The sequence below is a fragment of the Nomascus leucogenys genome, unplaced genomic scaffold, assembly GCF_006542625.1.
Source record: "Nomascus leucogenys isolate Asia unplaced genomic scaffold, Asia_NLE_v1 000834F_83500_qpd_obj, whole genome shotgun sequence".
Lineage (NCBI taxonomy): Eukaryota > Metazoa > Chordata > Mammalia > Primates > Hylobatidae > Nomascus > Nomascus leucogenys.
In genome coordinates this window covers 3,172-73,946 of record NW_022096398.1, presented here as the reverse complement: position 1 = coordinate 73,946, position 70,775 = coordinate 3,172, and the positions used below count along the sequence as shown (strand labels likewise).

Sequence of the window (70,775 nt, the reverse complement as noted above, 5' to 3'; positions counted from 1 at the left end):
TGTGGTGGCAGGCTCGTGTAGTGACAGCTACTTGTGAGGCTGAGGCAGGAGAATGGCGTGAACCTGGGAGGTGGAGCATGCAGTGAGCCAAGATCAGGCCGCTGCACTCCAGCCTGGGGAACAGAGTGAGACCCGGTCTCAAAAACAGCCACCACTGAAAACTATCTTGGGATTTGAATAGGATTACCTTAAATTTGTAGATTAATTTGAGAATTGACATCTGTACGACATTCTAGGAACACCGTATTTCATGTCATGTATTCATTTCTTGTTAATGTCTTTCAGAAGAGTTTTAGGGTTTTCATCATATAAATCTCACACGTCTTTTGTTAGATAACAGATCTTTGTATTTTTGTTCCTAAATACTTCAGACATTTGTATTGCCATTGTAAATGGGATCTTTCTTCCATTTTCTAGTTAGTTATTGGCACATCTGAAAAGTATTTGAGGTTTGTGTGCTGCTCTCTTGATTTTGTATCTAGCCACCATACTGAATTCTCATATTACTTCCAGTAAAATCTTAGTTGATTCTCTTAGGCTTCTTTGGCTAACATTTATTATTTTATATGCAAATAATGATAGTTTTATCTCTTCCTTTTCAATACTTACACTCTTTCCTTCCTTTCCTTTTTTTTTTCTTTCTCAGGGCCTTGTTGTCACCCAGACTGGAGAGCAATGGTGTGATCTAGCTCACTGTAACCTCAAACTCCTGGGCTTAAGGGATCCTCCTGCCTCAGCTTCCAGAGTGGCTGGGACTACAGACAGGCAGAAATTTTAAAACTTTTGTTCTAGAGACAAGATCTCGCTATGTTGCCCAGGCTGGTTTTCCTGCCACTTTAGAGCAGGTTTCCTTTTTTTCATACTTTTAAGAGTTTTTTAAATTAGGAATTGTCCGTTGAATGTTAGCTAAAACAGTCAATAAAATGCAGTAAGTGCCAGCTGCATGCAAGACCCGAAGTTAGATACAGTCAGCCCTCTTCATCAGCAAGTCCACATCTTCAGATTCAACTAGATGAGGCTGAATATTTGAAAAAAGAAACAATAAAAATACAAATAGTACAGTATAACAACTGTTGCCTGTTATATAATATCTATACATTTTATTAGTGATGACCTAAAGTACATGAGACCAGGCACGGTGACTCACACTTGTAATCCCAACACTTTGGGAGAACAACCTGAGCAGCATAGTGAGACTTTGTCTTTAATAAAAATAAAAATAAAAAAATTAGCCAGGTGTAGTGGTATACACCTGTAGTCCCAGCTACTCAAGAGGCTGAGGTGGGCAGATCACTGGAGCCCAGGAGGTTGAGGCTGCAGTGAGCTGTGATTGTGACACTGCACTCCAGCCTGAGTGACAAAGGGTGATCCTGTCTCTAAGTAAATAAAGTATATGGGAGGTGGGTGTGTTGGTTATATGCAAATACTGCACCATTATATGTAAGGGATTGAGCATCCACAGATTCTGGTATGGTGTGGGGGCGATATCCTAGAACCAGTCCCCTGCAAGGTAGCAAGGATGACTGAACTGTGGAAGAATCAAAGCACTGTTAAACAGCATACAATTCCTGTCTTCAAATAAGTTATCTCATCAGGTAGATGAGACTTAAAATGAATAAAAGGAATGAATACGCATTTGGAGATAGTGGTTGTTGTGATAGATAACCTTAATTCTGTTTTCTCCCAAAATAGATTCTTGCCCACAAAAGGGCATCAAAGAAACATGAAGAAGACTCATCAGTGTGAGACCCCTGAGCCCAAGTTAAGGCATCTGGATGGCCTGGAGCCACGTTTTTAAAATTTTATTTTTAAGTATTTTTTTTTTTTTACTTAAATCAATGATTACTTTGTGGTTGTGTTCCTCAAAACGAGGATTTTTTAACAATAAAAATAGCTTGTTAAATCATTTTTAATGGTAATTAACTGGTTCCTGAAGATTTGACTAAAGAGAAAACTAGGCCAATCTAAGCAGAGTCCAAATGAAGTAGAAAGTCCATAGAGAATGGGCAAAAAGGAAGTTGTGGAACCACAGACACAGTAAAAGGAAAAAATTGGCCAGGCGCAATGGCTCCCAACTGTAATCCCAGCACTTTGGGAGGCTGAGGTGGGTGGATCGCTTGAGCCAGGAGTTCGGGCAACATGACAAAACCCCCATCTCTACAAAAAAAAAGGTCAACATGACAAAACCCCCAATGTGTACAAAAAATACACAAAAAACATGAGCCAGGCGTGGTGGTGTGCACTTGTAGTCCTAGCTACTTGGTAGGCTGAGGTGGGAGTATCACTTGAACCTGGGAGGTGGAGGTTGCAGTGAGCTGAGGTTGAGCTGTTACACCCCAACCTGGGTGACAGGTTGAAAGATGAGGCCCTGTCAAAAACAAAAAAAAAAAAAAAAAAAAGGAAGAAAGCAAAGAAAAAAAAATTTATTTTTGTGACAAGGTCTCTTTCTGTCTCCCAAGCTGGAGTGCAATGGCATAATCATAGCCCACTGCAGCCTCAAACTCCCGGGCTCAAGGCATCCTCCTGCCATAAAGGCCTCCCAAAGTGTTGGGATTAAAGGCATAAGCCACTGTCAGGCTAGGTTTTTTTTTTTTTTGAAGCAAGGTTTGGCTCTGTCACCCAGGCTGGAGTGCAGTGTTGCAATCTTGGCTCATTGAGACCTCTGCTTCCCAAGCTCAAGCGATCCTCCTGCCTCAGCTTCTCAAGTGGTTGGAACTACAGGCATGTGCCACCAAGCCTGGCTAATTTTTGTATTTTTTGTAAAGAAGGGGTCTTGATACGCTGCCCAGGCTGGTCTTGAATTCCTGGGTTACAGTGATCCACCCACCTCGGCCTCCCAAAGTGCTGGGATTACAGGTGTGAGTCACCAAGACTGGCCAAAAAAAGTTAAGTGTTAAAATCAAAAAGAAAATTCACCAAGCCATTTTGCATATTGTTCTGGAAAGATACAGATACATATATATATATATGACTGAGAGAGAGAGAGAGAGAGAGAGATCTGGACTAGACACCTTATACTATCAGTTGGGTATAACTTTGTTGCAGAAAGTACAAAGGGAACTGATTAGAGTTAAGGAACATATGTATGTGTATATATATATATGTGTGTGTATATATTTTCCCAATTCCTCATACCACCCCTTGTTATTAATTTTTATTGAGATATAATTTATACACCATAAATTCACCCTTTTAAATAAGTGCAGAATTTAGTGGGTTTTAGTATAGTATTCATAAGGCTGTACAGCCATCACCACTATTTAATTCCAGAACATTTTCAGCACCCCAGAAAGAAGTCCCAGAATCACTGGCCCTACTCCCCATTTCCTCTCCTATTTCCTGGCAAGTATTTAGTTACTTCCTATGAACTTGCCCATTTGGGACATTTCATATAAATGAAATCATACAGTACACGATTTCACTAAATAAGACTTTTGTGTATGGCTTCAAACAATTTTGAAAAATTGAGGTAAAGTAGGCATAACATAAGATTTACACTCTAACCACTGCCCCCTCTCCCCACCTTTTTTTTTTTTTGAGACCGAGTCTTGCTCAGTCGCCCAGGCTGGAGTGCAGTGGCGTGATCTTGGCTCCCTGCAAGCTCCACCTCCTGGGTTCACGCCATTCTCCTGCCTCAGCCTCCTGAGTAGCTGGGAGTACAGGTGCCCGCCACCACACCTGTATTTTTAATAGAGACGGGGTTTCACCATGTTAGCCCCCACCTTTTTTATGAGACAGGGTCTCACTCTGTCTTCCTGGCTGGAGTGCAGTGGTGTGATCATGACTCACTGCAACCTCAACCTGCCCGGGCTCAGGTGATCCTCCCACCTCAGTCTCACAAGTAACTGGGACCACAGGCACACACCAAATCGGGCTAATTCTTGCACTGTTTGTAGAGACAGGATTTTGCTAGGTTGCCCAGCGTGGTCTCGAACTCTTGGACTCAAGTGATCCTCCCACCTCGGCCTCCCAAAGTGCTGGTATTACCAGCATGAGCTACCACACCTGACTGCCTCTAACCACTTTTAAGTGTACAATTCAGTAGTGTTAAGTATACTCACACTGTTGTACAACAAATCTCCAGAACTTTTTCATCTTCCCAAATTGAAACTCTGTACCTATTAAACACTAGCTCCCCATTCTCTCCTTCTCCCAGCCCACAGTAGCCACCCTTCTACTTTCTGTCTTTATGAATCTGACCACTCTAACTAAGTACCTCATATGAGTGGAATCACACAGTATTTGTCCTTTGGTGACTGGCTTATTTCACTTAGCATACTGCCCTCAAGGGTTCTCCATGTTGTAACATGCGTCAGAATTTCCTTCAAGGCTGAATAATATATCTGTTATACAGATCAATGACATTTGCGTTATCCATTCATCAGTTAATGCACATGTAGGTTGTTTCCACCTTTTGGTCATTGAGAATAATGCTGCTGTATACATACGTGTATGCGTTTCTGCATGACCATTTGTTTGCAATTCTTTTGACTATGTATGTATGAATAGAATTACTGGGTCATACAGTAGCTCTAAGTTTAACTTTTTGAGTAACTGCCAAAGTATTTTCCACAGTGTTACACTGTTTTACTTTCCGCTAACGATATATAATGGTTCCAATCTCTCCAAATCCTCCCCAACGTTTTTTATTTTTATTTTTTAAACAATTACAGCCATGCTAGTGAATGTGAAGTGGCATCTCATTGTGGTTTGGGTTTTAATTTGATTTTAATTTTTTTTTTTTTTTTTTTTTGAGACGGAGTCTCGCTCTGTCACCCAAGGCTGGAGTGCAGTGGCCCGATCTCGGCTCACTGCAAGCTCCGCCTCCCAGGTTCACGCCATTCTCCTGCCTCAGCCTCTCCGAGTAGCTGGGACTACAGGCGCCCGCCACCACGCCCGGCTAATTTTTTTGTATTTTTAGTAGAGAGGGGGTTTCACCGTGGTCTCGATCTCCTGACCTCGTGATCCGCCTGCCTCGGCCTCCCAAAGTGCTGGGATTACAAGCGTGAGCCACTGCACCCGGCCGATTTTAATTTTTAAAATAAAAAGAATATACTTGGTCTGAGGTGGTGGCTCACGCCTGTAATCCCAGCATCTTGGGGAGCCAAGGTGGGTGGATCACCTGAGTTTAGGAGTTCAAGACCAGCCGGCCAACATGATGAAACCCCCTCTCTACTAAAAATACAAAAATTAGCTGCGTGTGGTGGCAGGTGCCTGTAATCCCAGCTACTCAGGAGGCTGAAGCAGGAGAATCACTTGACCCAGGAGGTGGAGGTTGCCATGAGTTGGAATCGCACCACTGCACTCCAGCCTGAGAGGAGACGCTGTCCAGAAAAAAAAAAAAAAAGGATCTATATATGTACACACACACACACACACTATATATATATATATACACATATATACATATATATATACATATATATATATATACACTTTTCTAGTATAATAAAATTATTTTACAAAAGAAGCCCATTACTAACACATACTTGCATGCAAAGCACAAGACACATCTATTGGCTGGGCGTAGTGGCTCATGCCTGTAATCCCAGCACTTTGGGAGGCCGAGGCGGGCAGATCACTTGAGGTCAGGAGTTCAAGACCAGCCTGGCCAACACAGTGAAACCCCATCTCTACTAAAAATACAAAAATTAGCCAGGCATGCTGGTGGGCATCTGTAATCCCAGCTGCTCAGGAGGCTGAGGTAGGAGAATCTCTTGAGCCTGGGAGGTGGAGGTTGCAATGAGCCAAGATCCCACCATTGCACTCCAACCTAGGTGACAGCAAGACTCCGTCTCAAAAAAAAAAAAGAAAGAAAAGTACTAAAATTAAGTTGCCAAGAATTTACATGTAGTCCTTTCTACATATACGACATAAATACCTGACACTTCATTCATTCCCTTCATTCTCCAGCCAGCCTCCCCCGGAGAAGTCTGGCAACGATTCTGACCATCGGGCACAAGAAATTACCTTTTTCCAGTTTATGTTAGGACAACCTACATGGGTTTACATTTGGCTTAATATAATACTACCCTACTTCTCCAATAAGTATTTAAGCATTTATTTAAAAAAATGGAAACTTTTCAATACAACCACTTCTACTACCCTAGTCTCTCTGAGAAACACATGACATGCCTTACATCCTTCTCCGTTTTTTTCTTTTCCTTTGTTTTTTTTTGAGACGGAGTCTCTTTCTGTCGCCCAGGTTGGACTGCAGCGGCGGGATGTCAGCTCACTGCAAGCTCCGCTTCCCGGGTTCACGCCGTTCTCTTGCCTCAGCCTCCTGAGTAGCTGGGACTACAGGCAACCGCCACCACGCCCAGCTAATTTTTTTTTGGTATTTTTAGTAGAGACGGGGTTTCACCGTGTTAGCCAGGATGGTCTCAATCTCCTGATGTGATCTGCCCGCCTTGGCCTCCCAAAGTGCTGGGATTACAGGTGTGAGCCACCGAGCCTGGTTTTTTTTTTTTTTTTTTTTTGAGACAGGGTCTCTGTCGCCAGGCTGGAGTGGAGTGCAGTGGTACGATTTCGGTTCAGTGCAACCTCCAACTACCTGGTTCAAGTGATTCTCCTGCCTCAGCTTCCAGAGTAGCTGGGATTACAGGCACGCACCACCATGCCCTGGTAATTTTTTTTTTTTTTTAAGAGATGGGAGTTTTGCTCTTGTGGCCCAGGCTGGTGTGCAATGGCATGATCACAGCTCACCGCAACCTCCGCCTCCTGGGTTCAAGTGATTTTCCTGCTTCAGCCTCCCAAGTAGCTGGGATTACAGGCGCTGGCCACCATGCCCGGCCAATTTTGTATTTTTAGTTGAGACAAGGTTTCTCCGTGTTGGTCAGGCTGTTCTCAAAACTCCTGACCTCAAGTGATCCGCCCACCACTGCCTCCCAAAGTGCTGGGATTACAGGCGTGAGCCACCATGCATGGCCCAGCCCAGCAGATTCTTATATTTAAGTTTTTAAAGAAATGTTCACCTTTCTACTGCTAGATGTGTACTGGAATCTAATTGTGGTTTTAATTTGCATTTCTTTAATAGCTAGTGATGTTGAATGTTCATGTGCAAATATCTTCTTTACTATACTGTTCAAATCTATTCCCATATTTTAATTGGATATTAATATTTTTATTGAGGTTTTCTTTTCCCTATAATCCCATTGGAGATTCGTTATTATTGAGTTTTAAGAGTGCTTTAGGCCAGGCGTGGTGGCTCACACCTGTAATCCCAGCATGTTGGGAGGCCAAGGCGGGTGGATCACGAGGTCAGGATATCGAGACCATCCTGGCTAACACGGTGAAACCCAGTCTCTACTAAATACACACACACACACACACACACACACACACAGACACACACACACACACACAAAATTAGCAGGGAGTAGTGGCGGGCAACTTTAGTCCCAGCTACTCGGGAGGCTGAAGCAGGAGAATGGCGTTAACCCAGGGGGTGGAGCTTGCAGTGAGCAGAGATCATGCCACTGCACTCCAGCCTGGGCGACACAGTGAGACCCCATCTCAAACAAACAAAAAAGGAGTGCTTTATAGATTCTAGATACAAGTCTTTTCAGGGACCAGGTACAGTGGCTCATGCCTATAATCCCAGCACATTGGGAGGCTGAGACAGGAGGATTGCTTGAGGCCAGGAGTTTTAGACCACCTGGGCAATATGGTGAAACCTTGTCTATACCAAAAACATAAAAATTAAGCAGGTGTGGTGGTGCTCACCTGTGGTCCCAGCTACTCAGGAAGCTGAGATGGGAGGATTGCTTGAGCCTGGGAGGTCGAGGCTGCAGTGAGCTGTGATCGCCACTGCACTCCAGCCTGGGTCACAGAGTGAGATACTATCTCAAAAATTAAATAATAAATAAAAACAAAAAACAAGGCCTTATAGATATGTGTTTGGTAAATATCTTCTCTCAGGTTGTGGTTTGTCTTTTTATTCTGTTCAAAGTGTTCTCTGGCTGGGCATAGTGACTCACACCTGTAATCACAGCACTTTGGGAGGCCGAGGCAGGTGGATCACTTGAAGTCAGGAGTTCGAGACCATCCTGGCAGACGTGGTAAAACTCCAATCTCTACTAAAAATACACAAATTAGCCACGTGTGGTGGCCCATTCCTGTAATCCCAGCTACTCAGGAGGCTGAGGCACAAGAAGTGCTTGAACCTGGGAGGTGGAGGTTGCAATGAGCCAAGATTGCACCACTGCACTCCAGCCTGGGCAAAAGAGTGACTCTGTGTCAAAAAAATAAATAAATAAATAAAATAAATAAGTAAAGTTTTCTGAAGAGCAGAAGTTTTTAATTTTGATCAGCTTTAAGTTAGCAATTTTTTCTTATATGGCTTGTGCTTTTTTGTTTCTTACCTAAGAAATCTTTAAGAACCTGTTGTTTAATCCAAAGCGGAAAAGATTTACTCTCTATGTCTTCTCCCAGAAATTGTATAGTTACATTTAGATCTATGACCCATTTTGAGTTAATTCGCATATATGGTGTGAGGTTTATTTTTGTTGTTGTTTTTTTGCAATTTTATTTTTATTTTTTGGAGAAATGAGGTCTCACTGTGTTGCCCAGGCTTGTTTCGAACTCCTGGCCTCAAGTGATCCTCCTGCCTCATTCTCCCAGAGTACTGGAATTATAGGCATGAGGCATCATGCCTGGCCTTCTCTGTAGATATAGGTCTATCTATCTATCATCTATCTATCTATCTATCTATCTATCATCTATCTATCTATCTATCTATCTATCATCTATCTATATATATATCTTCACTAGGTGTGATGGCACATGCCTGTAGTCCCCGCTACTAGGGAGGCTGAGGTGGGGGTATCGCTTGAACCCAGGAGGTAGAGGTTGCAGTGAGCCAAGATGACACCACTGCACTCTGGCCTGGGTGACAGAGCAAGACCCTGCCTAAAAAAAAATATACATATATTTTATATATATATGTGTGTGTGTGTGTGTGTGTATATATATATATATATATTTCTGCAGGGCCCTATTGTGAGTTTGTTACACAACTTACTGCAACTTAAATTGTGCCACCACCACCCCCACAGTATGGCAAGCTAAATAGAAACTCAGTTATGCTAAGGCTGGTTGAGGGCATTATGCAAGATTAGCATGGAAAGGGCCCTTCATTTAGCGCTCTGCTCCGTTCATTTTTGTCAGGTCACTTTCTTATCTTCACCAGGTTGTCAGATCTGTTTTACTGCTCTAGCCTCACTTTCCTCAGCCTCCTGCAGCATCTTCCCTGTGAGCTAGATCCCTTCCTCTCTGGATGAAGTCCTCTTCATCGAACAACTTTCTCACTTAGTTCTCTAAGATAGTGAGGATCTGTCTGCTTTTTTCTTGACCATTAGTGGATAGGAAAAATGCTCTGATTGTCTGTAACCATTTGTCACCAAGGACATAAAGACATTGAACAAATTTCCTCATTGGAGTTCATTATTGGAAGTCTTGAGGAGTTTACACATTTATATACAAAGTAAGTAGGCCAGCTCATTTGTCTTGGCTCATGTGTAATGATCTTTAATGCATATTGAAAAATTACTATTCTCAAATAAGGATAATGTATATCTTAGGTCTTTTACAGTCTCAAAGGTTTGTCAGTATATTTTGAAACAATCCTGCGAACAGATCTAGATTGAAGGAGACTTAAGAATCATGAACTGCTCTTTCTCAGTGACCGGGTCTTTTGCTCAGGCGCAGATGGGGAAGCGGAGCCAATATGCCAGTGGCCCGGAGCTGGGTTTGTCGCAAAACTTATGTGACCCCGCGGAGACCCTTCAAGAAATCTCGGCTCGACCAAGAGCTGAAGCTGATCGGCGAGTATGGGCTCCGGAATAAACGTGAGGTCTGGAGGGTCAAATTTACCCTGGCCAAGATCCTCAAGGCCGCCCGGGAACTGCTGACGCTTGATGAGAAGGACCCACGGCGTCTGTTCGAAGGCAACGCCCTGCTGCGGCGGCTGGTCCGCATTGGGGTGCTGGATGAGGGCAAGATGAAGCTGGATTACATCCTGGGCCTGAAGATAGAGGATTTCTTAGAGAGACGCCTACAGACCCAGGTCTTCAAGCTGGGCTTGGCCAAGTCCATCCACCACGCTCGCGTGCTGATCCGCCAGCGCCATATCAGGGTCCACAAGCAGGTGGTGAACATCCCGTCCTTCATTGTCCGCCTGGATTCCCAGAAGCACATCGACTTCTCTCTGCCCTCTCCCTATGGGGGTGGCCGCCCGGGCTGCGTAAAGAGGAAGAACGCCAAGAAGGGCCAGGGAGGGGCTGGGGCTGGAGACGATGAGGAGGAGGATTAAGCCCACTTGTCCTCCTGGGCTGCTGAATTGTCTCGTTTTCCTGCCAAATAAACAGGATCAGCGCTTAAAAAAAAAAAAAAAAATCATGAACTGGAGGCGGCACCGGGGCAGGCGCAGAGCTGGCAAGCACGTGGTGGGGCCCGAGGCACGCAGAGGGTGGCGCGCCTGGGAGCCTGTCGCTGGCGCGGTCCAGGAGGGAGGTTCGGCGGCGGGAGGCAGCATGTCGGTTGCAGGGCTGAAGAAGCAGTCCTATAAGGTCAGTGAGAAGGTCGGAGGGGCTGAGGGGACCAAGCGAGATGATGACTTCAAAGAGATGGAGGCGTCATCAACAAGGCGGTGATGGAAATGCTGGCAAGGACCATCAAGTACCTGCAGCCCAACCCAGCCTCGCAGGCTAAGCTGACCATGCTCAACACGGTGTGCAAGATCCAGGGCCAGGTGAAGAACCCCGGCTACCCGCAGTCGGAGGGGCTCCTGAGCCAGTGCCTGAGCCGCCACCAGAAGGAGCTGGGCAATGAGTCCAACTTCAGTGATGCACTGCTGGATGCCGGCAAGTCCATGAAGCACCTGGCAGAGGTGAAGAACTCCCTGGACATAGAGGTCAAGCAGAACTTCATTGACCTCCACCAGAACCTGTGTGAGACAGACCTGAAGGGGATCCAGCACCACGTGCAGAAGCTGGAGGGCCGCCGCCTGGACTTTGACTAAAAGAAGCAGCAGGGCAAGATCCCCAATGAGGAGCTGCGCCAGATGTCAGGCTTTGGGAGAGGGCAGCAAGACACCAATGATGAGAGTGACGTTATCAGTGCACTAAGTAATATCTTGCCTTATTTCTCAGCAGATCTAGATGCAGAATCAATATTGTTACCATTCACTAAACTGCTTTTTTCAAATGTACAAGGTGGGGATAGGCTCCTGAGTATTTTGGAAAACAATAGAAAGAGCCCCTCACAGTCCAACCTTCTAGGTAATAAATTTGAACATCAAATATTTCCAAATAAACTAGAAACTGCTGAACCATAGGAAAACAGCCTAGCAAGATTCAAAGTGTAGGCAAAAAAACTTGCAGAGAGTGAAGACAGTCCTCATAGGCCCAAGGAGCATCCAGAAAAGACACTTCAAAGAGGCGGGAAAGCACAGCACTAGGAAAGAACAGGATGCCCAGGCACTTGTGGACAATGCTGCCAAAGAGAAAAGGCTTGAGAGTCCAGCCCCAAGGGGGCTGGAACAGCCTCACGTAGTGCAGGGTCCTGAGAAGGTAGCGGGAAACACCACCTACACTAAGCCTTCGTTCACCCAAGAGCATAAGGCAGCAGTCTTCTCTATGCTGAAACCCTTCTCCATGGTCATGCCTTCTGCCTCTAGCCCCCCAAGAGCCCTACCTCAAGTCAGAGACAGATCGAAAGACTTAGCCTACACCATTTATTGTTAGAAATTGCAATGGCTAGGGTTAAAAATATGGAAGCTTCTAAACCAATCATACATTCCAAAAAAAAATACCGCTTTTATAAAACTCGCTCCCATGTGGCCCACAGAATACCCAAGGCCAAAAAGATTAGAAAGTTTAGAAAGAGCAGTTATCTCAATAGACTGATGCTCGCAAAGAGGCTGCCGTTCTCTGCAGAGAAGAGCCTCATAAATTCACAAGGGGTTTTCTCATCCTTAGAATCTTTAGTCCTCAAGAAAACCCTCTTCTGGAAGTATTTGCTCCTTCAGAATGTTTTAAGAGAAAACACTCATGTAGAAGACACAGCTGCAAGAGATGCCTCTGAAGAAAACGTTTTTATGGAAAACACTGTTATGCCAGAAGGCACCATCTCTGAAAACACAAACTACAATCATCCTCCTGCGGCAGCTTCCGCTGGGACTGTGTTCAACTTACAGCCAACTTTAACCAAGCTGAGACAAAATGGGAATACAACAACGTGGGCACTGGCCTGTTCCCCAAGCTCAAAAGCTTCAATTATCCATTGCTCTCCTCCCCAGGTGATCAGTTTGAAATTCAGCTAACCCAGCAGCTACGGTCCCTCATCCCCAACGAGGATGTGAGAAGGTTCATGTCTCATGTTATCTAGACACTGAAAATGGAATGTTCAGAAACGTATGTGCAAATGACCTGTGCCAAGCTCATGTCACAAACAGGCCTCCTGATGAAGCTTCTCAGCAAGCAGCAGGAAGCAAAGGCATCCAAGGCAGAATGGGATATGGACCAATGGAAAACTAACCATATTAATGAGAGTGGACAGAAAGAGCAGAAGTCGTCTGAGGTGAGGACCACACAGAAACATGAGACCCAGATTTCCATCATTTAGCATATCCCAGGACAGTGCCCACATAGGAGAACCTGGGACTCCCAGGCCACAGCTTGTCTTGGCCATGTAACTTAGGCCATGACAGTGATCTCCCACTTTGCTCAGGTAGACAGTGAAACAGATTACGGCACAAGATGAACTGTAGCCCGGGGGTGGTAGCTCAAGCCTGTAATCCCGGCACTTTGGGAGGCCGAGGTGGGTGGATCACTTGAGGTCAGGAGTTTGAGGCCAGCTTGGCCAATATAGTGAAACCCTGTCTTCACAAAAAATACAAAAATTAGCTGGGTGTGGTGACACATGCCTGTAGTCCCAGCTACTTGGGAGGCTGAGGTGGGAGGATCACCTGAGCCCAGGGAGGTCAAGTCTGTAGTGAACTGTGATCGCACCACTGTACTCCCGCCTGGGTGACAGAGTGAGATCCTGTCTCAAAAAAAATAAAAAAGAACAAAAGAACCTGTAAGCTACTCAACTGGAATACTGGGGTTTTGAAAAGTTAGCTTCCATTCTCTCTCTTTTTTTAATTGGTCTTTCTTTTTTCTTTTTTTTAGCTCATGAAAGAAGTTCCACGATATGGCTATAACAACGAAGTCATCTTGGCAATATCTGTGACTGTAATACTAACAATTTGGATTATAATGATTTGTCTGATTGAGGTAAGGACAATAATTAATTCAGGTTTTCAGAATACAATCCTGTCTTTGTGTGGATTCAGAACCCACAAACTGAAAACCAATGTCACTTTCCCACTTGACATTCTTCTTCTGTCGTTTAAGGCTGAGGTATGCTTTGTTCTTTTACTGCAAGTATATTCCAGGATTTTTAAAGGATCCTCGCTTCCAGGAGATCTCTGTGAAATGAAACCAAGTTAACTCCACTAGACTATTTTAAGAAGTTAAGTTGACATAATGGCAAACTTCCTCCCACCCAAAACTATGTCAACAATTGGATGTACTCACCGAGTCACCCCTTACTCTGCCACTAATTTATTTCCTTGTTGCTTAAATGATGAGAGACATATAATCTCCACCCTCACGGAGTTGTCATCACCCTGGAGAGGAAGAAGACAGCCAAAAGTGAGAAGTATTGTCTTGTGGACTTATTAGATTCACATAGTATCGTCCTTCTCCAGTGTGTAAGGCGTTGTCTAAATAGGTCCTGTTACAGCACTACACGGTAGCCATTTTAAAAAAAAATTTTTGGCCATATGTTTAAATTCATGGGGGAGGGGGAATGTCTCATACTCCAGCCCTCCTGAGCTTAGGCCCTCTGTAAGACGTGTCACCATTTCTTGGACACCATATAGACATTCCCCCTGAGATTAGAGATGCTCAACCTGCATCAACATATCTAAAGCCTGCATCTGGCTACTCTGGGGCGAGTCCTGTTTACAGTGCCCATTCCTGGAGCTTGCCTCTTTTTGCCTTTTGTTTGATTACGTGATGTATTACTTTTCCCAACAGGCCAGTGCTAGCATATTGGAAGAGTGATTTAATAAGGTGGCAACCTTGACGCTATGCTCCTAATCCAACCTTATTTGCCTCATTTACCATTTCCATTATTGTGGTAGCCCTCCATTCCAGCCAGAGCAGCCCCTCACCATACCCCAGTCATACCATCCCCATTTCTGCTCTTGTCTGTGCCTTTGTCCATCTAAAATTCCCTTATTTCACTCTGCCTGTGGGAGTCCTGTGAATCTCTCCAAAGCCAACTCGGTTCATCTTTCTGCTTGAAACCTTCCCTGAATAGACCAGGTGCAGTGGCTCACGCCTGTAATCCCAGCACTTTGGGAGGCCAAGGCGGGCAGATCACAAGGTCAGGAGATCGAGACCATCCTGGCTAACACAGTGAAACCCCGTCTCTACTAAAAATACAAAAAAATTAGCTGGGTGTGGTGGCAGGCTCATGTAGTGACAGCTACTTGTGAGGCTGAGGCAGGAGAATGGCGTGAACCTGGGAGGTGGAGCATGCAGTGAGCCAAGATCAGGCCGCTGCACTCCAGCCTGGGGGACAGAGCGAGAGACTCTGCCTCAAAAAAAAAGAAACTTCCCTGAATATTCCAGCCCTCCTGAGCCTAGTCCCTTTGTGAGATTTGTCCCCATTTCTTGGACACCATATGAAAGACTTCAGAGGCTGAAGTGGGAGGATTGCTTGAGCCTGGGAGGTCGAGGATACAGTGAGCTGTGATCATACCACTGCACTCTAGCCTGGGCGACAGAGCGAGACCCGGTCTCAAAAACAGCCACCACTGAAAACTATCTTGGGATTTGAATAGGATTATCTTAAATTTGTAGATTAATTTCAGAATTGACATCTGTACGACATTCTAGCAACACCGTATTTCATGTCATGTATTCATTTCTTGTTAATGTCTTTCAGAAGAGTTTTAGGGTTTTCATCATATAGATCTCACACGTCTTTTGTTAGATAACAGATCTTTGTATTTTTGTTCCTAAATACTTCAGACATTTGTATTGCCATTGTAAATGGGATCTTTCTTCCATTTTCTAGTTAGTTATTGGTGGCACATCTGAAAAGTATTTGAGGTTTGTGTGCTGCTCTCTTGATTTTGTATCTAGCCACCATACTGAATTCTCATATTACTTCCAGTAAAATCTTAGTTGATTCTCTTAGGCTTCTTTGGCTAACATTTATTATTTTATATGCAAATAATGATAGTTTTGTCTCTTCCTTTTCAATACTTACTCTTTCCTTCCTTTCCTTTCTTTTTTTTTTCTTTCTCAGGGCTTTGTTGTCACCCAGACTGGAGAGCAATGGTGTGATCTAGCTCACTGTAACCTCAAACTCCTGGGCTTAAGGGATCCTCCTGCCTCAGCTTCCAGAGTGGCTGGGACTACAGACAGGCAGAGAATTTTAAAACTTTTGTTCTAGAGACAAGATCTCGCTATGTTGCCCAGGCTGGTTTTCCTGCCACTTTAGAGCAGGTTTCCTTTTTTTCATACTTTTAAGAGTTTTTTAATAAGGAATTGTCCGTTGAATGTTAGCTAAAACAGTCAATAAAATGCAGTAAGTGCCAGCTGCATGCAAGATCCGAAGTTAGATACAGTCAGCCCTCTTCATCAGCAAGTCCACATCTTCAGATTCAACTAGATGAGGCTGAATATTTGAAAAAAGAAACAATAAAAATACAAATAGTACAGTATAACAACTGTTGCCTGTTATATAATATCTATACATTTTATTAGTGATGACCTAAAGTACATGGGACCAGGCACGGTGACTCACGCTTGTAATCCCAACACTTTGGGAGAACAACCTGAGCAGCATAGTGAGACCTTGTCTTTAATAAAAATAAAAATAAAAAAATTAGCCAGGTGTAGTGGTATACACCTGTAGTCCCAGCTACTCAAGAAGCTGAGGTGGGCAGATCACTGGAGCCCAGGAGGTTGAGGCTGCAGTGAGCTGTGATTGTGACACTGCACTCCAGCCTGAGTGACAAAGGGTGATCCTGTCTCTAAGTAAGTAAGTAAATAAAGTATATGGGGGGTGTGTGTGTTGGTTATATGCAAATACTGCACCATTATATGTAAGGGATTGAGCATCCACAGATTCTGGTATGGTGTGGGGGCGATATCCTAGAACCAGTCCCCTGCAAGGTAGCAAGGATGACTGAACTGTGGAAGAATCAAAGCACTGTTAAACAGCATACAATTCCTGTCTTCAAATAAGTTATCTCATCAGGTAGATGAGACTTAAAATGAATAAAAGGAATGAATACGCATTTGGAGATAGTGGTTGTTGTGATAGATAACCTTAATTCTGTTTTCTTCCAAAACAGATTCTTGCCCACAAAAGGGCATCAAAGGAACATGAAGAAGACTCATCAGTGTGAGACCCCTGAGCCCAAGTTAAGGCATCTGGATGGCCTGGAGCCACGTTTTTAAAATTTTATTAAGTATTTTTTTTTTTACTTAAATCAACGATTACTTTGTGGTTGTGTTCCTCAAAACGAGGATTTTTTAACAATAAAAATAGCTTGTTAAATCATTTTTAATGGTAATTAATTGGTTCCTGAAGATTTGACTAAAGAGAAAACTAGGCCAATCTAAGCAGAGTCCAAATGAAGTAGAAAGTCCATAGAGGATGGGCAAAAAGGAAGTTGTGGAACCACAGACACAGTAAAAGGAAAAAATTGGCCAGGCGCAATGGCTCCCAACTGTAATCCCAGCACTTTGGGAGGCTGAGGTGGGTGGATCGCTTGAGCCAGGAGTTCGGGCAACATGACAAAACCCCCATCTCTACAAAAAAAAAGGTCAACATGACAAAACCCCCAATGTGTACAAAAAGTACACAAAAAACATGAGCCAGGCGTGGTGGTGTGCACTTGTAGTCCTAGCTACTTGGTAGGCTGAGGTGGGAGTATCACTTGAACCTGGGAGGTGGAGGTTGCAGTGAGCTGAGGTTGAGCTGTTACACCCCAACCTGGGTGACAGGTTGAAAGATGAGGCCCTGTCAAAAACAAAAAAAAAAAAAAAAAAAAGGAAGAAAGCAAAGAAAAAAAAATTTATTTTTGTGACAAGGTCTCTTTCTGTCTCCCAAGCTGGAGTGCAATGGCATAATCATAGCCCACTGCAGCCTCAAACTCCCGGGCTCAAGGCATCCTCCTGCCATAAAGGCCTCCCAAAGTGTTGGGATTACAGGCATAAGCCACTGTCAGGCTAGATTTTTTTTTGAAGCAAGGTTTGGCTCTGTCACCCAGGCTGGAGTGCAGTGGTGCAATCTTGGTTCAGTGCAACCTCTGCCTCCCAGGCGCAAGGGATCCTCCTGCCTCAGCTTCTCAAGTGGTTGGAACTACAGGCATGTGCCACCAAGCGTGGCTAATTTTTGTATTTTTTGTAAAGAAGGGGTCTTGATCGCTGCCCAGGCTGGTCTTGAATTCCTGGGTTACAGTGATCCACACACCTCAGCCTCCCAAAGTGCTGGGATTACAGGTGTGAGTCACCAAGACTGGCCAAAAGAAGTTAAGTGTTAAAATCAAAAAGAAAATTCACCAAGCCATTTGGCATATTTTTCTGGAAAGATACAGATACATACACACACACACACACACACACACACACACACACACATATATATAGAGAGAGAGAGAGAGAAAGATATCTGGACTAGACACCTTATACTATCAGTTGGTTATAACTTTGTTGCAGAAAGGACAAAGGGAACTGATTAGAGTTAAGGTACATATATATGTGTATATATATGTATATGTGTGTGTGTATATATATGTGTATATATTTTCCCAATTCCTCATACCACCCCTTGTTATTAATTTTTATTGAGATATAATTTATACACCATAAATTCACCCTTTTAAATAAGTGCAGAATTTAGTGGGTTTTAGTATTCACAAGGCTGTACAGCCATCACCACTATTTAATTCCAGAACACTTTCAGCACCCCAGAAAGAAGTCCCAGAATCACTGGCCCTACTCCCCATTTCCTCTCCTATTTCCTGGCAAGTATTTAGTTACTTCCTATGAATTTGCCCATTTGGGACATTTCATATAAATGAAATCATACAGTACATGATTTCACTAAATAAGACTTTTGTGTATGGCTTCAAACAATTTTGAAAAATTGAGGTAAAGTAGGCATAACATAAGATTTACACTCTAACCACTGTCCCCTCTCCCCACCTTTTTTTTTTTTTTTTTTTGAGACCGAGTCTTGCTCAGTCGCCCAGGCTGGAGTGCAGTGGTGTGACGTTGGCTCCCTGCAAGGTCCACCTCCTGGGTTCACGCCATTCTCCTGCCTCAGCCTCCCGAGTAGCTGGGACTACAGTTGCCCGCCACCACACCCAGCTAATTTTTTTTTGTATTTTTCGTAGAGACAGGGTTTCACTATGTTAGCTCCCACCTTTTTTTTGAGACAGGGTCTCACTCTGTCTTCCTGGCTGGAGTGCAGTGATGTGATCATGACTCACTGCAACCTCAACCTCCCCGGGCTCAGGTGATCCTCCCACCTCAGTCTCACAAGTAACTGGGACCACAGGCACACACCAAATCGGGCTAATTTTTGCATTGTTTGTAGAGACAGGATTTCGCTATGTTGCCCAGGCTGGTCTCGAACTCCTGGACTCAAGTGATCCTCCCACCTCGGCCTGCCAAAGTGCTGGTATTACCAGCATGAGCTACCACACCTGACTGTCTCTAACCACTTTTAAGTGTACAATCCTGTAGTGTTAAGTATACTCACACTGTTGTACAACAAATCTCCAGAACTTTTTCATCTTCCCAAATTGAAACTCTGTACCTATTAAACACTAGCTCCCCATTCTCTCCTTCTCCCAGCCCACAGTAACCGCCCTCCTACTTTCTGTCTTTATGAATCTGACCACTCTAACTAAGTACCTCATATGAGTGGAATCACACAGTATTTGTCCTTTGGTGACTGGTTTATTTCACTTAGCATAATACCCTCAAGGGTTCTCCATGTTGTAACATGCGTCAGAATTTCCTTCAAGGCTGAATAATATATCTGTTATATAGATCAATGACATTTGCGTTATCCATTCATCAATTAATGCACATGTAGGTTGTTTCCACCTTTTGGTCATTGAGAATAATGCTGCTGTATACATACGTGTATGCGTTTCTGCATGACCATTTGTTTGCAATTCTTTTGACTATGTATGTATGAATAGAATTACTGGGTCATACAGTAGCTCTAAGTTTAACTTTTTGAGTAACTGCCAAAGTATTTTCCACAGTGTTACACTGTTTTACTTTCCGCTAACGATATATAATGGTTCCAATCTCTCCAAATCCTCCCCAACATTTTTTATTTTTATTTTTATTTTTTAAACAATTACAGCCATGCTAGTGAATGTGAAGTGGCATCTCATTGTGGTTTGGGTTTTAATTTGATTTCAATTTTTAAAATCAAAAGAATATACTTGGTCTGAGGTGGTGGCTCACGCCGGTAATCCCAACATCTTGGGGAGCCAAGGTGGGTGGAACACCTGAGTTTAGGAGTTCAAGACCAGCCGGCCAACATGGTAAAACCCCCTCTCTACTAAAAATACAAAAATTAGCTGGGTGTGGTGGCAGGTGCCTGTAACCCCAGCTACTCAGGAGGCTGAAGCAGGACAATCACTTGACCCAGGAGGTGGAGGTTGCCATGAGTTGGAATCGCACCACTGCACTCCAGCCTGAGAGGAGACGCTGTCCAGAAAAAGAAAAAAAAAGTATATATATATGTACACACACACACACAATTATATATATATATATATACACACACACACACACTTTTCTAGTATAATAAAATTATTTTACAAAAGAAGTCCATTACTAACACACACTTGCATGCAAAGCACAAGACACATCTAAGGGCCGGGCGTAGTGGCTCATGCCTGTAACCCCAGCACTTTGGGAGGCCGAGGCGGGCAGATCACTTGAGGTCAGGAGTTCAAGACCAGCCTGGCCAACACAGTGAAACCCCGTCTCTACTAAAAATACAAAAATTAGCCAGGCATGCTGGTGGGCACCTGTAATCCCAGCTGCTCAGGAGGCTGAGGCAGGAGAATCGCTTGAGCCCGGGAGGTGGAGGTTGTAATGAGCCAAGATCCCACCATTGCACTCCAACCTAGGTGACAGCAAGACTCCGTCTCAAAAAAAAAGGAAAGAAAAGTACTAAAATTAAGTTGCCAAGAATTTACATGTAGTCCTTTCTACATATACGACATAAATACCTGACACTTCATTCATTCCCTTCATTCTCCAGCCAGCCTCCCCCGGAGAAGTCTGGCAATGATTCTGACCATCGGGCACAAGAAATTACCTTTTTCCAGTTTATGTTAGGACAACCTACATGGGTTTACATTTGGCTTAATATAATACTACCCTACTTCTCCAATAAGTACTAAGCATTTATTAAAAAAATGGAAACTTTTCAATTCAACCACTTCTACTACCCTAGTCTCTCTGAGAAAGACATGACATGCCTTACATCCTTTTCCTTCTTTTCCTTTTTTTTTTTTTTGAGACGGAGTCTCACTCTGTCTCCCAGGTTGGACTGCAGGGGCGGGATGTCGGCTCACTGCAAGCTCCGCTTCCCGGGTTCACGCCGTTCTCCTGCCTCAGCCTCCTGAGTAGCTGGGACTACAGGCAACCGCCACCACGCTCAGCTAATTTTTTTTTTTTTTTTGTATTTTTAGTAGAGACGGGGTTTCACCGTGTTAGCCAGGATGGTCTCAATCTCCTGACATGATCTGCCCACCTTGGCCTCCCAAAGTGCTGGGATTATAGGTGTGAGCCACCGCGCCTGGCTCTTTTTTTTTTTTCTTGAGACAGGGTCTCGCTCCGTTGCCAGGCTGGAGTGGAGTGCAGTGGTGCGATTTCGGTTCAGTGCAACCTCCAACTCCCTGGTTCAAGTGATTCTCCTGCCTCAGCTTCCCGAGTAGCTGGGATTACAGGCACGCACCACCACACCCAGGTAATTTTTTTTTTTTTTAAGAGATGGGAGTTTTGCTTTTGTTGCCCAGGCTGGTGTGCAGTGGCATGATCTCAGCTCACTGCAACCTCCACCTCCCGGGTTCAAGCAATTCTCCTGCTTCAGCCTCCCAAGTAGCTGGGATTACAGGTGCCCGCCACCATGCCCGGCCAAATTTTGTATTTTTAGTTGAGACAGGGTTTCTCCGTGTTGGTCAGGCTGTTCTCAAAACGCCTGACCTCAAGTGATCCGCCCGCCTCTGCCTCCCAAAGTGCTGGGATTACAGGTGTGAGCTTGGCCCCACGCCCAGGTAATTTTTGTATTTTTAGTAGAGACGTGGTTTCAGCATGTTGGCCAGGATGGTCTCGATCTCCTGACCTCGTCATCTGCCCGCCTCGACCTCCCAAAGTGCTGGGATTACAGGCATGGGCCACTGCGCCTGGCCTGCCATCGTTTTTCATAACCCAAATAGCTTCTACCTGCTCTTCTAGTGTGCTATCACTAGTGGCCATTCTTCTGTTCATCTATTGAATATCTGTGCTAGCACTTTTCCCAAGCACTAGGAATGGAAAGTCGTGTAAGACTAATATCCTGCTTCAAGGATTCTCCCAGTGCTTATAGGTCAAAACTGCAGTCATTTACATCTTCCTTCTCTCCCTAAATAAGCATCTATCCCTTTGGTAGACTTGCTACTTGCTACTCCAGAGAAAAAGTGAAGTTATACAGGTATCAGAATAGAAGTTTTTTATATTTTGACACATAAATTTATGAATTGCCTGAAGTACCTAGAATGTAATGGGACTAATAAATCTTAGCTCCTTTCTTTATTAATCCAACTAAGATTTTCTACTGAGTGGGTTGTCTAAATTATACCTATTTCTCTTCTTATTTGGGGAGTAGATTCTTCTGTCAGGCCTTGTAGGGGAAGGATCATAGTTGCTATATGGGTAGTTAAGATTACAGAGCCTCATTTATTCTTTAAAGACTTACTTAGCATCTAATATGGCTCATACATTAATGCATAGAAGTGGCACAGAAAGGTCAATTTTTAAATTTAATTTTATTTATTTATTTTGAGACAGAGTCTTGCTCTGTCCCCCAGGCTGGAAGGATCTCGGCTCATGGCAACCTCCACCTCCCCAGTTCAAGCGATTCTCCTGCCTCAGCCTCCCAAGTAGCTGGGACTACAGACACCCACCACCACACCCGGCTAATTCTATGTTGGTGTTTTTTTTGTTTCTGTTTTTGTTTTTGGGAGAGACTGTGTTTCACCATGTTGGTCAGTCTGGTCTTGAATTCCTGACCTTAAGTGATCCACCCACCTTGGTCTCCCAAAGTGCTAGGATTATAGGCATGAGCCACCGTGCCCAGCCAACAACACAAAAGATTAACATGTCTTGCTAGTGAATTTTTTTTTGTTTTTTGAGACGGAGTCTCACACTGTCACCTGGGCTGGTGTGCAGTGGCATGATCTCGGCTCACTGCAACCTCCACCTCCCGGATTCAAGCGATTTTCCTATCTCAGCCTCCCAAGTAGCTAGGATTGCAGGCGCCCACCACCACACCCAGCTATTTTTTGTGTTTTTAGTAGAGACGGGGTTTCACTATGTTGGCCAGGCTGGTCTTGAACTCCTGACCTCGTGATTTGCCTGCCTCGGCCTCCCAAAGTGCTGGGATTAGAGGCGTGATCCACCACGCCTGGCCTCTGGCTAGTGATTTTTAAAGAGCACTAGGGATGTAGACTGAAGGATTTATTATTTGTAAAGAGTTTAGAACAATGCCTGGTACATGGTAGTCACATAAATTATGTCACTAAGACCAAAACTTTCAGCCAGCCACGGTGGCTCACGCCTGTAATCCCAGCACTTTGGGAGGCCAAGGTGGGAGGATTGCTGGAAACCAAGAGTCAAGACCCACCTGGGCAACAAATTATCTTTACAAAAAATTAAAAATAAAAAAAATTAGCCAGTCACGGTGGCATGCACCTGTAGTCCCGGCTACTCAGGAGGGTGAGGTGGGAGGATGGCTTGGGCCCAAGAATTTGAGGCTGCAGCGAGCTATGATCATGCCACTGTACTCCAGCCTCGGTGATGGAGTGAGACTTCATAATAAAAAAAAAAAAAAAGAAAGAAAATACCTAAATTTTCTCATCTCCTACTATAAATGTATGAAACTGGAACAGATTCATATATTACTAAAATAATTAATATATATCCAAGAGAATGACAGTTATTTATCTCTTACCATTTGTAGTAATGCACACAGCTTGATTCCGCTGCAGAGAGTCATATCCATCCTGTTTTTCTGCACACACTCCTATGCTGTCTCTTCTGTCTGGTTGTCCCACAGTTTCAACTCTGTAAATGAAGTAGAAAGGTCATTTCATACTTTTAAAAATATAACATGGCGGCCAGGCGCAGTGGCTCACGCCTGTAATCCCAGCACTTTGGGAGGCCAAGGAGGGTGGATAACGAGGTCAGGAGATCGAGACCACGGTGAAACCCCGTCTCTACTAAAAATACAAAAAATTAGCCGGGCGCGGTGGCGGGCGCCTGTAGTCCCAGCTACTCCGGAGGCTGAGGCAGGAGAATGGCGTGAACCCAGGAGGCGGAGCTTGCAGTGAGCCAAGATCGCGCCACTGCACTCCAGCCTGGGCGACAGCGAGACTCCGTCTCAAAAAAATAAATAAATAAATAAAATAAAAATATAACATGAATGATACCTAACAGCCACTAGCTTAAAAAGAGCAATCTCACCACAATTGTTTTTTTCTAAATAGTAACAGCAACCATGATTGAGTTCTTGCTATACTCCAGGCACTGTTCTAATTATTTTATATCTATCTATCATTCTTACGGCAATCTATGAGGTAGGTGCTTTTTCTTTTTTTTGAGACAGAGTCTCGCTCTGTCACCCAGGCTGAAGTGCAGTGGCGTGATCTTGGCTCACTGCAACCTCCGCCTCCCAGGTTCAAGCAGTTCTCTGCTTCAGCCTCCCAAGTAGCTAGGATTACAGGCACCTGCCACCACACCTGGCTAAGTTTTGTATTTTTAATAGAGATGGGGTTTCACCATCTTGGCCAAGCTGGTCTTGAACTCCTGACCTTGTGATCCACCCGCCTCGGTCTCCCAAGGTGCTGGGATTATAGGCGTGAGCCACTGCGCCCAGCCAGTGCTATTTTTAACATACCCATTTTATAGGTGAGGAAAATGAGGCACGAAAAGAAAAAAAGATTAAAAATGGCTAAATAACCTGATCCTGATTACCTGGCTGATGACTGGTGGAACCAGGACTCAAACCCGGGCATTCTGACTCTAGAATCAATCTATCTATCTATCTATCATCTACCTATCTATCTATCTATCTATCTATCTATTTTTTTGAAATGGAGTTTCATCATTGTTGCCCAGGTTGGAGTGCAATAGCACGATCTCAGCTCACTGCAACCTCTGCCCCCGGGTTCAAGTGATTCTCCTGCCTCAGCCTCCTGAGTAGCTGGGATTACAGAGATGCACCACCACGCCCGGCTAGTTTTGTATTTTTAGTAGAGACGGGGTTTCACCATGTTGGTCAGGCTGGTCTCGAACTCCTGATCTCAGGTGATCCGCCTGCCTCGGCTTCCCAAAGTGCTGGGATTAGAGGCGTGAGCCACCGCACCTGGCCAAATTTTGTATTTTTAGTAGAGACAGGGTTTCACCATGTTGCTCAAGCTGGTCTTGGAACTCCTGACCTCAGGTGATCCACCCTCCTTGGCCCCCCAAAGTGCTGGGATTACAGGAGTGAGCCACCGTGCCCAGCCTAGAATCTATATTCTTAACCATTTGTAGCCATGATGGCACACTTCTATTTTATAGTCTAGCTCTAGACACATAGAAAGTTTGTCATAGTTGACATTATAATTTATGTAACTATTGCTGCCAGCGCCTAAATCTTCCATATAAGAATTTGCAATGATTTGATTACATTTGTTAAGTATATAAAGCATTTAAAAAGAACTATTATAATCCTAAAAAAACCCACTATGGTTATGAAAACACTATTCAAGCTTGAAGAACTTTCTACGTGGCAAGTTTAAGCTTTTCCTTTTGTGTTTTCATTTCAGATGTCAATACTTCGTGTGCTCTTGAAATAGGAAACGTACAGATCCCTATTGCCAGACACATCATTCTCTCCATCCAGAAAGCCAACTTTGCAAGGACAAAAAAAAAAGAAAAATTAGTGTGAAACAGAATGTGGCTTTTCCAAAGACAGATGTGATTATTTATAGTCAATGTGGCCTCAAAATGTCATTGATTGTGAAATGGCAAACATGCAGGATCATAATAAATATTTGGGTAGGTTTCTGAAGTGATTTCATATCTGAGCAGTCTAAAGAAGTATGGGGAGGAGGGGCCGGGCGTAGTGGCTCATGCCTGTAATCCCAGCACTTTAGGAGGCTGAGGCAGGAGGATCACGAGGTCAGGAGATCGAGACCATCCTGGCTAACACAGTGAAACCTCATCTCTACTAAAAATACAAAAAATTAGCCGGGTGTGGTGGTGCGCGCCTGTAATCTCAGCTACTCAGGAGGCTGAGGCAGGAGAATCACTTGAACCTGGGAGGCGGAGGTTGCAGTGAGCCGGGATTATGCCACTGCACTCCAGCCTGGCAAGAGAGTGAGACTCCGTTTCAAAGAAAAAAAAAAACACAAAACAAAACAAAAAGGCAAAGACAAAAAAGCCAAGGAAGGAGAACATATGTTCGAGACCAGCCTGACCAACATGGTGAAACCCCGTCTCTACTAAAAATACAAAACTGGCCAGGCATGGTGGTGCATGCCTGTAATCCCAGCTACCTGGGAGGCTGAGGCAGGAGAATGGCTTGAATCCGGGAGGCGGAGGTTGCAGTGAGCCCAGACTGGGCCATTGCACCCCAGCCTGGGCAACAAAAGCAAAATTCCGCTTCAAAACAAAAAAAGAAAAAGAAAAAAGAGAGATACACAATAGAAGGACACTCCACACACATTTAAGGCAGCAGAAATGAGGAGTCTAATAGGAATACTGCTATTTTTATAAGTCTGAGAACCATCGTTCCAAAATAACTTAATGTAGAAGTCTATTAGATTCACAACAGGACTTACTCATTCCACATTAGAAAAAAAGGTACAAATACTAAAACTGAACAAATAAAGGCATTTTCTTCTACTGTATTAAAGTAACCCAAGAAAACATACTCAAGGCATAATCATTCCTAAAACAGACTGGCACAAAACTTGTACCACGAGAGAATACATCTTATAAGAGTTATTTTTTTCTTTTTTTTGAGACAGACTCTCGCTCTGTGGCCCAGGCTGAAGTGCAATGATGTGATATCAGCTCACCACAACCTCCGCCTCCCAGATTCTCCTGACTCAGCCTCCTGAGTAGCTGGAATTACAGGAATCCACCATGATCCCCAGTTTCGCCATGTTGGCCTGGCTGGTTTCCAACTCTTGACCGCAAGTGATCTGCCTGCCTGGGCCTCCCAAAGTGCTGGGATTACAGGTGAGACCCACCACACCGGCGGCCGCTTAGATTTCTTAGAACTCTTAAGAGTTTAGATTCCACAGGGTTACATTTTTAAACATTTTTTTGGCTGCTGGAAAACCTATGACAGCCAATCAAATCAAATTTTTGGTGGCACAATTTTAACTATGAAACAGGAAGAAAGAGATTATTGCTTAGGATGTTTTCTAAAAGCTTTTTTCCTCAGAAAAAATGCCAGGTGCAGTGGCTCACATCTGTAATCCCAGCACTTTAGGATCCCAGGCAGGTGGATCACTTGAGATCAGGAGTCTGAGACCAGTCTGGCCAACATGGTGAAGTCCTAGCTCTACTTAAAAAAAAAAAAAAAATTAGCTGGGCATGATAGCGTATGCCTGTAATCCCAGCTACTCGGGAGGCTGAGACAGGAGAGTCGCTTGAACCCAGGAGGCAGAGGTTGCAGTGAGCCGAGATCATGCCACTGCACTCCAGCCTGGGCCACAGAGCGAGACTCCGTCTCAAAAAAAAAAAAAAAAAAAAGAAAGAAAAGCATGAAGTTCCTAAATAAAGGCTCTCATCATTTTTAACAGATATGACTTTATCTCCTTACCTAACTCTGGAGGGAATACAAGACCTACCTATATCATTTAACATGCTAACAGGTTAAACAAAGGTTTATATCCTTGGGCCCATTAGTCACAACTTTTCAGATTTCAGTTAAAGATGAGCCATCTGAAATAGCAAAAAATCCAATCTCCAAACTGAGCTGAACCAAAGCTAACTAGAATAATTCTTCCTAAGATTACTAGTATGTAGTGACTCAGATATTGGAAATCACCAAACAATGAAAAAACGGCTTAGAAGCCACTGTGCTCCCACACGCAAGTTTTAATAAAAAAAAAGAAAGAAAATCTCGTTTAACTACATGAAGTTTTTCTCATGACAACCTTGTTGATATGTATGAAGTATGCCAGAAAGAAATTTTTTTTTTAAATAGTAGATATTTAAGAAAAATGTAAACATTATAGAATAAATTTATTAAAGGACTCCTAGCGCTTTTATTATTTAGGGCTGCTTATACTAACCCTACTTCTACAAGACTCAGCAAAACTTGAGTCCTGATAAATCCAGCTTTTCAATTACAAAAAAATTACTCAACACATTTGGCCTTCTCTTGCGCCCTCTTCTGGATAAAAACTGTTCCTCTTTAGGTTTGTGAGTAATGGATTACCAAAGCCTACCTCAACATGTTACAGATAAATTTCAAAAACACTGTTATGTTTTCTTGGTTATTACCATTATGCATGGCAAAGCAACAGTACTGTGACCAAACCATACACTCGCCCCAAATTGTTTACATTCTGTCAAAACTGCTAATTCCAGTTTCCTCCCCTTTATCCACCCCTTCCAAGATAAGAAATATTTGGAGGAATACCACCTTGAATGGTTCACGGGTTGCTTCTTTATGTAGAGAGAAGTCTGGCAAGAGTATATTAATCTGACCGATGAGATACAATTTTTCAATCTCAACACCAATATTGCCTTATGCAGCCATAATATGGTAGTATTTTCTCATCTTTTGAACAAGATCTAATGCTAAAAAATCTAGTTATATAGTCCCTGTTTTTAAACTGTTCCAAATCTTTAGGATTAAACACCTAACTCGTGTGTATGTGTTCACTTCTATTGCATACTATCAGGTCCCTACAAAGTCCCAAAATGGAAAATCTAACATTCTAATTTTAGTCTTCAAGTTACAATCTGCAATAAAAAAGCACTTAGTTTTTCTCCAGCTCTCAACAATTCCTTCTATCAAATTTGATACGCTGGGTTTAAGATACGCTTTCTTACGCTTCATTTCTCTTTGATTTATAAAGAGCCCTTATTTTTTACAATCTCCGTGGGTTATAAACTTTTAAGCTCACTTCTCGTGAAATACTTTCTTACATGACTTTTACCCTCAATTTCTCGTTTGTTAAGATTAGTTTGGGGATCAATATCGATTTTAAAATACGGAAAATACCTTTCTTTTTAACATGGAGAGAAGCCTCATCCTAGTAATCTAACCTCATGGATGAGCCACTTGGGTTCACCCTTAAGGACAAGAAAGAGGGGTCAAAAACTCGCACTCTTCCCCATCCTAACATTTTTTAAAATCCCTCACCTCAAAGACACTACCCAAGCTCAGAAGGTAAGTGCTGGGTGGGGAGGGGAATGGAACAAGGTTTTTGGATTTTTTTTTTTTTTTTTTTTGTAGAAAATGAGGTGCTAGAAGGAAAAGGCCCAAGTGAAAGCCTCAGAGGCGGAGTCGTGAGCGAACCTGGCACGAGAAGAGGTTCCTGTGGCAGAGAAACTCTTGACTGGGGAGCTGGGTTCCCGCTGGGCACCCCACCTGGCCTCAGGCACCGCCTCTACCCAAAATGAATCCCCCCGCCGCCCCCCCAGGCCTCCTGCCCCTAGGAGAGCCACGGCCGCCGCCCGCGGCCTCCTTCCCCCTCAGCTCCGCTTCAAGGCCGGCTCCCCGCCCCGACTGCCCGCGCCCCCCGCCGCACCCGGGAGCGGGAAACGAGGCCGCTGGCGCGCTGGGCCCTGCGCAGCCCGCTCCGTCCTGGCCTCTTCCCTCCCCCACCCCAACCGCCCCCGCCGCTCACCCCAACCGCCCCCGCCGCTCACCCCAACCGCCCGCGCCCCTCACCCCAACCGCCCCCGCCCCTCACCCCAGGGACCCGCCCGGGGCCGCGCGCCGCCACCGGGTTACACAACCCCGGCCGGCGACAGGGGGAGAGGCGGCCGCGGAGCGGGGGGCGCCGGAGCCCCCGCAGTGCAGGGGGCGAGGCTGCGGCCGGTGGTGATCCCGGGTCACCCGGCTCCGCCGCCCCATGTGGCCCTCGACACCCTTCCCCCTCCGCTCCTCAGTGGGCCGGAGTCGGTGACAGGAAGCGGCCCTGGGAGGAAGAGAGAACATTCCAGCCGCGCCGGCTCTGGGGGGAGCGGGCGCGGGGCGTCGGCCTCGGGAGGAGCCGCGGGACAAGACTGCGGGGTCCGGTGCCCAAAAAGGGCGTTTAGTGGTGGAAATGACCCGAGAGATGAGGGGTCCCAAGAGCCCCCACCCCGAGACGGGGAGCCCCAAGGCACAGGTGGGCTTGGGGTGGCGGGTGAGGGGCACTTCCTCAACTCGGCCTACCTACTCCTCGCCGCCTGCAAAAGGGTCTCGCGACACCATCCGAGTCGGGATTCACTAGGCCTTCCTGAGTTACACCTCGAGGGATTTTTTTTTGGGGGGTAGGTATACCCCATCTCAGGGCCCCCAAATTGAGGTAACTCCAGGGACGCAGGGAGGTGAATGGGAAAAGAATAATGAGGTTGGACTTGCAAGGCCGACCAGCGGGTCTCCCTTCAGCTGGGGCCAGGAAGGTCACGCTGGCCGGGCTGGGCCTCTCCCATGCTGGAGGGAAGGAGAGGGCGCTGCAAACCCCATTGCTCAGCCCGAGCTCTAGAATGAAAGGGGCATCCCCAGAGCCGGAGGGGACACACACACACACCCCGACCCAGTCCGCGCTTTTCGGATCCAGCCCCACCCCCATCTCCCCTGTCCTCCACCCCCAACCCCCTTCCCCCACCCGTCCTCCCTCCCAGACCTGTTTTCTTCTTTGGCGTTTCCTGGTGCTGCTGGAGGGTGTGTTTCTGCTCCTGTTTCAGCGGCTTTGGCTGGGCCTTGGGGCTGCCGTCGGCTCCATGCTGCAGGTATTGGTGAGGCTGCTGGTGGTGATGGTGGTGGTGGTTGTGGTTGTGGTTGTAGAAATAATAATGGTGGTGGTGGTGCGGCTGCTGCTGCTGCTGAGGGTGATGGTGCTGAGGCTGTGGCTGGCCGGGCCTCCATTGAAAGCGGCTGGGACTCCCTGGCTGAGGCTGCGGGCTGCTGCACCGTCCCGATCTGAGACCGTTTCTCAAGGCTCGCTCAGTATATCTGAGCGCGCCTCGCCAGCGCACTGGTTAACTGAGCGATTCTGCGAGATTGGCAGCCGCGCTCCAACAATCAGGAGCCACGCTGTGCCGCAAGCCCCGTCCCCAGCTCAAACCCTCTTTCCTTCCCCTTCGCCGCTGCAGCCTAGCCAAGGCCACTTACCCTGTGCAACAGGGCCGGGCCTTCAACCTCAGCACTATGGCTCTCTCTTCTGTCGCTTTTTCTCCTTCACCACGCAGTTTGTGAACAGCACTTTCTACACTCCTCGCCGGCAAGCAGGCTCGTCTCGAGGGTAGCACATTCCACTGGCGATTCCACTGGCGCTGTGAGCCATCTGCTGGCTTTGCACCTCTTAGAATCTGGTGTTTTTTTGTTTTATTTTGTTTTTATCCTTTTCCGGGTAACCAGAAAGGGAAGCTCAATTCCCTTAACCCCGAGACCACTAAAGGGGCAATACAAAAAGAGGAAATAAGTACATTTTTAAGCATACAAGAGCTTCACAATCCAGTAGATCATTTTGTATTCTGGATTCATTTTGCTTTGTATTCATATGCTAATCTCTTCCTTTCCACGAAGGGATTATAGGGTTCCACAATGGGGTATCTGTGTAATTTTCTAAAAGGGCACAAAGGGTTTAAATCATTGTTTCTTTGCAGTTGGAGGCAAGGGAGAACGGGAGGAGTGAAAATTTACGCTGAAGGTTTTTTTTTGGGGTTGTTTTTTTTTTAATTAAATTCTGCAGGTGAGGTCAACTGTGGAACCAAAATAGATTTTAGAATGAGAAATTTCAACAGCAAAGGAAGGGGAGAAAGAGCACTTAAAAGTTATTAAGTGGGGGGTTTTTTTGGCACTTACGGAAAAATTGAAATTAAAAGAAATATTTTGTAGCGTTTTGTAGTGTAGATTTAACTTATCCTGCATTACCGCATCACAGTATGATTTTCAAAAGCAAATGTTAGAGCCATGATAGTGGTTACTCAGGAAGGAAGAGGGTCGTGATGGGGAGGGACACAGGTTACTCTGATAATATTTCATTTTGGGGGCTAGGTGGTGATTATACATACATTTGCTTGGTAATTATTTGTTAAACTGAATATGCAGGTAAAATGCACTTTTCCCAATGTATGTTATAGATTGGGGGATTTTTTTAATTGTAAAATATTCATAATATAAAATTTACCATCTTAATATTAAGTGTACGGTTCAGGTGCATTAGGTACATTCGTATTGTTGTAGAACCATGACCATCATCTATCTCCAGAACTTTTTCATCATTCCAAACTGAAACTTCATACCCAATAAAAATAAATGTCCTTTCCCTCCTCCTTCCATCCCTTGATAACCACTGTTCTGTTTTCTGTCTCTACGAACTTGACTATTCTAGGTACCTCATATAAGTGGGATTGTACTGTATTTGTCTTTTGGTGACTAGCTTTTTTGCATAATGTCTTCAGAGTAGCATACATCAGTATTTTCCTCTTTTTTAAGGCTAATATTCCATTATACGTATATACCACATTTTGTTCATTCACACAGCAACGGACATATGGACTGTTTCCTCAATGTATGTTACGTTTTTGAATTTTTAAAATGTGGCTTGAATTCCTACAACAGGACATTAAAGGAATAAGAAGCTTAAAAGCGGCCGGGCGCGGTGGCTCACGCTTGTAATCCCAGCACTTTGGGAGGCCAAGGAGGGCGGATCACGAGGTCAGGAGATCGAGACCATCCTGGCCAACATGGTGAAACCCCGTCTCTACTAAAAATACAAAAATTAGCTGGGCACAGTGGCACGTGCCTGTAATCCCAGCTACTCAGGAGGCTGAGGCAGGAGGAAAGGCAACCTCTGGGGTGTCCCGGGTGTCAGGGATCTGGGAGGCAGGTGGGGCAGTCCCTGCCCAGATTAGTCAGCCACTCGAGGAATGGGGCCACTCCTGCCTGACCTGCTGAGAGAAGGCAGGGAGCACTGGTAGGAGGAGTCACATTGTGTGGGTGCCCACTGCCTGGAGGCTGCCAGTGGGCCTCATGGTGCACAGCCTCCTAGCCACCCAGGAGGTGACAAATTCTATGCTGAGCCAGAGGGAAAATTTTCCAGGAGTCAGGGCTGTCTACTGAAGTTTGAGCAGCACAGGGAAATGACGGGTCTCTCTCTGTCTTGTCAGGCATCAGGAATTCCTGTTCAAGACCTGTATTCTCTAGAGCCAGCATGCCCAGAGCACTGTGGGGTTAAGAACATGCTACCCCAAAATCTGCTGCTCTGGCTTATTGACTATTTTGAGTTAAAGGCATTTGAAAAATAGCAGGTGCAAGAAGATCATGTGAACCTTCTGCTTTTTTTTTTTTTCTTAAGACAGGGTCTCACTCTGTCACCCAGGCTAGAGTGCAGTGGCAGATCATAGCTCAGTGCAATCTTGACCTTCCCAGGCTCAGTTGATCCTCCCACTTCAGCCTCCTGAGTAGCTAGGACCACAGCTGCACCACCACACTCAGCTATTTTTAAAATTTTTTATAGTGATGAATGTCTCACCATGTTGCCCAGGCTGGTCTCGAATCCCTGACTCAAGCAATCCTCCTTCCTCAGCCACCCAAAGTGCAGGGATTACAGGTGTAAGCCACCATGCCTGGCCCCTTCTGCTGCTTTTTTTTTTTTTTTTTTGAGACAGAGTCTTGCTCTGTTGTCCAGGCTGAAGTGCAGTGGCGCGATCTTGGCTCATTGCAACCTCCGCCTCCCGGGTTCAAGTGATTTTCCTGCCTCAGCCTCCTGAGTAGCTGGACTACAGGCGCATGACACCACGCCCAACGAATTTTTTGTATTTTTCGTAGAGACAAGGTTTCACTGTATTAGTCAGGATGGTCTTGATCTCCTGACCTCGTGATCCACCTGCCTCGGCCTCCCAACCTTCTGCTTCTTAAAAGCAATAGATGGCCAGGCGCGGTGGCTCATGCCTGTAATCCCAGCACTTTGGGAGGCCAAGGTGGGTGGGTTACCTGAGATCAGGAGTTCGAGACCAGCCTAACATGGTAAAACTCTGTCTCTACTAAAAATACAAAAATTAGCCTGGCGTGGTGGTGCATGCCTGTAATCCCAGCTACTTGGGAGGCTGAGGCAGGATAATCACTTGAACCCCGGAAGCAAAGGTTGCAGTGAGCCGAGGTCATGCCACTGCACTCCAGCCTGGGCGACAAGAGCAAAACTATGTCTCAAAAAAAAAAAAAAAAAAGCAGTAGATGAAATTCCCATGTAAAAGACATCCCCTCTATACCAGAGGAAAACATCATTCTTATTATCAAGGATGGAAATTTGAGGCTGAGGTAAATCTATACAAACCAACCTCCTTAAACTAACCATTATCTTCCTAGTCACTTCTCTACCCAGTTAACTACCCTACCCCAAGCACAACAGCCTGCTCAGGTTTTCATAATTTACTACCCTTTGTCTAAGTCAGTCTTTGAGTGTTCAACTCTATACTTTTTTTTTTTTGAGACAGTCTCACTGTGTTGCCCAGGCTGGAGTTCAGTGTTGCAATCTCTGCTCACTGCAACCTCTGCCTCCTGGGCTCGAGTGATTCTCCTGTCTCAGCCTCCCGAGTAGCTGGGACCACAGGTGTGCACCACAATGCCTGGCTAATTTTTTTTTTTTTTTTTTAGTAGAGACGGGGGTTTCACATCACCATTTTGGTCAGGCTGGTCTTGAACTCCTGACCTCAAGTGATCTGCCTGCGTTGGCCTCCCAAAGTGCTGGGATTACAGGTGTGAGCCACAGTGCCTAGCTGAGTGTTCAATTCTAACTGCATCTTTCGGTCTCCATTTCCTTATGAAGCCTCCTGTGCCACATAAAAACTGTATTAAATAAATTTGGGTGTTTTTCTCCTGTTAATCTGTCTTATGTCAGTTTAATTCTGAGTCCCAGCCAAAAAACCCCAAGATGGTAAGGGATAAAATTTCGCCTCCTCTACAGCTGTAAATTCCAATGAAAACACTAATAGTGGCTGGGTGCGGTGATTCACAGTTGGCAATCCCTGCACTTTAGGAGGCCAAGGCAGGCGAGACGGGTGGATCGCTTGAGGTCAAGAGTTCAAGACCAGCCTGGCCAACATGGTGAAACCCCACATCTACCAAAAATACAAAAATTAGCCAGGCGTGCTGGTGAGCACCTGTAGTCCCAGCTACTCGGGAGACTGAGGTGGGAAAATCGCTTGAACCCAGAAGCTGGAGCTGAGATTATGTCACTGCACTCCAGCTTCGGCGACAGAGTGACTCTGTCTCAAAAAAAAAAAAAAAAAAGAAAAAGAAAGCACTAATAGTAACATCTACCACATTTGTCAAATGCACATTTTGTGGCAGGAACTGCTCGAGACTTTTTCCATCCACCCATCATCGCAGATCTCAGGACTGCCTTGCAAGGAACGCATGGTCTCAGTCCTGCTGTCAGAGCTGGAGAGGTGGAGATTCATAGGGAGAGAGGCTTCACTAAGGGAAGCCAGCCAGTAGGGAACACTGGCCCCTCCTAGGGGCATTGCCGTGGCAGCCCCCCAACCCCACTCACACTGCAGGATCCTGATGACCCTTTCACCCCCAGCCCCAGCCCCAGCCCTGAGAAAGCAGGGAGAATGGGCTGTGGCTCAGGCTGGATGTGAAATGGGAGTTCTGACCCAAGAGGACAAGGCAGGGCCAACTGGCTTCGGGGGACACAGTGGCCAAGGGCCACCACCCTCCTCTCACTCACCCACTGCACAGAGAGCCTGGTGTAGGAGGCACTCTCAGAAACTGGCTTGTGCAGCGATTCTGGAACATGTCTGAATGTCAGGCTCAGGGGAGCATTTTAAAAAATACAGACTCCTGGATACAGTGATTTGGGTTCTGTAGATCTGAGCTGAGGCGTGGAGGTGGAGGGGCAGGAATGTGGAGTTTGGAGCCTCTGACAGTTCTGATGCATAGACAAGTTTAAGAACCTGGGGTTGATACAACCCCCTCACCAAGAGTCAAGAAAACTAGAACTTAGATGACAGATGTGTTCTTGTATAGTAGGAAGTGACAGTCAAGATTCAGATTTGAACCCAGGTGGGCCTAGCCACCAACATTAGACTGCCCCTCTTGGGAGGAGAAGGCCAACTTCAACACCAACCATATCTCTGGAGGTGGGACTAATGTCTGAGCCTGGGACTAACAGAAAAAGCCTCAAGGCAAAAGATGGACTTAAATATATAAATGTAGTTGAAATTTCTGGAAAACTCACTTCCAAAAAAATAAAAATCCATGAAAAATAAAAAGGATAGCAAATTAGAAGCAGTATTTGCAGCAAATAATACAGAGCGTTAATAACCTATCATCTATCCATCTATTTGTTCTTTCTTTTTTTTTTTTTTTGAGATGGAGTCTCGCTCTGTCGCCCAGGCTGGAGTGCAGTGGCGCGATCTCGGCAACCTCCGACTCCCTGGTTCATGTGATTCTCCTGCCTCAGCCTCCCGAGTAGCTGGGATTACAGGCACACACCACCACACCCAGCTAATTTTTGTAATTTTAGTAGAGACAGGGTTTCACCATGTTGGCCAGGATGGTCTCGATCTCCTGACCTCATGATCCACCCGCCTCGGCCTCCCAAAGTGCTGTGATTACAGGTGTGAGCCTGTAATCTCTTTACCTTGATAGTCCATTCAACTGGCTCAAGATATCTTCCAGGTTTTAATTGGCTAAGTAAGCAAAGAGCTTAACTGTGCACACAATAATTAGTAAATGAATATTTAATGGAGAATGTTTAATCTGGTCAGTAAGGCTTTAAAATGTAAATTAAAACAGTGTACCATTTAAAACTATATTATTATATATGTACATATTGTCAAAGTCAAAATAAAAATGTAGAGATGAATCTCTAAATTTAACATTTTATCTCAGAAGCAACAGTTGCAATTTGGGGCATACACACAGACTGGGTGGTCTTTAGTACAGCCAAAGAACAAAGAGATGTTTGGGGGTTTTATGAAAAGGAGAATTGTTTTGAAAGATAGTTCATTGGTGCTAGTAAGGTTTTGGGGATGCCAAGTGCTGACTGGTGAGTGAAGGTGGTGGGTAAAGCTAGCCTTAGAGTTGCAGCAGGTTGTTTCAGTAACCATCAGATAAAACTAGTTTCAGGTTTCAAGAGGCAGTTTCAGCAGCCAAGCTTGTGGAAAATGTACTTATTGAAGCGAAGTTATGTGTCCCAAGTGCTTTTCCCCCCAACCCATTGACTCTGATTTAGTTGATGGCAAGAATGACCCAATTTGTACAATCAACTTTCACAATATATACATATATAAATTTGTAGGAAAGGATTGGGAAGGATATACATGGTGGCAGAATTGTCTAATTTTCTTTTAATATCCATTCTTTCCCCCTTAAAAAAAATTAAACAAGCACTTGTATTATGGGGGGAGCTGGGGTTGGAGAAGCTGCAAAATGCTCAGTTTAAAAACTACACTGCACAGCCTCCCTGTGGATAAGGGTGGCCAATTAGAAATAAACTGATATCAGGCCGGGTGCAGTGGCTCACGCCTATAATCCCAGCACTTTGGGAGGCCGAGGTGGGTGGAGCACCTGAGGTCAGGAGTTCGAGACCAGCCTGGCCAACATGGTGAAACCCTGTCTTTACTAAAAATACAGAAATTAGCCGGGCGTGGTGGTGCACGTTTGTATTCCCAGCTACTTGGGAGGCTGAGGCAGGAGAATCACTAGAACCGGGAAGTGGAGGCTGCAGTGAATCAAGATCGTGCCACTGCACTCCAGCCTGGGCAACAAAGTGAGATTCCATCTCAAAAAAATAAAAAAAAATTTAGAAAAGAAATAAAGCGATATCATAGGGTAGGGGGACTTTAGGGAAAGCTCTTTAGAGAGAGGCTGATTCATCTGGGAAAAACCATGGCATTGCTCCTCCAGCCTTCTCCTTATTGCCTAGAATGCAGGCATGATGGCTGGAGCTCCAGAGACAACATTAGTCTACGTGGAGACCTTAGGGACGAAGCCATAAACTGAAAATGGGTTCTTCATGACTAATGAGCATGGGCCCACCATGCTAGCCCTGAAATGCTATGTGCAGACTTCTTTTACGTGAAGAAAACAAATCCTATCTTGTTTAAGCCTATGCTATTTTGGTTTTCTGTTATATGCAATTGAACCTAAACTTAACTGATACACACACCAAACCTCTGTGGAAGTGTAAATGGGACTTTCACACTTTAGTTTTTTTTTTTTTTTTTTTTTTGAGACGGATCCTTGATCTGTCACCTAGGCTGGAGTGCAGTGGCACCATCTCAGCTCACTACAAGCTCCGCCTCCTGGGTTAATACCATTCTCCTGCCTCGGCGCCCCCACCCAGTAGCTGGGACTACAGATGCCCGCCACCACACCCGGCTAATTTTTTGTATTTTTAGCAGGGATGGGGTTTCACCATGTTAGCCAGGATGGTCTCGATCTCCTGACCTCGTGATCCACCTGCCTCGGCCTCCCAAAGTGCTGGGATTACAGGCATGAGCCACTGTGCCCGGCTCACACTTTAGTTTCTATGCTATGCTCTTGCTTGCATTTATTATTTTCATCTTTTACAGTAGACATGTGTTTGTGTATTACTTGTATAAACATCTGTTTTGGAGTGCCAGCCCCACCACTCCCTAGCTCTGTGGCCCTGTGCAGTCAATTTCTCTGAGCCTATTTCCTCATGTAAAATGGGCATGATGATAATAGAACTTATCTCATTTGGTTATTGCAGAACTTAAATTAGCTAATGTACATAAAATTCTTGGTACAGTGTGTGGCTTACAGCTACTGCTGTACTACATTTTGCTACCACCTAGGCACTGGTGGTGGCAGAACCAATTAGAAAAACCCAGGACATGTTGTTGAGTAAAAAAGCAGGTTGCAAAACTGGCATGGGGGTGTGATCCCTTTTGTGAAAAATTATTTTTATGTCTACATCTATATGTATATCTATGCACATTATACATATAGATAGATGTGTATATCCAGAGATGCCTGGAGGAATGGTTGGCCAAATGTTAGTAGTGGTAATTTCTGGGTAGTAGAATTTTTGCTTTCTTCTGAATGGTTGAAAGATAGCATGTATTAACTTTTGAGCAGGAAAATAAAAAAAAAAAGAAAGAAAAACCCTTTGGAAAACAATGTTCCAGTTATCATACCAAGAATCATTAAAGCCTTCATAACTTTTGACCTATCTCACTCTTGAGAATTGACCTGAGGAAATAATTCAAATGAAGGAAGAAGCCATATACACAAAAGCATGCACTACAGCAATATTTATTATAGGAAAATTGAGCAACCATGTAAGTGACTTACATTAGGGTAATGATGATTAAATTATTCACTCATTGGAACGTTGTGCAACAATTAGAATAAGATGATGACCATGTAGCAATGTGGAAAACTGCTTATGACAAGAGAATTGAAAAGGGCAGAATGCAAAATTAGATCTGGGCTAGGGTCACATCTGGGTAAAAATATGGCATGCATTTGGACTAGGACTGGGAGGGAACACAGGCAAATAAGGCAAATAAAAACAATGTAATTTGTTGGGACCACTGATTATGGGTGATCCTTTTTTCTTTTTCATTTAGAATTCTGTCCAATATTTCTATTTTATTTGTTTCATAATAATAATTTTAAAATTGGCCTTAAAAATCCCCTCAGGGAGAAGGGGCAGCAGGGAGAGAAAGATAAAAGGGAGACCTAGGATTCTCCCAGGAGGGGGTCGGCTAAGTAAGAGAAACTCAGACGTAATGTACAAGACATGGAAATTAGACTGAGTTCCAGCTCAGTCTTCTACCTAGGTGGTCCCAGAGGTTGTATCCCCTTTGCTTTCTGACTTGGCAGTGATCAATAGATGGACAAAACAGTTGGCAAGGCAGGACTGATGATAAAGCTAGGATCAAGAATGCTCTTTAGGCCAGGTGCGGTGGCTCACGCCTGTAATCCCAGCACTTTGGAAGACCAAGGTGGGCGGATCACGAGGTCAACAGATTGAGACCAGCCTGGCCAACATGGCGAAACCCCATCTCTACTAAAAATACAAAAAAAAAATGAGCCAGGTGTGGGGGCGTGCAATTGTAGTCCCAGCTACTCGGGAGGCTGAGGCCAGACAATCGCTTGAACCTGGGAGGCGGAGGTTGCAGTGAGCCAAGATCAAGCCACTGCATTCCAGCCTGGGGGACAGAGCAAGACTCTGTCTCAAAAAAAAAAAAAAAAAAAAAAAGAATGCTCTTCAAGTTGGAATCATCTGGAAAAATTGATCATGCTTGCTATTGATGAGGTTGAGAAAAGAGCACTAGCAGGCTGGCAAAAGTGGTGTGAATTGGGCAGGCTTCCTGGCGGGTAGTATGGCATTGTGTATCCAAACAAAGGATGTGCAAATCCTTAGAGTCAGCAATTCCACTTCTTGAGATTTAATCTAAACCTAAGAAAATGATCAAACCATTGCATAAAAATATTTACATAACATGTTCATCACAGAGTTTATATTTATCAAAAATTAAGCGGGGTGCAGGAGCTCACACCTGTGATCCCAACACTGGGAGACTGAGGCAGGAGGATCACTTGAAGCCAGGAGTTCAAGACCAGCCTGGATGGCTGGGCGCAGTGGCTCACACCTGTAATCCCAGCACTTTGGGAAGCTGATGCAGGTGGATCATGAGGTCAGGAGTTCAAGACCAGCCTGGCCAAGATAGTGAAACCCCATCTCTACTAAAAATACAAAAATTAGCCGGGCACAGTGGCAGGCACCTGTAATCCCAGCTACTCCAGGAGGCTGAGGCAGGAGAATCGGTTGAACCTGGGCAGCAGAGGTTACAGTGAGGCGAGATCACGCCAATGCACTCCAGCCTGGGTGATAGAGTAAGATTCCATGTCAAAAAAAAAAAAAGACTAGCCTGGGCAATATAGTGAGACTGCATCTCTGTAAAAAATTTAAAAATTAGCTGGGCATGCTGGCGCGCTGGTGTGTATCTGTAGTATCAGCTACAAAGGGGTAGAGAACTGAGGTAGGAGGATCACTTGAGCCTGGGAGGTTGATGTTGAATTGTTTGAACTTGGGGGGCAGAGGTTGTAGTGAGCCAAGATTGCACCACTGCACTCCAGACTGGGCAAGGGAGCAAGACTGTGTCTCAAAAAAAGAAAAAAATAAAAAGGAACTGGAGGCTGAGTGCGGTGGCTCACACCTGTAACCCCCGTAATCCCAGCACTTTGGGAGGCCAAGAGGGGAGGATTGCTTGAGCTCAGGAGTTCAAAAGCAATGTGAGTTATGTGGCAAAACCCTGCCTCTACAAAAAATTTAAAAATTAGCCAGGTGTGATGGTTCCAGCTACTCAGGAGGCTAAGGTGGGAACATTGCTTGAGTCCAGGAGGTTGAGGCTGCAGTGAGCCAGGACTGTGCCACTGCACTCCACTCTAACCTGGGTGACAGAGATGAAAAAAAAAAAAAAGAAAAAAGAAAAAAAGAAGGAAAGAAAGAGAAAATAAAAGAAACTGGGAAAAAAACATTTTTTGCCATAACCATGCATTACCACACTATGGAGCCACACTGTGATCCCAACACTGAAAAATTGGATCTAGATATAAATTTACCATGGAAAGACACTCAGTACATATTAGATAAGACAAGAAAGCTTCAAAGCAAGATGTGTATTATCCCATTTTTGTAAGATTGTGTATCTAAATACATTAATTTGCATATCAGAATTTCTGCTAAGATACACACCAGAATCTTAACAATGGCTAATCTTTGAATGGTGGGATTACAAACTGAATCAGACAGTTTAGTCTCAATTATGGTGCAGCAACCACTGGAAAGTCTACTGGTCTACAATGGCAGGGGTTAATTTCTCTCTACTGTTGATGTCTATTGTGGCTGGCTGCTCTGACCATCTTCTTCACCCTGGGACCTAGGCTGACAAACCAGCCTCCATGTGAACACTGCAGGTCACTGCAACAAACAGCTGATGGACTACCCACCGGCTCTTACAACCAGTGCCAGGCAAGTTTCGTGGCCCTTCCAGGTTCAACAAGGTAGGGGTATGTAATCCTCCCCAGGCCCTCAGGTGAGGCTCATGCCAAGGAGGGGTAGCAAACATTTTGGACATGATACAATCTACCACACAAGTGATTTCATTCTATTATTTAAAGTTCTTTTCTTTGCAGAAGGGTGTGAGAGGAGAGGTGAATGGTCTCACGGGCATGATGCCAGCTACGAGGGGCTGGCGAGCTGATGTGGGAGGATCACTTGAGCCTAGGAGTTTGAGGCTGCAGTGAGTTGTGATCGTAACATTGTACTCCAGCCTGGGGGACACAGTGAGACCCTCACCCTCCCTGTCCCTAAATTTGAGAGGTCTGGACTTTACCTAATTTAAGAGGCAGACCACTTGACCTGGACCTACAGCAAGGAGAAAACAACGATGGGACAGAAAGTTCTGGATGCCCAGAAGTGTTATGCCAGGCCTTCTACTTACGCTTACAGGACTTGAGTCGAGTTAGAGAGCCTCCACGAATGTCCCTATCTGTAAGATGGAAATGAAAAGAGCTGTCCTGTCGACCTCACACAATTCGGCAGGGGGAGGGGTGGCTCAGTTGGAGGGCATTCAAATGATCAGTGCTCTGCCTGCACGCAGAGGGTTTGGTGCTTCAAGCTGTAACCACATACCCACATGTACTATAAGTCCCCAACTTCATCACCAAAGGGGGTTGTTCACCCCTTTTACTGCGTCCATGTAGGGCAGGTGAAAAGATGACAACCCAGGTCCCACTACGGGGGAGGAGAAGCCCCTGATGGATGAGTCATGGAAGGGCTAGGATGTGGAATGAAGGCCCCCCTTCCCACTTTGTCACAGGACACTGGAAATAGCCATGTCCCCCTTTCCTCCTGCCCCCAGCTCCTGGCATGGAAGGCAAGAAATGATTGTAATCAGGGGTTCCCAAAAGGGAATGATCATTAGGGCCATCTATGAGCATTGAAAAACTAGATTCCCGGGCTCCACCTCCAGGAGCTTCTGATTCATCTGGTGAAGGAAAGCCCAGACTGAGTCACAGAAGGTGATCTGTGCCATCCCCACTTGGCCCTGGCTCCTACCCAGCTCCTCTGCACGGGCCTTATGAGGTGTGGCAGGGAGGGCCCGGACGTCTCAAGTGGCACAAGCCCTGGCAGCTGGGAGAAACCTGAGTGGCCCCAGGTTATCTGATGGCACACCTGCCTCGGCCCCGTGCTCGCTTCTTGAATGTCAAGATCAGGGGAAGTCTCAGGAAGCAGCTCCCCGAGCAGCACGGGTCACCCCACAGGCTGCCCCAGGGCCAGGCTTTCCAGTGCAGCAGGGGCAATGGGGGTGGTAAGAAAAGGGTATCTCCTGTCCTGCTCCTAGTCCCTCCGAACCAAACATGCCCCTGGCTCCCATGACCTGCCTGCACACCTTGACTGAGAAGCCTGGAATTAATCTCTTTACACATCTGTCAACATGGCAGTGAGTGCCTTGAGGGCCAGGACAGGTCTTGTTCCTCCCTGCCGTCCAGTGCAGTCCCTGGCACACCATTTGTGCTTGCTTAATATTTCATGAATAAAGGAGAGGTAGTAACACTTACCATGTTACCACAGGATCAAGGAAGGACTGATATTTACACCCACTGGGCACAGGGAAACGCACGTGCTTACCTGAGAGGTGGGGAGGCCCCATTCTTAGTCACTCAGCTAGAGGCTGAGCTTAGCATGCCTCATTTGGCAGTGATACTAGATTACTTCTGGCATCATGGTACCCTATGACATAAGGTATGAAACTTATGGAGCCTCTTCCCAGGAAAATGCCCCTCCCCACTCCCTCTGTCTCACACATATAACATACAACTTCCAAGTTAAGAGTATCACCCCTTCACCAGTCACAATGGCTCACATCTGTATCCCAGCACTTTGGGAGGCTGAGGTGGGAGGATCACTTGAGCCCAGGAGTTTGAGACCAGCCTGGGAAATATAGGGAGACCGTATCTCCACAAAAACTTTAACAATTAGCCAGGCATGGTGGTGCACACCTGTAGTCTCAGCTACTTGGGAGGCTGAGGTGGGAGGATCGCTTGAACCTGAAAGGTCACAACTACAGTGAGCTGTGGTCATGCCATGGCATTCCAGCTTTGGCGACACAGTGAAGCTGTCTCAAAAAAAGAAAAAAAAGTATCATCCCTTTAAAAAATGGAAAGCTCTTTTTTAATGGAGAAAGGCTAAAATTATCTATAATGATGATATGTAGTTAATGAATTTATTTATTTTGAGATGGCGTCTCGCTGTCACAGGCTGGAGTGCAGTGGCACAATCTCAGCTCACTGCAACCTTCGCCTCCCGGGTTCAAGCGATTCTCCTGCCTCAGCCTCTCGAGTAGCTGGACTATAGGCGCATGCTACCACGCCCAGCTAATTTTTGTATTTTATTTTTTTTGGTAGAGAAGGTGTGTTGCCATGTTGGCCAGGCAGGTCTTGAACTCTTGACCTCAAGTGATCCACCTGCCTCAGCCTCCCAAAGTGCTGGGATTACAGGTGTGAGTCACTGTGCCCGGCCTGATGTCTACAACTTTTAAATTATTCAGAAAAAAAATTATACAGACATCTAAAGATGAGGTAAATGTGGCCAAAAATTAACAATTGATGAATCTATAGGGTAACCACAAAGTATGGAAACTTTTTTTTTTTAAATTTTTTGGAAGCAGAGTCTTGCTGTGTTGCCCAGGCTGGTCTCAAACTCTTGGGCTCAAGTGATTCTCCCGTCTTGGCCTCCCCAAGTGCTGGCATGAGCTTGGCCATCATATTTTTCTATAGATTGAAGATGTTCTTGATGGCATTATGAATATTTGCCTATTTCCAGACTTCACAGCTACATAGTAGACAAAGGATATAGGGCCTCCAATGAACTATTCTTTCATCTTTTCTGTAGGTCTGAAATCCTTCAAAATAAAATGTAGGGAGTGGGGGAAGGAATTTCAGCCCTAGGCTAAGCTTCTAGTCCTGAAATCAGGATTCCATGCTCTAGGAAGGAGCTCAAAGGAGAGGACCACAGTCAAGACAGGCTCCAGATGTGTTTATTAGGCTATTTAAATAGAACCATGTGACCATTTCTGTAGGTAAAAGGACAAAGAAGAATTACAAACACTTTGGGTCTTTCCTGAATTCTCTCCCCTTTCTCTGGTCAACTCCACCCACCTTCACTCTCAAAGGAAAGGCACAGGGGGAAGGAAGTCAGTGAGGGGACTCAGGAGAGTCTGCGTGGCTCCTACCACCCCACACATATTCTGGTTTCCCGAAGATAAGAGGCAAGGCTTGCTCTGATCTTTCCCAGTTCTCAGAGTCCAGCAGGCCGCTGTGCTGGACACATACATGGATCCACCAACATGTATCAGTCCTTCTGTGTTCTCTCCTGCATGGTAGAGGCTGGAAGCCTAAGAACTATATTCCTCAGAATTTCCTGCCAGCCAGGATTTGCTTTAAAGTCCACTAATGAGAGGCACTTCTAGAAACCATGATTCCTTTTCCAGCAGTGGCAGACAGTAGGCATGAGGTTTTGTAGCATCTTCTGAGCACTTTCCAGTACATCATCTGCTTTTGTGCTGCTGGAAGCTGAGACCATCAGCAGGAGTTTTCTGTGCCTCCTGCACGTTGCTGATTTCTGACAGTTGCTACTGGCTTTCTCCAATTTTCACTTCTCTGTCCCTTTCAGTGGTTTTATAAATACTTCATTCCTATAGTAGATCCCTTCCTGCTTATATTAATAATACCTAGAGGGGACATGGTTTTCCTGACTCATCCAGCTGTCTTAGGACCTTACTCCAAAGTAAGGAAGGCTTCTCTTGGGGAGGTAATTGCCTGTAGAAAGATTTCCAAACACTGTTCATTATTTGATGCCAAAAAGGTAAACAGAGGCTGATGTGGGTGGTAGGCAATTCCCAGCCATGGAACACATGCTGGCCTGTGAGTCTTGAGAAGCTGAATGGGATGCCGGTTCCCCGACCAGAAATGTCCTCCCATCTACCTCACTGCTGCCATTCCCCTGGGGATGCCAGGGCTGGGCAATGACCACATGGAGCAGAGACGGCACCCAACAATGCAGAAGAGATGTCTGCAGTACCGACCCAGCTCTCAAAACCCACCTGGCATTACCCTGGAACACAGGAACATTTTGTCATCCTCCTAGCACAGGGGAGGGGGTTCTCTGCTGCCAGGCCTCTTGGAGCTGAGGCAGGAGGGTCAGCAAGGGAGAGTCCAGCACAGCCAGACCCTCCCAGGAACACCGAAGGCCCCTGGAAAACCAAGAGGCCTGAAGGTGACTACTTCATCTTGCCAATTTCAAGCCCATCCCCCAGCAGGGCCAAGCCCCCAGCACCTGCAGGCCCCTCCTTACCAGTCAGTCTTTCTCACTTCTCCTGGGTCTGTGGAGAGCTGTAGTCAGGGCTCCTTGGGATGCCTCAGCCCCCTCTGCCCAGCACCCCCCAACACACCTGTGATCCAGCTAGCAAACATGTCCCACAGGGTCAGCTGGGGCTCAAACTGCTGCCAGTGCTGGTGAAGCCAGAGGGTCAGAGGTGGGGAGCTGGCCTGGCTACTCTGGGCCATGAAGGTGGGGTGTGGTGAGAGGTGGGGGAGGGTCCAGTCCAGCATGGAGATCTCAGCAGCTGACATGTGTGAAACCAGAACCAGGCCAATGGGCCAGCAGGGAGGAGGGCACCTTCACTCCTGTTCCACTGAGGCTGGAACCCAGCTTCCAGCCAAGCCAGGCCTTCCTCTATGCCTCCTCTCTTCCCTCCCCTCTCAGCCAGCTCTAGCCAGGGCTTTATGGCTCTGCCTTATCCAGAGCAGCTCTGGGTTTGCTTGATCGTTATCTACTGTGCTTCCTATGAGAGGTTTCAGTGCTCCCTAAAAACAAGTGGAAACCCTTTATCTATCTCTTGCTTCACAGAGCTCAGAAAATTGAGGTTGAGAGAGGTGAAAGGATTTGTGTCCAAGGCTGCAGTAAAACGAGGGCTGGAACTTGGGTCTCCGCAGCCCTGGTCTAGGGTTCTTAGCTATGCACCACTGCTCACTGCTTCTGCCCATCAGGCCTCAGCTGGACCCGGGCCCCACTTCTAGCTGCCAATCTCACAGAAATTGGAAGTATATGTGTGTGGGGGGGTGGCAGGGAGGGGGCATTGATTCTGCAAGACTTAGGAGGGAGTGGTGTGCAAGAATCCCAAGTCCTTACCTGGTGAGTGATCCCCACGTCGGTGCGTAGCCCCAGGGCCAAAACTTCCTCCAGCCTCAAAGAAAAATCATCAAGGAGTCTTAGACAGGAGGCCTGTGTTCCTCCCATTCTCCAAATTCTACACTGGGATGCATTTAGAAGAGGCTAACAGGGATCATACAGTATGTGGCAAGGCAGGGGCCAGGGCAAGACAGGAAATAAAAGATGTACAAATAGAGGTGGTCTTGGGGTATGGGGACCCTGGGGGAGAGCCCTGTGCCCTTGGATGCTCACAGCTCCAGCCTGCCCAGGGGGACATGCTTCCGGGTGCCATGGCCAAACAGCATCACCTCCTTCATCCAGTTGTCAGGCTCCAGTGTCTGGATCCGAGCCTCCCGGGTGTGGCCTCCAGCCCCCTGGGGCATAAATCGCCCATGGGCCCCTGACAACATCAACAACCATCCCCACATTAATGGGTGTTAATACTACGTGCTTACCAGATTTAAATCATGTGGTTCCTGGAGCAACTGCCTCTAAGACACTGGAAACGTAAATTCTTTTTCTTTTCTTTCCTTCTTTTTTTTTTTTTTTGAGGTGGTGTCTCACTATGCTGCCTAGGCTGGTCTTGGATGCCTGGGGTCAAACGATCTTCCCACCTCAGCTTCCCAAGTAGCTCAGATTAGAGGCACGTGACACCAGGCCCTTTTTTGTTTTTTCTTTTTTTTTTTTTTTAAATCATCTATCCCAAAATGCCAAGACATATAAATTCTTGGGCTCTCCTCTAGCCCTGTCCAATTGGGAATTCTGAGGGTGGGGTCCAGCAGCCTGGCTTTTAACAAGCCCTCCAGGAGATTCTCATACACACTAAAGGCTGAGAACCGCAGTGCAAGGTGCGACATTAAGCCCCTTACAATTCATGCTCAACGGTTCTATAGGGAGGTATTATTTTTTGCCACATTTTACATATGAGAAAATAGAGGCTTGGAGAGGTTAATGTGGCCCAAGTTCACACAACCACGACATTCCTCTCCTGAGTCATCTTTTCTGTAGTTCACGGGACTCACCAGGCCCAATGCCAAGGTACTGACCACACTGCCAGTAAGTCCAATTGTGGGTACTGAGCGCTCCCTGCGGGGAGGGAGGAAATAGTGCAGAGTGAAGAGGGCGGGCCTCGTTTTTGACTCAGGTAAGGGGCCCCAGGTTAGAATGTCCCACCATCTCAGCCAGGATCCTTCTCTTCAGAAGGTCACAATGCCCCGGTCACACTGCAGTCTGCTCATCCTCCACCTCCAGCCATCAGCCCCAGAACTTACATTCCGGGCAAAGTTGGAGACCTCATACTGGTGGAAGCCAGCCTCCCGAAGAACGGCCCAGCCCCTCTGGTACATCTCAGCTGCGAGCTCCGGGTCAGGGGCTGGAAGGGCACCCCGCTGCACCTGGGCGAAGAGTGCGGTTCCCCGCTCCAGGGACAGCTGGTAGAGGGAGAGGTGGTCGTCACAGTGGTGCGGCAGTTCCTGCAGCTGCCCAAGCCACGGCCCCACCTGCTGTGCCGGCAGCCCCAGCATCAAGTCCACAGACACGCGCCCGGGAAAGAGGCGCCGGGCCTCTGCCAGCGTCCGCAGAGCATCGCAGGCCAAGTGCGTCTGTCCCAATAGCCGGAGCTCAGTGTCATCTAGGGACTGGGAAAAGAGGGTGGGTGTAAGCATACCAGCAGCTCAGAGAGAGACAAGAACGCTCACCCCATTGTACACACTGATACAGGGAGAATGCAGCATGTGGCAGGCAGCCGGAAGGCAGGAGGGGGAAGGTCAAGCTGGCACCAACAGCTGCCATTCACAGAAGGGTCGCTATGTGCCAAGCTCTTTTATGTGGTGTCTAATTTAATCTTTGTAACCCTCCAATATTAGTTCTAATTTACCGATGAGAAAACTGAGGTTCAGAGGTGTTAAGTAACTTGCTCAAGGCCATACAGTTGCAAAGTTCGACCTGGAATTTAGGACTGTCTGACTCCAAAATCAACAGTCTCTATTTACTTTACTTTTCAATTTTAAATAATTCTAACCTATAGAAAAGTTGAAAGAAAATCACAAAAAAACCCTTCATCTAGATTCACCATTTGTCCATACTTGTTTCTCTTTAAACATACATACCTGTTATTATGCTGAATCATTTAACAGTAAATTATAAACCAGCACTGTCCAAAAGAACTTTCTGCAATGGTGGAAATGTTCGTATCTGTACTGTCCAATATGATAGGTAGTAGCCACATGTGGTTATTTAAATTTAAGTGAATTAAACTTAACTTACCACATTTCAAATGCTCACTAGTCTGTGGCTAGCGGCCACTATATTGAATAGCAGTTATAGATATTATACTCCCTAACCTCTAAATACTTAGGTGTGTATTTCCTAAAGAACAAGGACATTCTCTTACATAACTGCAATCCAATTACAGAGTTCAGGAAATGCAACACTGACACAACACCATTACATAATACATTGTCATATTCAAATTTGGCTAATGGTCCCAATAACATCTACTGTAGTAATTTCCTCCTTCTTCCCCAGTCAGGGGCCACACATTGTATTCAGCTGTCTCTTGTCTCCTTTAGATTCTCAGCCTTTCTTTGTCTCTCATGACATTGGCATTTTTGAAGAATACAGGCCAGTTGTTTAAAATGAAGAATTTAATGAATTTAAATAAATTATGATTATTTACGAATTATAATTATTTAAATGAATTATTTAAAATGAATAATTTCTAGAGATTGGTTGTATAACACTGTGCTTATAGTTAACAGTGCTGTACATTTAAAAACCTGTTAGGAGGGTAGATCTCGTGCTGTCTGTTCTTACCACAATAATTTTGTAAAAGTCTCTTAATTCAGGGTTTCCTGACGATTAGATTCAAGATATGCACTTTGGGGTAAGAATATCTTAGAAGTGATGTGTTTCTGTCAGCATATTCCATCAGAACAAAGCCCACAACCCGGAAGTCCTACGGAAATATCAGAGGTCAACCTGAGAGGACTAGGTTTCTCCCTACTTAAAAACCGTCAATGGCTCCCTATCATTACTAGGACAAAACCCACACTCCTTGGTAGGCACCAAAGGTTTTGGACTCTACCTTGCAGCCTTGTCTCCAGCCTCTCCAGTCACAAGGAATGACTCACAGCTCCCCCAAAACATGCCAGGCTCTTCCATGTCCTGTGTCGTTTCCTCCACACCCCCTCACCTGGTGAACTCCTCCTCTTCATTCAAACATCATCTCCTCCAGAGAAGTTTCAGTGATTTCATCAGAGTGACCTCCCTTCAGGCTGTACTCTAGAAGCCTTTTATAGAGACCCCCTTTACAGGTGACATTTACCATGCTGCAATAATTTGGCTACATGTCTGCATCCCCCATGTCTCCAGTCATGTAGCAAATCTTTTTTGACCACCTACTATGTGCCAGGCACTATGGTAAGTGCTCGAAATAGAAAAGCCACACCTGATCCCTTTCTCATAAAGTTTGTGGTCTATGACAGCAGCAGACAATTAAGGAGTTACAAAAGTGTCGCACTAGGCCCTCCTGTGTCCCTGGCACCCAGAAGGTGCTCAATGTTTGCCCAGTGAATGAATGTGACCAAAGAGGAGATGGCACTGAAGGGCGGGGTGCACTGGGATGGGGTGGGTGCCATGGGTTACCTGGAGGCCTATAGACAACCTGTTGACCCCTGCTGCCCCGAACTCTGCCAGTCTGGAGCCCGGAGCTGAAGTAGGATTAGCCTCCAATGTGACTTCCGAGTCTGCAGGCAGGTGGGCTGTCTGTGCCACAGCCTCCAGGACAGCAGCCAACGTGTGGGGACTGGCTAGACTGGGGGTCCCCCCACCAAAGAACACAGACTCCACCCTGGGGAAAGAGGATGGAGAAATGAGACCTGGGGGAGCCCTCTGGGTTGCCTGCACCTATCCCCCACCACTCCTCCAAATATTTCCCAAAACGCTGCCTACAGCCCCCACTACCCACCATTGCACCCCGCTGAGCCGCAACAGCGTCTGCGCTTCGGTCACCAGACACTTCTGCATGCCAGCCTCCTCCACGTGGCGAGGGATGTACTTGTTGAAGTTGCAGTAACTGCAGCGCTTCTCGCAGTAAGGCCCCTGGGGGCAATGAGTGCACGTGCGCGGTGAGAGCTGCCCTGGCCACTTCCAGGGTTCAGTCGCACACATCCCCGACCCCACCCCCACCCCTAACCCGAGGTCCTTCCACAGTAGCTAGGACATCTAAGCCACACAACTCCCCAAGGCAGGTCGCACTGGGGTGATTACATCCACTTCAATGTGAGAAAACTGAGGCTCACTCCTTTGTTACGCTGCCTCTTCCAACCAGCAGACGTCAGGAAGGAACTCAACCCAAGCTCTTTCTGGGATCATGTAAGTTTCATACAATTTTCCTATGGGCCATTTTCCCAGCTACCGAATCAGAACACCGCTCTTAAAAAAAATTTGTCTTGCTAAGAGGAAAATTGTTATGAAATTTGAACCATTTGGTCAGAGTCGCCGAGCCGGTGAGTAGGAGAGACTTCAGGTTTCTGGACCAAGTCATTTCCCTGCCAAGGCACAAGGTCCCATCCCAGACCTCGTACGGGGGCACGGAAACACAGCAGGCGGGTTCACAGAGTGACAAACCGCCACCTGGGTTTTGGACCGCCACGGTCACAGCCACGGCTGCGGCCACACACCGTGGGCTCCGCCCCCGCCCCTACTCACGTGTACGTAAAGCGCCGCGCGCCGGCCCGCAGGCTCAGGACTCGGGGACTCTCCTGCGTTCTCCACGCGGCGGCTCCTCTGGGCCGCTCTGGCTGCTGCCGCCCAGACGCGGGCCCGGGCTCCGGGGAACGCCATGGCGCCCAGCGCAGCGCAGGGCACGGACCCCAACAGGAGACGCGAGCAGGGATCACTGTGCGTGCGCAGCCGGTGGAAGGAAGAGGGGCTGCGTGACCGCGCGACGAGAGGGCCCGGGCCCGGGGCTGCGGCGCTACCTGCCGGGCGCCCCGGCGCTCACCGCGGCCGCCTGTCGGTTCTTTCCCCAGGCCGCGGGGCGGGCTGCCTGCCTTTTGGCACCTTGTGCCCGGGCGAGTTCCCGGACCCATCCAGGAGCTCTTAGATCGTTCAGTCAATTCCTTGACATTTGATGTGCCTGGCTCAGAACTGGGCGCTGGGGACATCTAGGTGCATAAAGCCAGGTTGCATTCTGACAGGAGAGAGGCAAGCCAACCGGCCAGGACAGGCAAGACGTGTTAATTCCGTGCCTGCTGGACACCGGAGCCGTGTGCCTCAGTGCTGTGAGGTCATCTGTTGTAAGAGTGTGGGAGTCAGTAGGGCAGAAGAGACACTTGGGCTGGATCTTTTAATTTCATTTACAAATATTTGGGAGAGGGGAGGTCTTGAACTCTTCGGCCTCAAGCGATCCTCCTGCCTCAGCATCCAGAATAACTAAGGATTACAGGCATGAGCCACCACCAGGGCTATGCACGGGATCTTGGAGGAGCAGAAAATCCCAGGGGCAATTGGCTTGGCCGGGAGAGTAGGCTGTTTTGGGTCAGGCCAACCCAAGCATCTGCAGGTGTACGTGCTGGGAGGACAGTCAGATGGTGTGTGCAGGAGAGAGGGGGAAGGCGCAGGGGAAGGCCTGGGGAAGCAGGCACCTGAACAACTGTCCCACAAAGCAGAAACATCATGGGCTTCAGAGGCAGGCGGTGCAGGACAGTTCTCCCAGTGGCCTTGAACTGACCTGGTTCTCCCCTCCTTTCTTGCTTGTAGTTCTCAAGAATAACTGTAGACGCCTGTAATCCCAGCACTTTGGGAGGCCGAGGCGGGCAGATCACTTGAGATCAGAAGTTCAAGACCAGCCTAGCCAACATGCTGAAACCCCGTCTCCGCCAAAAATAAAAAAATTATCCAGGCGTGGTGGTGGGCACCTGTAATCCCAGCTACATGGGAGGCTGAGCAGGGAGAATCCCTCGAACCTGGGAGGCGGAGGTTGCAGTGAGCTGAGACAGTGCACTGCACTCCAGCCTGGGTGATGGAGAAAGACTCTGTCTCAATAAATAAATAAATAAAACTGTAGAGTGTGCAGAGAATGCAACATCCTGAGGGAAGGAAGGACTGGCCAGCACAGCCATGCTCTGTTCCAGTACCTCTAGAAAAAGGATGTCCTTCAGCACTTCAGCCCAACATGTCACATGGCCCCAGGGTATAAAACCCAGGGCAGAAGCCGGGCGCAGTGGCTCACTCCTGTAATCCCAGCACTTTGGGAGGCCGATGCGGGCGGATCACAAGGTCAGGAGATTAAGACCATCCTGGCTAACACGGTGAAACCCCATCTTTACTAAAAATACAAAAAACTAGCCAGGTGTGCTGGGGCGTGCCTGTAGTCCCAGCTACCCGGGAGGCTGAGGCAGGAGAATTGCTTGAACCTGGGAGGCGGAAGTTGCAGTGAGCCCAGATGGCGCCACTGCACTCCAGCCTGGGAGACAGAGTGAGACTGTATCAAACAAACAAACAAACAAAAAACAGGGTGGGCTGGTTTCTGGGGCCCCTCAGCTTCAGTACAAGTCCAGCTGGCTGGGCGTGGTGGCTCATGCCTGTTATCACAACAGTTTGGGAGGCCGAGGCAGGTGGATCACCTGAGGTCAGAAGTTCAAGACCAGCCTGGCCAACATGGCGAAACTCTGTTTCTACTAAAAAAAAAAAAAAAAGCTGGACACGGTAGTGCACACCTGTAATCCCAGCTACCAGGGAGGCTGAGGCAGGAAAATTGCTTGAATCCCGGGTTCACACCACTGCACTCCAGCCTGGGTGAAAGAGCGAGACTCCATCTCAAAACAAACCAACAACAAAAAAAAGTCGGCCATGTGCAGATAGCAGTCCATCCCCCATCTGCCTCAGCAGCTTTCCTGAGCCTTAGGGGTCCAGCTCCAAATGAATCCCAGCCTTCTGTTGTCCCTTAGTGCCAACCTATAGGTAATAAACACGTTGCATGTCACTTGTGTTTGCCTCGCTGGACTCAGCATTATGTAACTTGTGGGTGTTTGCCTCACTGGACTCTGACAAGTTGGTAACCAGTGTGCAGTGAACCTGCCTAACAGACAGCTGGGTTCTGATCCAGCTGTGTGACCTTGAGCAAGATACAGAACCTCCCTGAGTTTCTGTTGGGTCATTCATGAAGTGGGACCAATGGCTACTTGAAAGGATTGTTGGGAAGATTGGGAGAGAAAATAATGTGAAAGTACCTGGCGTAGAGCCTGGTACTGAAAATACCCTAAACCTATGTTCATTTCTTAAAAAGTCAAGAGGAGGCTGCTGCTGCCTTGGGCAGGCACACTGGGAGGTAAGGGGGCAGGCATGCTGGGAGGTAAGGGGGCAGGCATGCTGGGAGGTAAGGGGGCAGGCACGCTGGGAGGTAAGGGGGCAGGCAGGAGGCAAATTTCCATTCCTGTGAACTGGGAACCTATGTGCCTTTGGGAACCCAGCTGTTTTTATTTCTTGGGTCAAAGTACAACCTGCTTTATCTGGCCCTGCCTACTAGGGATGCCCCAGGTTCACCAATCAAAACAAATAAAAAATAAAAATGAGGTTGGTTGGGGAGGAAGGGGGCTGGGAGATGGCAGATAATAGTTAAAGAGTATGGGGTTTCTTTCTTAGGTGATGACAATATTTAAAATTGACTGTGGTGATAGTTACACATATTTGTGAATATACTAAAGACCACTGAATTCTATACTTTATTTTTTATTTATTTTTTTTTTTTACATATGCTGTATACGTTTATAAAATTGGATACATGTAAAAGTACAAACACATGCAACAAATTAGGAAAATATTTACAATATATATGACAAACAAAACTCTAAATTCTTAATGTATAGAGCTCCTACATATTAAAGAAAAAGACCAATAACAATAGAAAAATAGGCAGATGTACAGCAAGTACACAGAAAAGGAAACACGAATGAATTTTAAACATAAAATAATGCCAAACCTCATTTGTAACAAGATAAATGCAAATTAAGGCCCTGAGACACAATTTTTCACCTGTCAGAAATATTAAAGTCTGCTTAACACTGAGTGGATGAGGCAGAAACAGGGACTCTAATATACGTTTGGAGTTATAAATTGGTGTAAATTAGGAACAATTTGTGTAATAGCTTTCAAAATTAAAAATGTTTATACTATTTGAGCTAACAAGTCCATTTCTAGTAATTTATTCTGCAGACACACTAGCACCTCTGTACAAAGATGTTCATTAAAGCATTGTTTGCCATAGAAAAATACTGGAAACAGACAATGTTTACTAGTAGAGGATTAGAAGTAAATTATGGTTTAGCAATAAAAGACAACACTATGCAGCAGTCAAAATGAGAAAGTCTGTGAGTGTCTAGTTAGACATACTGTTAAGTTTTTTTTAAGCAAGATGCAAAACACTACATAGGGCATGTTGTTATTTGCTATATATAAAAATATATAAATAGGGCCAGGTGCAGTGGCTCACGCCTGTAATCCCAGCACTTTGGGAAGCCGAGGTGGGCAGATCATGAGGTCAGGAGATCAAGACCATGCTGGCCAACATGGTGAAACCCATCTCTACTAAAATACAAAAAACTAGCAGGGGGGTGGCGGTGCTGTAACTCAGTACTGGGGAGGCTGAGGCAGGGAATCACTAACCCAGGAGGCGGAGGTTGCAGTGAGCTGAGATCATGCCACTGTGCTCCAGCCTGGTGACAGAGTAAGACTCCGTCTCAAAAAAATCTCTGTCTAACATATTATATAGATAATATATAGATATATATGCCAGATGTGGTCACGCTGTAATCTCAGCACTTGGAGGCTGAGGCGGATGAATAGCTGAGGTCAGGAATTCGAGACCAGCCTGGCCAACATGGTGAAACCCTGTCTCTACTAAAAATACAAAAATTAGCGAGCATTGTGGCACATGCCTGTAATCTCAGCTACTCAGGAGGCTGAGGCAGGAGAATCACTTGAACCCAGGAGGTGGAGGTTACAGTAAGATGAGATAGCACCACTGCACTCCAGCCTGGGCAACAGATCGAGACCCTGTCTCAAAAAAAAATTTTAAAAAAATGTATATTACCCATTCATATCTATACGTGTGTGTGTGTGTGTGTGTGTGTGTGTAGATCCTCTGAAAGGATGTTAAAATGGAAAGAGTATCCCTGCTTCTACCTAAGGCCAAGCCCTCCTCTTGTGCCCTGTTCCTATCTCCTCTTACCGTCTCAAGGACTTTATTTTTGAAATGATCTGCTTTCTTCCTGGAATTCTATACTTTAAATGGTGGATTGTCCCAGCACTTTAAGAGACTGAGGCAGGAGGATTGCTTGAGCCCATGAGTTCTAGACCAGCCTAAGCAACATAGCAAGATCCTGTCTCTACGTTTAAAAATTAGTTAAGACATGGTAGCACATTCCGACAGTCCCAGCTACTCAGGAGGCTGAGGTGGGAGGACTGCTTGAGTCCAGGAGTTCGAGGCTGCAGTGAGCTATGATCATGTCACTGCAGTGAGTCACTGCACTCTAGCACTGCACTGTCACTGCACTCCAGCACGGGTGACAGAATGAGATCCTGTCTCTAGAAAATGGGGGAGGTGGGAGTGAACTGGAGAGTATGTGAATTACATCTCAATCAAGCTGTTATATATATAAAAAAAGAATACTTCTTGCTAGACTAATCTGGCAACAATGTGAAAAAGAATTAAATTAGAGTAGCTTAAAAATAAAAAATTGGGGCCAGGCACAGTGGTTCATGCCTGTAATCCCAGCACTTTGGTAGGCTGAGGCAGGCGGATTGCTTGAGGTCAGGAGTTTGAGGATCAGCCTGGCCAACATGGTGAAACCTCGCCTCTACTAAAAATACAAAAATTAGTTGGGTGTGGTGGTGGGTACCAGCAATCCCAGCTACTTGGGAGGGTGAGGCAGGAGAGTTATTTGAATCTGGGAGGCAGAGGTTGCAGTGAACTGAGATTGCACCACTACACTCCAGCCTGGGTGACAGGGCAAGACTCCATCTCAAACAACAACAACAACAACAACAAAAATGGGTTGGTATCTCAAAGGGATACCAAGGGTGAGGGTTAAATTAAGTATATAATCCACATCAAGGTGCTCTGCATTCTCAATGACAAGGAATAGGAGGTCTGAAAGTGCTAGTTTCCCTCAGTGTCTTCCCTTCTCCATCCCGTAGTAGCTGCCAAGAGAGCCCACCAGCAAGAGGCCAAAAAAAACCAGAAGCTCTTTATGCCAAATCACAAGGACAGACAGGGGAATGTGGGGGATGGACAGGAGGAGGGCCTGGGCGGACTCTTCCTCCCGCTTTATTCACAGATTTAGATGTCGTTCCATCTGCTCTCGAAGTTTGAATTTCTGGATCTAGAGGAAAGAAAAAGGAGTTAGGGTGACAGCTGCCTTGGTTCACCCAAGAATAAGGGGTTTCTCAGGCTCTTAGTGCCAAAACAGGGAAAGTCCCCAGGCAAACCAGGATTAGGTGACCTGGCCACCCTACTGCCAGCCTCTCCACACCCATTGCTGGAGGAAACAGAGGTGGGGCCCTGTGGGGCCCCAGAGCCCAGGCTGCCCTCCCCAGTCTCCTCCACCTTACACACCTTTCCTGAAATGGTGAGGGGGTAGTTTGTGACGAACACGATGTACCTCGGAATCTTGAAGTGAGAGATCTGCAGACCAGAGGGAGGGAGGTAAGGCGTGAGGCTGGGCAAGCTCACAGGGGTATGGGAAGGGGACCAGGGGCTGGCCTGGCCGGGAGTCAGCTTCGTCAAGGGCAGAGCAATCCCCACCCCAGGCTGGTTGGCAGAGGAGTGGGTGAGCAAAGAACCGAGCAGCATCAGCTCGGTTGGGTGGAGGCTCCCACCTTCCCTTTGCAGAAAGCTTTGATCTCCTCCACTGTGGTCTCCTCCCCGTCCTTCAGCCGAATGAAGGCACAAATCTCTTCCCCCATCCGATCGTCCTTCACTCCCACCACCTTCCAGGGCCACAGAAAAATATCAGACATCACCGTGTTCACGTGTGTTTCTTGTTTCTGGGGGCTCACCTGAGCCAGGCGCCTCACCTGCACTTCCTGCACCTTCGGGTGCGTGTGAAAGAAGTCCTCGAGCTCTGCGGGGTAGATGTTCTCAGCACCCCGGATGATCATATCCTTAGAGGGCCCACGATCTTGCAGAAGCCCTGCTCGTTCACTGTGGCGACATCTCTGTAAGGAAAGCCCAGGGGCAACCTGTCATCTCTGCCTTGTTCACTCACTTGCCTGCTCACTCGTGAAACATTTATTGACGAGCTACTGTGTGTCTTCCGCTGCTCTAGACTCTGGGAGACATAGCAGGAGCAAGACACAGTCTCTGGAATTAATAGTCTAGTAAGGGGAGGGGAGGCAGGCAAAACCAACAAATACCTATGACATATTCTCTCTCTCTCATCTGTACACATGCTTTTCATGACTGGCTTCTTTCCAGGTCTCAGCTCAAATATCTCCAGACATCTTCTCTGTCCACTCAGCCTAAGGGAAGCTCCCCTCCCCACCACAGCCACTTTCTCTCCTATAACCCTATTTCATTTTCTTGGTGTTTTTTGTTTGTTCGTTTGTTTGTTTGTTTTTGAGATGGAGTCTTGCTCTGTCACCCAGGCTGGAGTGCAGTGGCGCAATCTCGGTTCACTGCAACCTCCATCTCCTGGGTTAAAGCGATCCTCCTGCCTCAGCATCCAGAGTAGCTGGGACTACAGGCACATGCCACCACCATGTCCAGCTAATTTTTGTATTTTTAGTAGAGGTGGGGTTTCACTGTGTTGGCCAGGCTGGTCTCAAACTTCTGACCTCAGGTGATCCACCCGCCTCAGCCTCCTAAAGTGCTGAGATTACAGGTGTGAGCCACTGCACCTGGCCTATTTTCTTGGTGTTATTTATCGATGTTGGGCATCATCTGTCTTCCTCCAAAAAGCAAGATCCTTCTCATCTTACTTTCCTCTGGACCTCCAGCGGCGAGAACGGTGCTAGCACATAAGGAATTCTAATAAGAATTTGCTGAGCTAAAAAATGAGAGACTGAATCTGGACTCAGATTTTGCAGCTGCTGGTGTAGGGTGATGACCCAGTTGCTTTCTTCTGTGCTATGTATGATCATCCCCACTGTATACATTTTGGAAATTAAGACTCCAGCGTGTGAGGGTTCATCTTGATACCCACATCCTCACGGTGCCAGGTTAATGTCCCCGGCTAAGCCTCAAGACCTCCAGCCTCCCCTCAGCAGCCAGAGCCTCCACCCAGCCCTGCCTTCTCACCCTGTCCAATACCACTTGTCCTGACCCACTGCTTCCTCTGCCTTCTGAGGCTCGCCCCAGTAGCCCAGCATGACTCAGTACCCTCGGATGCACAGCTCCCCGGGCGTGTTCAGCTCTGCCAGCGTTCCCGCCTCCATGTTCATGATCCGGGCCTGGGACAGGATGGCCTCAGGATGGGGCTTCCTATCCTCTTGCTTCAGGATAGGTGGTCCTTGGAAATGGAGAGAGCTTTGCCTGCCCCCAACCCCCCAACCCAACCGCCTGGAATGAGGCCCCCTGGCTCTGCTTATCCCCATCCAGAGAAGGGAGACAAAGGCTAGAGTCGACCCAAAGCCAGTCAGAGATCTGAGCTGGGCATGAAAGAAGAGCTGAGTCCCAGGCTGGGAGTGCTGAGGAAACAGAGCGGGCAGGCAGCTGCTGCAAAGAAGTTTGTGGACTGCAGAGCCAGCTGAAGAATTATCAACCATGCAGAGGAGAAGGGAGTCGCCTCTTACTTCCCATTAAGCAGCAAATAAGCCAAAGAGGGTGGCATGGCAACATCTTGTGAATAGGAGAGGCAGAGTCTGAAAGCCTGGTAGAGAAAAGAGCCATGGCCACCATGCCAAGGAAAGCTGAGCCTCTGTGTGCCTCAGTGTCTGTGTCCGTGAAATGGGGTGAGTGATGCCCGCCTCTGTTTCCCTTCCAGGTGGGCATCCTAGTGAGAGTGGCAGTGCAGCTGTAGCACACACGGGAGGGGGCTCACATCCCTACTCAATCCCTGGGTACATGGCTGCTCTGGGGGAGGGCAGGGCAGAGTCACACCAGGACAGTGGTCAGCCCCAGGGGAAGCAGCTGCTTGTGCACAGGGGCAGCGTTCCCCCAGGGGCGGGAGCAGAAGGGCGCAGGGAAATCAGGAGCCAGCTGGCACAGCCCCAGTGTTGGAGCAGGAAAGGAGGCATGGCTAGGCATTTGAGATTGAGATGCACCCTGGGGCAACCTTTGAGGGGCAAAGGGACCCCCCAAAGGGATAGGCTGCTTGGGAAATGAAGCGTTTACGCCAAGCAAGAAGAGGAACTCTGCTAAAGCGAGAGGCGAGGACCACCGGCGGAAAAGAAGCTGTGTAGGAAAACTCTCTGTGCTCTGGCTCCTCTTTGAGGCTACCCTGGCTGCCCTGAAACAGACAGTGGGCTTGGCAAAAACACACCTCAGACAGGAAGGGAGGCCGCAGAGAAGTTCAGCTGGCAGCCGCTCACAGCCACTGTTCCAGCTCTTCCCCTTTCATGCTTAGCCCACAGAGAACACTCTGGGCCAGGCCTAGCATGCCCCTGCTGCTGGGGGGCTCTAGGCATCCTGAGTGAGCCATTTGACTCTCTCACTGAAAGCAACAGATGTCCCAGCTGGGTGCACCCCAGTTGGGTGACGGGAGGTGGGACTTCGGAGTCTTGGTCAGGGGCTTACCTCCGTGTGAGGCATAACTCTGCCCACGCTTTCTGCCTTCTGCTCCACAGTGTCCTCAGGGAAGTTCGCGAATGTCACGGGACCGTTCTCTGTGGTTCCATAAGCAACCTAGAGGGTCCAGAAAGGGTGTTTGAAGAGGGCTTTCAGCACGTGCAGAGGGATCGGGTGAGCTATCTGAGGAAATGGGAAGGAATTCATAAAAGAAAAGGGAAAGTGGAGGGCAGCCGAATGGTGGAAACAGAGACATCATTGGTAGGGGCCTGGGGTCAGGAGGCAGAGGTGCTGGGAGTGAGCAGACTAGATCTCTGCAGGGCCCCAGATCTGAAAGAAAATTGAGAGCAGGGACACCATTCTCTTCCAGCTGGAGCTCTCTCAGTGCCGTTTCCCTGGAGCAGCCACCTGTCTATGCCTGTGGCTCCGGTATTACCAACACCCCACACTTCTCCCCCCATCCCCTGGCTGCCTTAACCCCACCTTCCTGATTTCAGGCCACATCCCCTGCACCTCCCTTCCAAGCTGAAGGCCCCATAAACTTGATGAGAAAGCCAGCCTGCCTTGGCCCAGCTAGGAGTGGCACAGACACAACCCCACCCCTGCATTCTGCAAACCCTGAACAAGTGCCTGGCCTTGGGGCAGGTGTCCCCAAGCTCTGGAGAGTTTCCCGTGAATTTATTTCCGTCAACATAAAAATCAACCTAAGCAGTGATTTTAAAAACCAGTGGTACCCCCCCCTCCACCACTTCCCCCATTTCCAGTGGTTGGAAAGCCTGAGCAACAGAAAAACCAGAAGCCAGCCTTGGAGAAGCCTAAATACCATCAAGGAATGGTCTAGGCCAAGTATGACTCCCCTATCCTAGAGGCAAGGGGCAGAGAGGTTTGAGAAAAGGGCAGGCCCTGGAAACCAGGCCGCAACACGAGGGTACTGGGTAAGGGAAGAGAGGCTAGTAACCCCGTATCCTAGGTCCCCTTTAATCAACGGACACCAGATCTCATCCATCCTCCTCCCTGCACCAAGCTTCCCCCCTATCAGCTGCTCTGGCTCTGGCACGACTGGGGTTTGGTTCAATGTGGGTTCTGGTTTCTCCTTCCACCCCTCATCACAGACAATATCCTGCCACGGCGACCTGCATCACGTCATCTGCGACAAGGTGGGGCTGCAGAAGATCCCCAAGGTGTCAGAGAAGACCAAGCTGCTCAACCTACAGCGCAACAACTTCCCGGTGCTGGCTGCCAATCTGTTTCGAGCCATGCCGACCCTCACGTCCTTGCACCTGCAGCACTGCCAGATCCTGTGCCAGGCAGCTTGGAGCTCACCCTGAGGCCAGAGCTGTGACCCTGCCTGCTCACCCTCCCCTTTCCACAGGAATCCGGACATCGTGGCTGGCAAGTGGGCACACAGAAATCTGGCGGGCTGGGGCGGGACTGCCCACAGAACTTAGGGTCTGGCAGCCAGAGCCGTCCAGGGCTGGTCCCTTGACCTGCCCCACCCCCTCCCGCACCAGTCCTCACAGTCCTGGGGCCACTGCCCGAATGTGGCCTCTGCCAAGTACACCTCGGCGCCACTCAGCCACCACCCTGAGACCCCTCAGGGGCGGGTCCTGACCACTAGGGTTGGAGATGAGGGATGGAGATATTTCGGGGCGATGAAGGAGGGGGGATGGTGCGACTGTGCTTGTGGCCTGTGGTTTCCAGGTGTGTTTGCCATTCCTGTGGGCCACTCTCCCCCACTTCCCACTTTTCTGCTTAGCCTTCAGCGGTGGAAAAAGGGGATGGGGGCGCCAGGGACAGAAACGCAAGCATGGTTGGGAGACAGGGGTGGGGGCGCGCCCGAGGGTGGGGAAGGAGCTCGGGTCTCCCCAGGGCCAGCTTCGGCGCGTCGAGTCCGAAGTGGGAGCCCGACGCCGGGGCGGCTCTCATGCTCGGCCGGCGCCGCACAAGCGCCCCATTAAAGCGCCGCCAGTTGGCCCACCGCAGGGAGACGCGTCCGGCTGTCCGGCCCCGCTTCCTCCCGCCTCGCATCCGTGGCATCCGGCCGAGCGTGTGTGGATGGTGCGGCGTGGAGGCTCAAACTCGAGCAAACAAATAAGTTCAGGGAACGCCCCCCTCTCTCCGATGTACACTCGGGGCTCCAGACATAACCATTCCCCCTTCCCAGAAAAGCCCCGGGAAAGGCGGTAGGCAGAGGATCAGCATAGGAGAGCAGGGGGCTGGAGCTGGGGCTCGGGGGCCACGGTCCCACCCCCTCATGCACGGTCGCCGGCTGGGGGAAGGGCCCCGACCCCTCCCCGTGGAGGGCGGGGGCGCATCTCTGGGCGCGAGCGAGTTAAGCCCAGTAGCCTCGATGCTCCACGGAGGAGCTGGCTCGTCTGCCGGCTGCGATCAGGGCCACCGTATAAAGAGGGCGGCAGACCCGAGCGCCCAGGACTCGCCGCTGCCCGCGCCCCGCCGCCGCTGCTGCCCCCAGCCCCGGCCCCAGGCGTCCCAGCCATGGTACGCCCAATGCTCTTGCTCGGCCTCGGCCTCCTGGCTGGTCTGCTGCCGGCGCTGGCCGCCTGCCCCCAGAACTGCCACTGCCACGGCGACCTGCAGCACGTCATCTGCGACAAGGTGGGGCTGCAGAAGATCCCCAAGGTGTCAGAGAAGACCAAGCTGCTCAACCTACAGCGCAACAACTTCCCGGTGCTGGCTGCCAATTCGTTTCGAGACATGCCGAACCTCGTGTCATTGCACCTGCAGCACTGCCAGATCCGCGAGGTGGCCGCCGGTGCCTTCCGCGGCCTCAAGCAGCTTATCTACTTGTACCTGTCCCATAGCGACATCCGCGTGCTGCGCGCAGGCGCCTTCGACGACCTGACCGAGCTGACCTACCTCTACGTGGACCACAGCAAGGTCACTGAGCTGCCCCGGGGGTTGCTGTCCCCGCTGGTCAACCTCTTCATCTTGCAGCTCAACAACGACAAGATCCGTGAGCTGCGCGCAGGCGCCTTCCAGGCAGCCAAGGACCTGCGCTGGCTGTACCTGTCGGAAAACGCGCTGAGCTCCCTGCAGCCCGGCGTCCTGGACGACGTGGAGAACCTCGCCAAATTCCACGTGGACAGGAACCAGCTGTCCAGCTACCCCTCGGCTGCCCTGAGCAAGCTACGGGTGGTGGAGGAGCTGAAGCTGTCCCACAACCCCTTGAAAAGCATCCCGGACAATGCCTTCCAGTCCTTTGGCAGATACCTGGAGACCCTCTGGCTGGACAACACCAACCTGGAGAAGGTGAGCTCCTGGCTGTGGGCTCTGCCCTGCCTCCTTCTTCACTTCCTGGAGGCCCCAGGAGCCAGGGCCACAGCTGGCACCATCCCCTGTCCCCAGGTTCCCTGTCCCTCTGGCTATCTCCAAGGTGAGCAGCTCTGCCACCTCCCTTCCTCACCTTGTCACATCCTTACCCTCATCCCTGTCTGCTGCCAGTCTCGGCCACTGCCCTCCTAGGATTCTTACATATAGAAGGAGTGGGGCTGCCCTGGCCCCACAAATGGCCCCCTAGGGCCATCTCCAGTGCTCCCAAACCCCCAACTGTGAGCAGCAGCCACCTCTTCCTGTTGGCCCTTCCACCCCTCCTCTGCTGTTTTTCCCGTCTCCAGTAAACCTACCACCCCATAAAGGAAGGTTTGTTTATTGAGGAGCCTTCCAGAGGAGCTGGGCAGATCAGGCCCACAAAGAGACCCTGTTCCTGTTGGGGGCTCTTCATGTGTGCTAAGGGGGAGTGGGGGACTGGGGAGTGAGGGGAAGCAAATGCCTGAGGAAGACATTCTCCATGCCCCATAGAGGCCCCAGTAGATGGCCCTGCCCAATCCACACAGACACAATTCACTGCATTCTCAAGTCCATTGCAGCTCAGTAGGCATGGGACCAAGGGCTCCCCCAGGATGCAAGCATCGTGCCCATGGGCTCCATGAAGGGGCAAAGGCAAAACCACTATTGTCAATCCTTGGCACAAGACCCCAGGTGTCTCTCCACAGAGAAGACTGGCATGACTCACTGTCTCCAGACTGCTAACTGCCCCTTGCCCTCCCCTGTCACTAGACCCATCTTCTGTCTGCATCCTCACTCATTCCTTTCTCCCCTGGGGTGCCGTGTCTGGCCAGGTTGGGGCTACCTTGGATCAGAGCAGAATCCCTTCTCTGGGACTGGAAAAATCACCCTGTTACAGGGGCTTCAGCCAGGAGGTTTGGGTGGGGGCCCACAAGGTAGAGGAGAGTCTGTTTACTGGAGACCTTCACACCTCAATGTGGGCCACAGGAAAGGGTGCGGGCGTGGAGATGTGGGCAGAATCTCACTTGGGCAGCAGCTAACCTTTGTCTGGGTGGAAGGAGCCTGCTCAAGCCTGCCCTTCTTCAGCCCTGCCTCTCCCCAGCTGAAGTTGGAGTCTCCCGTGGCCCACCAGTGCCAGAGTGGTCTTTCAGTGGGCAGCAGAGCAGAGAATCAGGGGCTGTTTTGGGGCAAGGGAGGCCAGACAGGAATTGTGGCGCCTGGGCAAAGGTGTGGGCACCAATAGAACATTTCCTCTGGAGCCGTCCAACCTGGCCAAAGACTCCACCAAGGTGGCTTCACAAATAGCGTCTGGCTGGCAGTGGGGGAGCAGTGAGGACAGAGCTGGGGAAAGTCCTGGGACCCTGGGACTGTGGGGAGCATTGTTAGGAATATAAGTACTGAAGGCAAACTGCCTGGGTTTGAATTTTGTGCTGCCCCTTGCACCCTGCCTGGCTTCAAATCCTAGCTCTGCTTACTAAGTTCTTTTAAGGGGATGATCTTTGAGCAAATGTCTTAGCTTCTGTTTTCCCAAGTAAATGGATACAATAGTTGCTACCTTGTGAAAGATTCATGTAATTGACCAGCATTTACCAAGTAGCATCAGTGTTTAGTTTTAGTCATTGGTGATTCTGCAGTTGGACTGTGAGGCGGTGCTGGGGTGGGGGGTGGTGTGTGTCTAGCATTTAATTGCATGCAGGAAGGAAAAGATACTTTTGATAGCTGAGAGGCAGCTTTTCTCCGCTTTTGTGTCAAAAGGGAAGAAGGGAGTTTGGAGAGGGAAACGAATTCTCTGTAATACTAAGCTCTCTTCCACAAAACCAGATGTAGATAGAATGTGTAATAATTTACAGAACTTCTAGACTGAAACAATCTAATTTTTTTAAATGTATTTTAATTTTTTCAGGTTGAGACTGAGCTAAAGTTAATCTGTGGTGACGTTCTGGATGCATTGGACAAACATCTAATTCCAGCAGCTACCACTGGCAAGTCCAAGATTTTCTATTATGAAATGTAGGTTCTATACTAGAAAGGAAAATGTAAGATTAAAAGTTGGCCTTCTTAGAATCATGACTTTCTTCTATGTAGGTTTCCAACTTTTATTTACAAATAATTGTTTAATGTTAGAAGGATAGTTAATGTTGGAATAAAAAGATGGTCAGGCTATTACAAAAATGCATTAGCTTTTGCTTTACTTACTTATATTCTTTTGCTTTCATGGGACCTATCTCATTCCCCTCCCCCAAACGGCCACACATTTTACAGTGCTGGCTGAATGTTTCATGTAGAAATTTTATTTTATGATTAATACACTTGTGCCATTTCTTGGAACCACTTGCTTGTTTAATTCTAGTCTATCAAGTGACAATTTTGTTGATATTTAGAGGCTCCTCAGTTAATTTCTGTGGGATTTTTCATTATATTTAATAAGGAAAATATGAAATGTCAAAAAAAAAAGAAACAAAGCCATTTATTCCTGAGAGTGTTTAAAATGATCGAAGTACACTTGTTAATTGTTAGTATAGAACCTACATTTCATAGTAGAAAACGTTGGACTTGCCAGTGGTAGCTGCTGGAATGAGGTGTTTGTCCAGTACATCCAGTACGTCATCACAGATTAACTTTAGCTCAGTCTCAACCTGAAAAAATAAAAATAATTTTAAAAAATCAGATAGGTTCAGTCTAGAAATTCTGTAAATTATTACACATTCTATGTACCTCTGATTTTGAGGAAGAAAGCTTAATATTGAACAGAATTCGTTTCCCTCTCCAAACTCCCTTCTTCCCTTTTGACACAAAAGCAGAGAAAAGCTGCCTCTCCGTTATCAAAAGTATCTTTTCCTTTCTGCATGCAATTAAGTGCTACACACACACACACCCCCCACCCCAACACCCCCTCACAGTCCAGCTGCAGAATCACCAATGACTGAAACTAAACACTGATGCTACTTGGTAAATGCTGGTCAATTACATGAATCTTTCACAAGGTAGCAACTATTGTGCCCATTTACTTGGGAAAACAAGCTAAGACACTTGCTAAGACATTTGCTCAAAGATCATCCCCTTAAAAGAACTTAAGCAGAGCTAGGATTTGAAGCCAGGCAGGGTGCAAGGGACAGAACAAAATTAAACCAGGCAGTTTGCCTTCAGTACTTACATTCTTAACAACGTTCAACAAGCAATCCCTTTAGTGGAAGAGATCCAAAACTAGTTAAGATACCAAAAATCTGCCAGGCGCGGTGGCTCATGCTTGTAATCCCAGCACTTTGGGAGGCCGAGCTGGGCAGATCACGAGGTCAGGAGATCGAGACCATCCTAGCTAACATGGTGAAACCCCGTCTCTACTAAAAATACAAAAATTAGCCAGGTGTGGTGGCACACACCTGTAATCCCAGCTACTTGGAAGGCTAAGGCAGGAGAATCACTCAAACCCGGGAGGCAGAGGTTGCAGTGAGCCAAGATCACACCACGACACTCCAGCCTGGGCGACAGAATGAGACTCTATCTCAAAAAAAAAAAAAAAAAAAAAAAAAAAAAGGCCAGGCATGGTAGCATGCACTTGTAGTCCCAGCTACTTAGGAAGGCTGAGGTGTGAGGATCGCTTGAGATCCAGGGTGGGGCAGAGATTGCAGTCAGCTGAGACTGTGCCTCTGCACTCCAGCCTGGATGATGGAGTGAGACCCTGTCTAAAAAAAAAAAAAAAAAAAAAGGATAAGTGTAGGAAGTTACACACATTACTTCTGTTTATATCCCACTGGCCAGAACTTAGTAACATGGCTTAGTTGCCTAGCTGCAAGGGAGGCTAGGGAAAGTGGTCTTATGTGCCAAGGGTTCTTACTGGAAGCTTTCTACTCTTTCCTGAGTAAAAAGGAAAGAATATAAATTAAATAACAACTAGCACTCTCTCACAGACCTTTCATAAATACTTCTTAAGATAGCCAGATATGGCTTCTGTTACTTCCAACCAAGAATCGTGTCTGATTGAGTGAGAACACCCCAAATAGAATGACTCTTAGAGAGGCAGTAGAATGGAGCAGTCTCTGGGATCACACTGCACCCCAAGGTGTAAATCAGAAACTGGGGCTGGGTATGGTGGCTCACACCTGTAATCCCAACAGTATTGGAGGCCATGGTGGGGGGAATCCCTTGAGCCCAGGAGTTCAAGGCTGCAGTGAACTATGATCGCGCCACTGCACTCACTTCAGCCTGGATAACAGAGCAAGACCTGGTCTCAAACAAAAAAAAAAAAAGAAAGAAAAGAAAAGAAACTGGAACTCATCCTTATCTTGTTTTTTTCCTTTCCATGTTCAATCAACCACCCAATCCTCTTTTTTTTTTTTTTTTTTGAGACGGAGTCTCACTCTGTCGCCCAGGCTGGAGTGCAGTGGTGCAATCTTGACTCACTGCAAGCTCCGCCTCCCGAGTTCATGCCATTCCCCTGCCTCAGCCTCCCCAGTAGCTGGGACCACAGGCACCCGCCACCACGCCCAGCCAATTTTTTGTATTTTTAGTAGAGATGGGGTTTCTCCATGTTAGCCAGGATGGTTTTGATCTCCTGACCTAATGATCCGCCCACCCTGGCCTCCCAAAGTTCTGGGAAATCCTCTTTATTCTATCCTTTGATAATTCACATTTCCACCCCTTTCACTTCATTGTCTTAAATCAAGCCTTTGCCATTCATTCTTCCCCACCCACCCCTCTCATTCCACTACTCGCCTGTAGAGAGCTCTTCCTAAAATCTAAATCTGCACAATGCTGCTTTAGTCTCCCTTCATAATGCTTCCATTAATTCTTAAGGATTCAATCTGAACTCTCTTGTGCGAAATTCAAGGCCCTTCACTACGTGGCACTTTTAGTCTCCTCTCTCGACACTCCTGTTGTCCATAATTATGTGCCTATCACCTTGCATATTTCCCCATCTCTCTGACAGGACTGCTTTGATGAGAACCCATCCTTGCTGACATGAAATATTCAGGTTTTTGGCGCTACACGTGGTTCAGCGTGGCAGGGAAGGAGAATGCAGGGCAGCATGATGTCCAGACAGATAAGAGACTAGACTGCCTCACTTTTAAGGCGTATTTTATTTATTTAATTTTTAAAATTTCTATATTTTTTGAGACAAAGTCTCACTATCACCCAGGCTGGAGTGCAGTGATGCAATCTCAGCTCACTGCAACCTCTGCCTTCCAGGTTCAAGTGATTCTCCTGCCTCAGCCTCCCAAGTAGCTGGGATCACAGGCACCCACCACCACGCCCAGCTAATTTTTGTATTTTTAGTATAGACGGGGTCTGACCACGTTGTCCGAGCTGGTCTCAAACTCCTGGCCTCAAGTGATCTGCCCACCTCGGCCTCCCAAAGTGCTAGGATTACAGGCGTGAGCCATCGTGCCCACCCTTTAAGGGGCATTTTATGAATGACAGATGCACAGTGACCAGAGTATTATTCATGCTCATTTGTACACTGAGTCCTAAATACTGTGCCAGGTACAAACAACAATTAAACACCAGTAAAATGACAGGTCACTCGAAATCACGGAGACAACCGTGGATTATCATATGCTCTGGTCTACATACATTTCAACATTCTTTTTTTTTTTCAACTTTTATTTTGAACACCAGGGGAACATGTGCAGGTTACCTTGGTATATTGTGTGATGCTGAGGTTTGGGGTATGATTGATCCCATCACCCAGATAATGAACATAGTATCCAATAGGTAGTTTTTCAGCTCCTGCCCTGCTTCCTCCCACCACCCAACAGTCTCCAGTGTCTATTGTTCCCATTTATTTATTTATTTAATGTGTTTATTTATTTGAGACAGAGTCTCTCTCTTCACCCAGGCTGGAGTGCAGTGGTGCGATCTCAGCTCACTGCAACTTCCACCTCCCTGGTCAAGCGATTCTCGTGCCTCAGCCTCCCGAGTAGCTGGGGCTACAGGCACACATCACCACCCCTGGCTAATTTTTGTATGTTTAGTAGAGACGGGGTTTCACCATGTTGGCCAGGCTGGTCTTGAACTCCTGACCTCAGGTGATCTGACCACCTCGGCCTCCCAAAATATTGGGATTACAAGTGTGAGTCACTGCCTGGCCTATTGTTCCCATCTTTATGTCCATGTGTATCCAATGTTTAGCTTCCACTTATAAGTGAGAGCATGTGGTATTTGGCTTTTTGCTCCTGCCTCGATTGTCTTAGGATGATGACCTCCAGCTGCATCCATGCTGCTGGAAAGGACATGATTTCATTCTTTTTTATGGCTGTGTAGTAGTGAATGGAGTATACGTACCACATGTTCTTTATCTAATCCATCATAGATGGGCACCTAGGTTGAGCCCATGTCTTTGATATTGTGAATAGTGCTGCAGTGAACATAGAAGCACATGTGTCTTTTTGGTGGAATGATTTATTTTCCTTTAGGTATGTATCTACCAATGGTATTGCTGAGTCAAATGGTAGCTCTGTTTTAAGTTCTTTGAGAAATCTTCAAACTGCTTTCCACAGAGGTTGAACTAATTTACATTCCCACCAACAGTGTATAAGCATTCCCTTTTTGCCACAGCCTTGCCAGCATCTTTTTTTTTTTTTTTTTGACGCTGAGTCTCACTCTGTCACCCAGGCTAAAGTGCAGTGGTGCAATCTCAGCTCACTGCAACCTCTGCCACCCCAGTTCAAGCAATTTTCCTGCCTCAGCCTCCTGAGTAGCTGGGACAACAGGCGCACGCCACCATGCCCGGCTAATGTTTTGTATTTTAGTAGAGACGGCATTTCACCATGTTGTCCAGGCTGGTCTCGAACTCCTGAACTCAGGCAATCTGCCCACCCCGGCCTCCCAAAGTGCTAGGATTACAGGTGTGAGCAACCGTGCCCTGCCTGCCAGCATTTATTATTTTTTGACTTTTTAGTAATAGCCATTCTGGGATAAGCATGGTGGCTCATGCCTGTAATCCCA

The 70,775-nt window shown here is 47.2% G+C and overlaps 2 protein-coding genes, 1 long non-coding RNA gene and 3 pseudogenes across 5 annotated transcripts in view; 4 read left to right on the top strand and 2 right to left on the bottom strand.

Moving 5' to 3' along the window:
- The window catches only part of LOC115833913 (leucine-rich repeat-containing protein 37B-like), a 7,458-nt gene extending 5,712 nt beyond the window's left edge, over window positions 1-1,746 (top strand). Inside the window, exon 6 of the mRNA XM_030808732.1 lies at window positions 1,693-1,746. Within this exon, the coding sequence (XP_030664592.1) occupies window positions 1,693-1,746 (54 nt within the window). The remainder of the gene's footprint in view (window positions 1-1,692) is intronic.
- Window positions 1,747-9,677: 7,931 nt separating this feature from the next.
- Window positions 9,678-10,378, top strand: LOC115833914 (annotated as a pseudogene). Its single transcript, XR_004029122.1, has one exon. The product of XR_004029122.1 is annotated as a 40S ribosomal protein S9 pseudogene (transcript).
- A 154-nt stretch (window positions 10,379-10,532) lies between these two features.
- Window positions 10,533-16,474, top strand: LOC100604759 (annotated as a pseudogene).
- Window positions 16,475-44,603: 28,129 nt separating this feature from the next.
- LOC115833915 lies at window positions 44,604-45,725 on the bottom strand. Its single transcript, XR_004029123.1, has 2 exons — window positions 45,687-45,725; window positions 44,604-45,402 (listed from the first exon to the last, which is right to left on the bottom strand). It is a non-coding gene; the product is annotated as an uncharacterized LOC115833915 (long non-coding RNA).
- A 58-nt stretch (window positions 45,726-45,783) lies between these two features.
- Window positions 45,784-51,712, bottom strand: LOC115833912 (radical S-adenosyl methionine domain-containing protein 1, mitochondrial-like). The gene is made up of 9 exons (XM_030808731.1): window positions 51,506-51,712; window positions 50,763-50,896; window positions 50,441-50,645; window positions 48,067-48,432; window positions 47,818-47,881; window positions 47,048-47,195; window positions 46,775-46,829; window positions 46,035-46,095; window positions 45,784-45,836 (listed from the first exon to the last, which is right to left on the bottom strand). The coding sequence occupies exons 1-9, from the start codon at window positions 51,638-51,640 to the stop codon at window positions 45,784-45,786; spliced, it is 1,221 nt and encodes a 406-aa protein (XP_030664591.1). The 5' UTR covers window positions 51,641-51,712.
- An 11,221-nt stretch (window positions 51,713-62,933) lies between these two features.
- LOC115833911 lies at window positions 62,934-63,918 on the top strand (annotated as a pseudogene). The gene has a single exon (XR_004029121.1). The product of XR_004029121.1 is annotated as a chondroadherin pseudogene (transcript).
- The last annotated feature ends 6,857 nt before the right edge of the window (window positions 63,919-70,775 follow it).

Bases quoted from the DNA above. Each gene is read 5' to 3' on its own strand.
- LOC115833912 (XM_030808731.1), bottom strand. From the start codon at position 51,640: ATGGCGTTCCCCGGAGCCCGGGCCCGCGTCTGGGCGGCAGCAGCCAGA. The intron at 46,096-46,774 runs GTAAGGACTTGG...TGGCTTCACCAG, and splicing joins ACGTGGGGATCACTCACCAG to CACTGGCAGCAGTTTGAGCC. The intron at 45,837-46,034 runs GTGTGTTGGGGG...TTGGTTTTCCAG, and splicing joins GTTTGCTAGCTGGATCACAG to GGGCCTTCGGTGTTCCTGGG.